A 72,089-nucleotide genomic window follows, 5' to 3' on the forward strand; every position below is an offset into this window, starting at 1 on the left:
TTGAAAAATTGTCCTTAGTAAAGTTGATTTTGAAATTTCAAAATCGTCTATAGCAGAGTTTATTCTGAATGAGTTTAAGGTAGTGTTAACTTTTATTTGGTCTCGGATGACTATGTGTAGATGGAATTTAGACTTAGGCCAATATGAATCTAGCCAATATTTTTACATAAGAAGAGGTTCACTTATTATATCATCATTTTGATGACCTTTAAATGAAAAAATAAGAATTCTATGTACTTAAGTTACAAAGAACATATTTCACATATAAAAAACAGACATAAATATTTAAATAAAACAATTTAATGTTAGACTAAACCCAACGAAAGAAAAGAAAAGAAAAAAGAAGTGAGCAGAACACATTTTAAAATTTTTAATATCTTTTATTATAAAGAAGCTTAACCTAATTTTTCTACTTAAAATATTTATTTTAGAATATTTATAAATTAAAATTAGAATTTATTTTGTATTGTCCAAAAACATAGAAAACTGATTTATTCCTTACACGATGATTAGCATAAAGATTTTATATTTCATTTATACTAACTAAAAGACTGTGCAATTAGTTGCACGTTAAAAAAAATATGTTTGTCCAAAATTGATTCAACTAAATTCATCATCTTTATATATTTTGAAGATATTGAACTCAACTATTGTATTAATGTAATAACTTTTTTTAAACTCTGTGCCAAGTCAAATGGGTTCGCATAAAGTGGAGAGAGTATTATTTATTTATTATCTATCTATTATTACTATTATACATATGAAAAGCCTGATCAATGTAAAATGTTTGAATCATCAAATGTCCATTACAAGTTGAATGACGTTTTATCTTTTAAAAATAAATATCTTCTATATAAAATATGTCTTGAAAATTTTAGCTTATATATATAATCTTCTGCTAATTAAAGGTATTTACAATCTTTTGGTATCAAAAAACTTTGAGGTATCAGATCAAAACAATATTCTCGTCCTGCTTAATACGAGCTAATTACATTTTTTCTTAAATTTAATAAAATTTTCTCTTCAAATATTCTTCCTTTATAGAGTTAGTTAAATACGAACTCATGACTAATCATTTTTTACAAAAACTCACACTTTTTTTTTTTACTTTTTAAAACTTTATAAGCCAAAATTTCTAATAATATTTATATGATTATTTAAATATTTTTAATCAACAATTCATATGGGGAACACGCGCAACGCACTGTGTGCTGATACTACACTCTGCACTGTGTGCAGACCCCGGAGTAGCTTTCGGACAGTAGTTGGAGGGCTTCCTTCAGTCCACTCGGAGACCCAAGGTACATCTGTAGGCGTTCGCAGGCCCTGACGTCTCCCTCTATCTCTATTTCCTATTTCATTTTCTTTGTTCAGAAACAGTGTGTTGCATTCCTTCAGACCCTGTATGTAGAAACTCTTAGACAATCTGTGACATCCTGACACCAGGTTTTGGGGTACTTGAGGTTTTAAAAATTGTAATAGACGTAGCCTTCAGATATTTCATGGTTATCTTCCGCTTAATTATTTAAGTTCTGCTGTTTTATGTTATTGCACGTAATTGTTAAAAGGAAGTAATTTGGTAAGGAATTAGATAGTTAGGGGTTGGCTTGCCTAGCTCTCATCAGTAGACGCCATCACGACTCCCGAGGGTGGGAAATTCGGGTCGTGACAAGTTGGTATCAGAGCTCTAGGTTACATGAGTCTCACAGTTCACAGACAAGCTTAATAGAGTCTGAGGGATCGATACGGAGACTTCTGTATTTATCCCCCAGAGGCTACAGAGTTAGGAAAACTTCACATTTGTTCTTTCTTTTCGTGCGGTTCTGTTTCCCAATACTGATTGAATTTTTACTTCGCTCTTTCGCAGATGGCGAGAACATGCGCTTCCTCATCTACCGCTCAGCAGCTCGAGCCCCCAACAGCAGCTTCCACTAGGGGCAGAGAGCGAGTCCGAGGTCGTGCTAGAGGCCAAGGTAGGGGCAGAGTTCAGCCCCGAGAAGCAGCACCAGTGGCGGAGCCTCAGGTTGATTTTGAGGAGGAGGTTCCGGCGCCAGAAGTTCTGGTGGGCCCAGCTCAGGTCCCAGAGGGGTTTATTGCTACCCCAGTTTTTCAGGACGCTCTGGTTCGATTAGTGGGCCTCATGGAGAGTGTCACCCGAGCAGGTTTGTTTCCTGTAGCACCAGCCACTTCTCAGGCTGGAGGAAGGGCTCAGACTCCTACTACACGCACTCCGGAGCAAGTAGCTCCCCAGATTCAAACTCCAGCGGTTCAGCCAGTTGGAGCAGTTCAGCCGGGTGCCATAGCTCAGACCGGCGATGGAGCGGCTATGTTCGTCGATGCTTTGTGGAGGCTGGATAGGTTCACCAAGCTCTTCACTACTACTTTCAGCGGTGCTTCTTCTGAGGATCCCCAGGATTTTCTATATAGTTGTCACGAGGTTCTCAAGAACATGGGCATTGTTGAGACCAATGGGGTCGATTTTGCTACATTTCGCTTGTCTAGATCTGCCAAGACTTGGTGGAGGGATTATTGCTTAGCTAGGCCAGCCGGGTCGCCATCTTTGAATTGGGAGTAGTTTACAGTATTGTTTCTGGAGAAGTTTCTCCCCGTTACTCAGAGAGAGGCTTATCGGAGGCTGTTCGAGCACCTCCAGCAGGGTTCCATGACGGTCACCCAGTATGAGACCAGGTTCATCGACTTAGCTAATCATGCTCTTGCCATACTTCCTACCGATAGAGAGAGGGTGATGAGGTTTATCGACGGTCTTATTCAGACGATTCGTCTTCAGATGGCCAAAGAGGCCGGGAGTGAGATCATTTTTCAGGAGGGGGCCAATGTGGCCCGCAGAGTTGAGATGATTCTGTCGCAGGTAGGTGGTCAGGGGTTCGGATAAGAGGCCCCGTCATTCAGGCAGATTCAGTGGTACCTCGTATGGAGGTAGAGATTCATATGGTAGAAGCCATCCTTCTAGGACCTTTCAATCAGCTCTTCAGGCTTTTCACGGTGCTTCAGGTGGTCGTGGTCCTCCGATGCAGTATTCTGATCAGCAGTCCTTCAGTGCACCACCAGCACCTATCAGTGCATCACCGCTTCAGAGTTTTTAGGGTCGTCAGCCCTAGCAGCCGAGGGCTTGTTTTACTTATGGCGACCCAAGGCACATTGCTAGGTATTGCCCTCGAGCTTCGAGCAGTTCTCCGCATTAGCGTTCTCGTGCTATGGTTCAGGCACCAGATGTTCCACAGACCGCCCAGCCAGCTAGAGGTGATGTAGAGGTGCTAGAGGTGGAGGTGTAAGCACGTGATTTTTGCCCTATATGAGAATTACTCCCAAAAAATTCAAAAATAAAATAATTTTTCTTGGTGTGCCATTTTTGTGATATTTTGTGACATTTTGAATAATTATTTGTATTTGTTTGTGCATGTTTATTTGCTAAATTAATAAAAAATACAAAAAATATGTCGCATTTTGCATATAGGATTTAATTCTACAATTGTTAGTAATTAAAATTGTTTTACAAAAATTAAAAATTACAAAAATAGGCATCGTTTGCATTTTTAGCATTTAATGTCCAAATATACAATTTTATGCTTAATTAATACTTAATTGTGCGTTAATTGTTATTGGGAGTTAATTTGCGCTTTTATAACTTAATTTAGTTCTTAATAATAGTTTAAGTATTTTTATAATTTAGTTTTAGAAAAAATAAAAGAAGAAAAGAGAGCGAAAATATAAAGAAAGTCGGAATTGGGCCTCTTCTTCAATTTCAAGCTATAGGCCCAAAAAATGGCCCAATCTTCCCTACGACCCAGTCCATTTCGAACTGGGTCGACCCAGTCCATAACCCAAAAGACCCAATACCCCTATCTTGCATTTCAAAGACACAAAACAAAAGAAAAAAGAAAAAAAACCCTAAAACTATCCTAAGCTATCCGCCCCCCCCCCCCTTTCTTCTCTTTCTCTCTTTTCATCTTCTTCTCCTCAAAACTCCAAAGCACAACCATGGCTACCCAGCAGCCACCCCCCTTCGTCGAACACCACCCAAGCACCGTCCAAACACCACCAAACGACACAACCTCTTTCGCGACCCCAACCCTATCCGCCATTGATGAAGCTCATCGAGCTCAAGCTCGTTGAAGCTCGACGTCTATGTCGTTGTTGCTTCTGTCTCAACCAAACAACCAAACGAACATAGCCTCGATGAGTCAGCTGTTGATCGAAGCTCCCATCGCCGCTGCTCGTCACGACCAAGCTCGCACGCTGCCATCGGGAGCAGTCCATTCCGCCATGGACGTCGTCGACAGTTGCTGTTGCTCGCTGCTTCGGACTGCTGCTGCTTCTTGGCGTCGTGTTGCTGCTCGCCGCTTCGTACTGTTGTTGACGACACAAGACAGTCCGGTTAAAGTCCGGCAAAGGTCGAGGGTTTTCGTCAAGTGAAGATACTATACGTCATAAGTTCATCGTCAAGTTCGTTGTTTGTTTGGTCGTTGTTCGTCTTTCGATCCGGTTAGTAGTTTTTGAGTTTTATTTTGTCCATATTTTGTTTTGATATTTTCGAATCTAAAATCAACAAATGTTTGTTTTGTTTATCGTTTGAATTAATTTTTAGTTCATGTTCATGTGTTATTTGTTAAATCAATTTTCAGATTTTAAAATGGAAGTTTAATTAGTTGTTTTCATGTTTATTTCATGTTTGTTGTATTGTTTAAGTAAGAATTTGTTAGTTTGATGTTTGTTAGATTCAAATTGAAATTTAATTAATTGTTTCTTCAATTTGTTTCATGTGTTTATGTATTGTTAGAAATTGTTAATATTGTTAAGTTCAAGTTTAAGTTCATAATTGTTTCTTCGTCGATCTTGTTATTTGTTTAAAGAATTTAGTTGTATTAAAGGAATATATTGTTTTAATGGTTTAATCCGTCATGTTTGTTGTCTTAAAATAGATTCATTCATGTTCATACTTTGTTTGGATGATCTTGAATCCGAATTTTGTATAGTTTGATTTCTTGTTTACCATTTATGATTATTGCTTGAATTGTTCTCATAATCTTGTTTTAAGTTTAATATAAGAATTGTTTGTTGTAATGTTGTTAGAGTTGATTTTAAGTTCAATATGATTGAATTTAGAAATCTTCATACTTTGATTGTTGTTGTTGTTGAATCCGAAAATAGGATTGTTTGTTGCTAAAATATTGTTCAATCAAATTTTAGTTGTTCTTTGTTGTTCAATTCGTGTTCATGTGATTTGTTGTTGAAATGTTGTTAAAATCGTGTTCATGTGATATTGTTGTTATGATGTTCATCCATGTTCATATTGTTGTTTGAACATTGTTAGAAATTGATCATATTGTCTATATTTTGGTTAAGTTTGATTAATTGATGTGTTATAGCTGATGGGTAGTTTGGTAAATTTGTAGTACGTTTAGGGGTAGTTTGGTAATTTCAGTAAGGTCGGAAGGGGTAGTTTAGGAATTGTACATTTTGAAATTGTTTATTTGAAGCATGGGGGACAAAATGAAATGGGGTGGGTTGTGATATGATTATTTAATATAAAGGGGGGACAAGATTTAAATTAAAGGGGAATCTTGCATTATTTTAAATAAAGCATGGGGGACAAAATATAATGGGGTGGTGTGATATATTTATTTAATGTAATGGGGATGAGTGGGAAGATAATGGGTTTGGTAGAGAAAGGGATTGATTTTAATTGATTTATGGGATGGGATATATATATGTGAAGTCTTGAACACAAGAGGGGGGAGAAGAAATACAGACAGAAAAAAAAAGATTGAAAAAAAAAAGCTGAACATTTATTCCGAAAAAAAAAATTGAAACTCTCAAGAAAAGAAAAACATACAAAGAAAAAAAAATTGAAAATTAGAAGAGAAAGTAGTACACACCTGATAAATATTCTGGTATACAGGTGTAGAAATTAAGGGTTGAAGATTAACTAGCCTGTCAAAAATCTGAAAATTTCCCTTGGTTTCTGTCTGTTATTTTCGGCATTCCTGGATTTTATTTTGAATTTTTCAAAGCTGTCACTGGGATTTTCGTTGACTGGTTATTGCTGGTTATTGTTGCTGTTGCTGTGTTACGTATTACGTTGCTGACTTTCTTCTTCTTATATTGACAATATCAGGTACACAACTGTAATTTTGGCATTTTGTAAGCTGAAATGAAGAATGGAGTGTTAAATTTTTAATTTAGTTTAAATTAATTTTTTTGTATTGTATTTAGGTTATTCATGTATTATTATTCCGTAAATCACTGTCATCGGCATAACTAGGCATATTATAGCGACATATTAAATAACGTCTTTACCAGATTATTAGGAAATATATTTAAACCTGATTATTAATTAAAATTGTTTAAATAAAAAAATAGAAGAAATAACGTAAAAATGGCGTTATTGAATCAGTTTGGCAAAAATTAACTAAGTTCCTTATTCATAAGGTTTTTCGTCAACGATAAGTTAATCCGAATCATGTAGTCAATTTCAGTTATAACATGAATTAGTTTGCAAACAAGTATTAGGACATGATGAATTAAAACAAAGTTAGTTAATGTTAAATTGTTTAAATTTTTAGAAATATGATTTAGTACTCAAGTTTTTATTTTTATTTCTTTCAATTTTCAGTATTTGTAAATAATTAGTTTCAATAAGCTTAAGTCTTACTAATAATTTGAATTTTAATCCAACTATGGGATAATTAGTTTTTTTTATTTTTATTTTTTACTTTTCGATAATTCCATGTTGTATCTATGATTATAATTTTATTACTTTCTGCTAATATTTGTTTTTCTCTTCTATTTAATATGTCATTTTCAAGAATGTAGATATTGATTTTATATTTATAAAAAACTTAGTAATAATAAAAAGGTAGTCATTAAAGGATATTATTAAAGGATTTCGCTAAAAATAAATAGATGTAAATAATACAAATGTATAGGATTCTCCAATCTCATTTATTTATTTAATTTTTTTTAAAAAAATTACTTAGAATTTGGGATGGATTGTTTAGTGAATTTCACTTCCTTCCCCAAAGATAATGACGCGTTAGACTCTTTAGGCGCGATTTAATTAATTTTACCTTCTTAAACTCGGATGCGCATTTCATGCGACCCAAATCTAAATCCTAAAACATCAAATAAAATATGTTTCGTATTGTGGGTGCATTTCATGTGACACAATCCAAAGATATGTTTTAAGCGATGTTCACATTCCTAAAAAATAATAATTATAATGATAAAGCGGTAAAAGATAAAATTTGCACATGGTTCATAATTGTATTAAAAATCAGATAAATAAGCCGAATATAACAGTTGAGCGACCGTGCTAGAACCACGGAACTCGGGAATGCCTAACACCTTCTCCCGGGTTAACAGAATTCCTTATCCGGATTTCTGGTACGCAGACTGTAATATAGAGTCATTCTTTTCCTCGATTCGGGATTAAAATTGGTGACTTGGGACACCCTAAATCTCCCAAGTGGCGACTCTGAAATAATTAAACCAATCCCGTTTCGACTGTCCTTTAATTGGAAAAAACTCCCTACGCACCTCGCGGTGCCGGAAAAAGGAGGTGTGACAGCTCTGGCGACTCTGCTGGGGATATCTTAACCCAGAACCAGTGGTTCAGGGTTGGAAATTCGAGCTCATATAAATTGTTATATTTGGTTTTATCTGATTTTTACATGTTTGAGCCTAATGTGCTAAATGCTGCTTTTACCGCTTTGATATTACATGAACTGTGTATAAACTGTGCCGAAACCCATCTCCTCTCTGAATCTTCTAAATCATGAAGAAGGGTGTACTTCGTACGACTTCTTTTCTGTATAGTGTAAAATCCCAATTTAGAACGAGGTTCGGACAAGTTGCTAAGCCGGTGAAGCTTCTGTATTCCCGGTACGCTACCCCCCTCGGCTCGAGCTGTCCGCTCGGGTAAGCCAGGTCTAGAACAAACACCCAGGTTCTGAACCTAGTATAACAAAACCACATGTTGGATCCCTAGTAGGAACGTTTGTTTGCATCACGTGCATCTGACTTTGGAGGCTCAACACAGGGGTTGGGTCTGTCTAGGACAGGTGCACCAAAAATGAAAATGACCATCCTGATGCATCTTATTTGTTTTATGTGCATTTATTTGCTCGGTCTTGCATGTTGACCAGCTTCTGAGTCTCGGGAGTGTAAAAAATAAAATAAAATAAAAATAGCAAGTGGAAAGTTATTTGATTAATTTAGAAAAAATCAGTGTCCAAGTACTGTCGAAGTGCTGCCGAATTTTTTTTTAAAAAAAATATATATTTTTACTTTTAGAATTGTTGGTTTGCCTAGAAAGCAGAAAGTGTGTAGGAATACGTCTTTTATTTTAATTTGCTTTATTTAAAAAAAATGAAAAAGGAAAATAGTTTTTTTTTGATATAAAAGGAAAAGGAAAAATTTGTTTGTTTTCAAAAAAAATTAGTTAGTTTATAGCCTGAACTACGCGGGTATGATTCTCACCGGATGTGAGATCAGAGGCAAACCTCTTTGGTTTCGGCTCACCATATTCAAAAAAAAATCCAAAAATATTTAACATTACTCACTTCTTTAGAAAGTTTTTCTTTTAGACCTCAATTTTTTTTATTAAAAAAAAATATATTTCCTTTTAATCTCAAAATCCCAATTATTTGTTTAAAAGATATTCAAAATAAAATTCAAAAATATTTTTTCTGTAGTATTTCTTTCATAAATTCAGAATATTGGTTCAAAAATATTTCCTTTCTCCTTAAAAGTTTTTTTCAAGAAAAAAAATTTATTAAAATCCAAAAAATATTTCTTTAGAATATAGATAGTTTTTAAGTCAAATAAAAGTTTTTCCTTCTTTAATCACTATAATAAATGTGCAGGATGAGCACAAGTCAAAATGAACCATTCTCAGTGTGTAGCGAGGTCCCTTCGCAACTCCACATGTGGTGGAATGATATGGGAAAGGATAGTATAAAGATAGTGGAAAGAGTTTTGGGAGGTTTTGTCGATCTGTTGAATATCAAGCCAAGGACAGATATCATCGAGGCTCTAATACCGTTCTGGGACCCAACACGCAACGTGTTTCGTTTTGCTGACTTTGAACTTTCACCTACACTAGAGGAAGTCGCCGGATATGCGGGGTTGAATGGGAAACTTAGAGGGCAGTATTTACTTTCACCAAGACCAGTATCTCCGCACGCGTTCTTGGATTTGCTAAGCATTAGTCGGAAGGTACAAAATGATGATTTGTCGAAGGGATGTTGTACTCTCCAATTCTTGTATCAACGGTACGGAATTCCTCAGGGTTTGGAAGAACCAAACCTCGGATTAATTCACACTGGGAACAGAATCAAGTGGGAAGCAAGACGTACTTTGGCATTTATCACAGCATTTCTGGGAGTTGTGGTCTGTCCCCGCAAAGATAAAAAAATAGAGATAGGCCTTGTAGGGATGGCCGATGTTGCAATCAAAAGAACCGACAGTACTGTGGTTCCTTTGATTTTGTCTGAAATCTACCGAGCTTTAACTATATGCCGAGAAGGAGGCAAGTTCTTTCAGGGATGCAATCTGTTACTCCAGCTGTGGATGCAAGAACACCTCCATCACCGAGTGGGATACATGAACCACGGGTTGACTGAGAAAAACTGCATTAGCGGTTTTGAGAAACGAATGACAGGCGTCATATTTCCCGAAGGCGTCGAAGCATGTCTTGCACAATTGAGGTCAACAACAGCCGACCAAGTTGAATGGGCATTTGGGTGGTTGAATGATACTGAGGTAATATACATGGCGGCCGAGGAATGTCATGTTCTTTTGATGGGACTTCGTAGCATCCAACCATATGCTCCTCATCGGGTACTGCGCCAACTAGGAAGATTTCAGGTAATTCCCACTGATGAGGATCTAAGCAAGCACGCCATTGAGTTGAGTCCAGGAGTCGTGTTCCCCGAAGGAAAAATTAGAAAGCTGTGGCACGAATGTAGATTCCTTGAACCCAAGACTATGGTTCGAGAGTTGGCTAAGGGTGAGGTAGACCCAAAATACGATGTTTGGTTCGGGAAAAGGTTCCAGATTCGTCAGAGGCCTGCCAAAAGAGCTCACGTCCAACAATTTACGGATGATTCGCAGGAACAGTGGGGCTGGTTAGTGAGAGAGGAAGGCTACCGGGTTGAAATCGGGAAGCTGAAGCGACAAATTGAAAGGCTTATGTTTGAAAACAACGTTCAAGTAGCCTCAGAGCAGGGTGAGAAGAACAAATTAGCCAAAGAAAACCAGGCACTGAAAGCCCGAATTCGCCGAGTCAGTAAGAGTGATAGCGACCGACAGAAACGTCTATCTGATGAAAGGTTGATAGCGGAATTGAGAAATCAAGTCAGCCAAAGCCGAGAAGACTTGGAGAGATCCCAGGCTTGTATAACAAGAATGCGGGTCAGGTGGGCTACAGTTACAACATCACGGAGAGAGCACCTATGGCAAGTAAAAAGGGACTACGAAATGAGTGTTGCGACATTGAGAGAGATAAACTCCATTCTCAATAATCGGGTCCTCAAACAAGCCCAGGATGCTAGAACATATAGAGAACACTGCCATGAGTCGATAGCCCGGATGGAAGAACAAATGGAGAGGTTCCAAGAGCAGCTCATTGACAATACTCGAATATTGGGACTAAAGAATCAACGGATAGAACAACTGTGCATAGAGAGGGATAGAATCAGGGGTAGGATCAATGATATAGGGCGCTATATCACCACAAAGTGCCTAACATGTGAAGAGATGCCTCGTGATGTCCTATTTGCCTCAATCATGGGTTATGTCCATCAGATCATGGAGGAACTAAAAAGCTTGCAAAGAAGCCTGGCCCCCAAGCCCGCGGAAAGGCCGAATGATGCCTCGCGGGCACCAAAATTCAAAGCTTTAATGTATCCCTAGTTCAATCTTGCACTTGTTTGTTTTTCGAGTCTGTTGTCTACCCATATGTTTTTTTTCTTCTTCAAACATTCTCAAAAAAAAATATATATATATATATATATATATATATAAAGTCTGTATTTTTTGTTTTGTGTGATGGCTTGTAATAGCATTATTTTGAGTAATGAAAAAAAATATTTGGTCTTATGGCACGAACTACGCTTGGTCTGATTCGTGCGGGGTCACGATAAAAAAAAAAAAAAAGAATATATATTTGTCAGAGCAAAAAATAAGCCGGGATGATGCATGCGGTCAGAGCAAAAGCATGTTAGAAATGATTAACTGCCTAGGAGCATTGCATCCCCCTAACGTGCAATTACAATATCTGTTAAGACTCTAACACTGACAAGTTTGTTGTTTTTCCAATCAATATCAGTTAATTGTTAGAGCGTACTGGCACCGTACCATTATCAGACAAGATCAAAAGGTCCTATACCAGAAAGCATGACTGGGTCAGACAACAGCGTTGAGTCAGAAAAAACGGCCAATCAGATGCTGAAGGAAGCCCTGGAGAAAATGGAAAAAATGAGGCTAGAAATGAATGAAATGCAGATAGCCTTAGCTAGAGCCCAGAAGGGGCAAGAACTACCCGTTACTCCTACCCTCCAACCAACACACACGCCGGAATACCCTTCTCCCGGTCCTTCAACAAGTTTCCCAAGCCATCACTATTATCAGGGAAGAGAGGCTTATGATTCCCAAGCTCCACCACCCACTCAAAACCCTCCTCCACCAAATGTTCCCGTCTTTGTGGCACCTCCCCCAGCCCCATTGCACAGATCATCTAGTGAGCCACTGTTTCAGGCTCACGATACACAATACTACCCCCTGAACTCACATTCAAAGCACCCGAGCCACATACCTATAATCCCCACTTTGAGGTCCCGGCGGAGATTAAAAAGCCGGCTAAGAGCCCAGAGCAGGACGAGGTGATGCGGAAATTTAAAAGCCTGGAGCAATCCTTCAGGAACATACACGGGTTAGGTAACCAAGTCAGCGTGGCTTACAAGGATCTATGCCCTTTCCCTGACGTTCAATTACCAACAGGGTTCAAAATGCCCAAGTTCGATTTATACGAAGGGCATGGTGATCCTATGGCACATCTACGAGGTTTTTGTAGCAAAATGAGGGGAGCAGGGGGCAAAGATGAGCTATTAATAGCTTACTTTGGCCAGAGTTTGAGCGGGTCGGCGTTAGAGTGGTATACAAGACAAGATCCGTGCAGGTGGTACACCTGGGATGACTTGGCACAGGCTTTCGCAGGACATTTCCAATACAACCTTGAGATAGTCCCAGACCGTCTCACATTGCTAAAGCTCGAGAAGAAACCCGGAGAGAGCTTCCGGGAATTTGGGTTCCGATGGAGAGAACAGGCAGCCAGAGTTGATCCCCCAATGAGAGAAGGAGAAATGGTGGATTACTTCTTACAAACTCTCGAGCCAACTTACTTTGGTCACTTGGTGACGTCAGTTGGCAAATCATTTAATGAAGTTGTGAAAATGGGAGGTATGATAGAAGAGGGACTTAAGTCCAATAAGATCCTGAGTTATTCGGCAATTAAGGCAACAACTCAGGCCATTCAGAGCGGCACGGGAGGTGCGCTAGGGAAGAAAAGGAGAGAGGAGGTCACGACATTAGAGGCCGACAATTGGTCCAGATCTAGAGGTCCTTCCCCTCATTACCAACCCAGACCCCATCGTCTAAACTACCCACACATTCTAAATTACCCTCCACAACCCTACTACCAACCACAAGAACAACATTTCACCGTCCATCAAGCCCAGACATACACCCAACCTCCGGTTCGCCCACAATGGCACGCGCCGGTTCCCCACAATACATACCCACCTCCACATAACACATACCCACCACCACAAAACACCTATCCACCACCAAGAGCCTACAGGAACCCTCCAGGGATGGGTTTCAGGGGAAATCCGGCCGCCAGAAATGAAAGATTGCAGAGGCAAAGAACTTTTACTGAGTTGGGGGAAACTTATATTGCCTTGTTCCACAAATTGAGGCAGTTGGGTTTATTAAATCCTGTTGAGCCTAGATTACCAAATCCCTTACCCCAAAATATGGATCACTCGGTAAGATGTGAATATTGTTCGGGAGCTCCCGGACATGATACCGAGAAATGTTGGAGGCTGAAACATGCAATACAAGATCTTATTGATACCAACAAGATCGAGGTACAGGCACCGGAGGCACCTAACATTAACCAGAACCCATTGCCAAAGCACCCTGAAGCCCACATGATCGAGCTTGTGCACGAAGGAGGGGAGCCAAAGAAACCCCCACAGACAGTGATGATGATCCGTGCCACTCCAAAAGAAAAATCGATCAATGAGGAAGCAGGGGTACAGTTGAAGGGGGAAGATGTCAAGCCAGTGGTGATATTGGGGAAGAATCCATCTGCCGCTACAAGGAAACCAGAACCAGCCAAGTTGGTAATAACGGGAGCATCATCTGCACCCGTGGTTGTTGTGAAAGGGGTCTGCAGGGAACCGGTCATCATAAAACCAGTAGTCCAAACACCAATGATTGATAGCAAGGCTGTGCCTTGGAAGTATGAGAAGGCAGTGGTGATGTACAAGGGACAACAAGTGGAGGAGAATAGTTGTGAGGCGCAGGGACTGACTCGATCAGGACGGTGTTTTGCTCCGGCGGAGTTGAGAAGACCCAATCCAGCTGCAATAAAGAAACCTGTGTCAGAAGAAGAAGCTGAGGATTTCTTAAAGAAGATGAAAGTGCAGGATTACTCCGTGGTCGAACAATTGAAGAAAACACCGGCCCAGATCTCACTGCTATCATTATTAATCCATTCGGATGAACATCGTCGGGCCCTGATGAAGATACTGAATGAAGCTCATGTGCCCAATGAGATTTCTGTAAATCACCTGGAAACGATTGCCAACAAAATTTTCGAGGTGAACAGGGTAACATTTTCAGATGATGATCTGCCAGTGGAGGGCACAGAGCATAATAAAGCTCTCTACCTAACTGTCAAATGTGAAGATTCGGCAGTTACTCGGGCATTAGTGGATAACGGCTCAAGTGCCAATATTTGTCCATTATCCACCCTGAACCAATTGAAGATCGACCACGGAAGAATCCAAAAGAATAGCATTTGCGTCCGAGGATTTGACGGAAATGGAACAGCCACCGTGGGGGATATTATACTTGAGTTGACCATCGGTCCAGTCCAGTTTACCATGGAATTCCAGGTATTAGATGCTACGGTATCTTATAACTTTCTGTTGGGACGACCGTGGATCCATGCAGCCAAAGCAGTGCCATCCACCTTGCATCAGATGGTCAAGTTCGAGTGGGATAGACAAGAGGTCGTGTTGCACGGCGAGGACACTGCGTGCACCGTAGGAGGCGCCATTGTACCCTTCATAGAGACCAATGATGACAAAGGTCCCTGGGTCTACCAGATTTTTGATGCAGTGTCGGCAAACAAGTTCCCCGAGGGTGAAATCATTCAGCATCCTAGGATAGCTTCCGCAACGGTTATGATGGTTTCAGAAATGCTGGGTAATGGGTTTATGCCAGGAAAAGGCTTGGGAGCTGAACTTCAGGGAATTGTTCAACCTGTTTCCTTGCCCAAGAATTTGGAGACCTTTGGGTTGGGGTTCAAACCGACTGCGGCAGATGTAAAACGAGCTCGGAAAATGAAGAAGAAAGTTTGGTTTCTTCCCAAACCTGTGCCACGTCTATCAAGATCTTTTGTTAGAGCAAGCGCCAAGGGGTCACCAGTCCCGAAAGTTCTCAGGCCATTGATTGGGATTGACGGGGATCTGAATCAGAGCTTCGAAAGATTGTTCACTAATGTCAATATGGTAGAAGTCGGAGAGGGTTCCAGCGGAACAGACATACAGTTTATGGGGCCTGAGGCCAAAACCAACAATTGGACGGTTACTCCTCTTCCTACTCGGGGAGAGTCCTGGTAGTAGGCTTTGATTTTTGCTTTCTTATTTTTCGGATTATTCAGGGTGTAATCCAAATCTTATTTTATCTTGTAAAAGTGTGAACCCTGTTATCCCGCATTTTAATAAAATTCTTTTCTTGTCTCATTTTAATTTTGTTTTATTCTTTTCTCTTTCTGAACAGTTCTCTTTTTACTGGTTCTAATGACATGGCATGCACGACGGATCTTCGACCTAGTCTAATAAATCAATCTGACTCTAATTTAATGATACAAGAGATCGATTATGACGATGAGTCTGAATATGATGAGGATAAAGCCTTCGAAGAAATAAACCGAGAACTATGCCAATTTGAAGAGAAACCCAAGCCTAATATGAATGACACCGAGGCTGTAAATCTAGGGGATGCGGATAATGTCCGAGAAACCAAAATCAGCATCCACATTGAGCCTAGCATCAGGGAAGGATTAATCAAAGCACTCATTGAGTTTAAAGATGTTTTTGCATGGTCGTATGACGACATGCCGGGTTTAAGCACCAAGCTAGTGGTTCACAAATTACCCATTGACCCGACATGCCTCCCCGTCAAGCAGAAACTGAGGAAGTTCAAGACAGATATGAGTGTGAAGATTAAAGAAGAAGTAACCAAGCAACTGCAAGCAAAGGTTATTCGGGTCTCTCGATATCCTGATTGGTTGGCTAATGTAGTGCCAGTACCAAAGAAAGATGGGAAGATCAGGGTATGCGTCGACTACCGTAATCTAAACAGGGCAAGCCCAAAGGATAACTTTCCATTGCCCAATATCCATATCTTGATCGACAATTGCGCCGGGCGAGAAATCGGCTCCTTTGTGGATTGCTACGCTGGGTATCATCAGATTTTGATGGATGAAGAAGATGCAGAGAAAACAGCTTTCATTACGCCATGGGGGACTTATTGTTATCGGGTAATGCCATTCGGTTTGAAGAACGCTGGGGCAACATACATGAGAGCAATGACTACTGTGTTCCATGATATGATACACAAAGAGATCGAAGTGTACGTAGATGATGTGATCATCAAATCCAAGCGTCAGGAAGACCACGTAGCAGACCTTAGGAAGTTTTTCCAAAGACTTCGAAGGTACGACATTAAGCTCAACCCAGCCAAATGTGCATTTGGTGTTCCATCTGGAAAGCTGTTAGGATTTATCGTCAGTCGGCGAGGCATTGAGTTGGATCCGTCAAAGATCAAATCCATCCAGGAATTGCCGCCACCAAGGAACAAAACAGAAGTAATGAGTCTGTTGGGAAGATTGAACTATATCAGCAGATTCATCGCTCAGCTCACAACAACTTGTGAACCCATCTTTCGATTGCTGAGGAAAGATGCCGCGATAGAATGGACGGCAGAATGTCAGGAGGCATTTGACCAGATCAAAGGTTATTTATCCAATCCACCTGTATTGGTTCCACCTGAGTCGGGGAGGCCATTAATACTTTATCTAACGGTCCTGGATCATTCGTTTGGTTGCGTGTTGGGTCAACACGACATCACAGGAAGAAAAGAGCAAGCCATCTATTATCTCAGCAAGAAGTTTACAGTCTATGAGAATAAGTACACTCAACTTGAGAAGACATGTTGTGCTCTAACTTGGGTAGCACAGAAGTTTAAGCATTATCTGTCGTCACATACTACTTACCTTATTTCACGTCTGGATCCATTAAAGTATATTTTCCAGAAGCCTATGCCCACAGGAAGATTGGCAAAATGGCAGATATTACTCACAGAGTTCGACATTGTCTATGTGACGAGGACGGCCATGAAAGCTCAAGCATTGGCCGATCACTTGGCTGAGAATCCTATTGATGAAGAATATGAGCTTTTGAGGACGTATTTTCCTGATGAAGAAGTGATACATATAGAGGATTTAGAACTGAATGAGGAGCCAGGGTGGAAGCTTTTCTTTGACGGGGCTGCTAATGCAAAAGGAGTTGGAGTAGGAGCAATACTTATTTCAGAAACAGGACATCACTATCCTGTTACAGCTCAGCTACGTTTCTATTGTACTAACAACATGGCTGAATATGTGGCATGTATTTTGGGCCTACGATTGGCTGCAGACATGGATGTTCAGGACGTCTTGGTCTTGGGAGACTCGGACCTCCTAGTACATCAGATCCAGGGTGAATGGGAAACACGGGATTTGAAGCTTATACCATATCGACAATGTTTGCACGATCTGAGCAAGCGATTTCGATCAGTGAGTTCAGACACATCCCGAGAGTTCACAATGAGGTTGCCGATGCTTTGGCCACTTTAGCATCGATGTTGCACCATCCAGACAAAATCCATGTTGACCCATTGTATATTCAGGTTCGTGATCAGCATGCCTACTGCAACATAATAGAAGAAGAAATGGATGGCGAGCCATGGTTTTATGATATCAAGGAATACCTCAGGATGGGGATATACCCGGAGCAGGCAACCGGAGATCAAAAGAGAGCCATTCGACGACTGGCAAATGGATTTTTCCTCAGTGGAGGAATGTTGTACAAAAGAACCCCAGATCTGGGATTGCTGAGATGTATTGATGCAGGTCAAGCCACGATAGTGATGACAGAGGTACATGCTGGAGTCTGTGGGCCCCATATGAGCGGATATGTGTTGGCAAAGAAGATTCTGCGAGCGGGATATTATTGGCTCACTATGGAGCATGATTGTATCAGTTTCGTACGAAAATGCCATCAGTGTCAGATACACGGAGATCTGATTCATTCTCCACCAATGGAATTGCACACAATGTCCGCACCATGGCCATTTGTAGCATGGGGCATGGATGTCATTGGGCCTATCGAGCCGGCAGCTTCGAACGGTCACAGGTTCATTCTGGTAGCCATCGATTATTTCACTAAGTGGGTTGAAGCCAAAACTTTTAAGTCTGTAACCAAGAAGGCAGTGGTGGATTTCGTCCATTCCCATATCATTTGTAGATTTGGGATCCCAAATATAATAATCACGGACAATGGTGCTAATCTTAACAGCAACTTGATGAGAGAAGTATGTGAACAGTTTAAGATTACACACCGTAATTCCACCCCGTATCGGCCCAAGGCGAATGGAGCAGTTGAGGCAGCCAACAAAAATATAAAGAAGATATTGAGGAAAATGATTGGAGGATCCAGACAATGGCATGAAAAGCTACCATTTGCGTTGTTAGGATACCGCACTACTGTTCGTACTTCAATAGGTTCATACTTTGTTTGTTGTTGTTGTTGAATCCGAAAATAGGATTGTTTGTTGCTAAAATATTGTTCAATCAAATTTTAGTTGTTCTTTGTTGTTCAATTCGTGTTCATGTGATTTGTTGTTGAAATGTTGTTAAAATCGTGTTCATGTGATATTGTTGTTATGATGTTCATCCATGTTCATATTGTTGTTTGAACATTGTTAGAAATTGATCATATTGTCTATATTTTGGTTAAGTTTGATTAATTGATGTGTTATAGCTGATGGGTAGTTTGGTAAATTTGTAGTACGTTTAGGGGTAGTTTGGTAATTTCAGTAAGGTCGGAAGGGGTAGTTTAGGAATTGTACATTTTGAAATTGTTTATTTGAAGCATGGGGGACAAAATGAAATGGGGTGGGTTGTGATATGATTATTTAATATAAAGGGGGGACAAGATTTAAATTAAAGGGGAATCTTGTATTATTTTAAATAAAGCATGGGGGACAAAATATAATGGGGTGGTGTGATATATTTATTTAATGTAATGGGGATGAGTGGGAAGATAATGAGTTTGGTAGAGAAAGGGATTGATTTTAATTGATTTATGGGATGGGATATATATATGTGAAGTCTTGAACACAAGAGGGGGAAGAAGAAATACAGACAGAAAAAAAAGAGATTGAAAAAAAAAAGAGCTGAACATTTATTTCGAAAAAAAAAATTGAAACTCTCAAGAAAAGAAAAACATACAAAAAAAAATTGAAAATTAGAAGAAAAAGTAGTACACACCTGATAAATATTCTGGTATACAGGTGTAGAAATTAAGGGTTGAAGATTAACTAGCCTGTCAAAAATCTGAAAATTTCCCTTGGTTTCTGTCCGTTATTTTCGGCATTCCTGGATTTTATTTTGAATTTTTCAAAGCTGTCACTGGGATTTTCGTTGACTGGTTATTGCTGGTTATTGTTGCTGTTGCTGTGTTACGTATTACGTTGCTGACTTTCTTCTTCTTATATTGACAATATCAGGTACACAACTGTAATTTTGGCATTTTGTAAGCTGAAATGAAGAATGGAGTGTTAAATTTTTAATTTAGTTTAAATTAATTTTTTTGTATTGTATTTAGGTTATTCATGTATTATTATTCCGTAAATCACTGTCATCGGCATAACTAGGCATATTATAGCGACATATTAAATAACGTCTTTACCAGATTATTAGGAAATATATTTAAACCTGATTATTAATTAAAATTGTTTAAATAAAAAAAAATAGAAGAAATAACGTAAAAATGGCGTTATTGAATCAGTTTGGCAAAAATTAACTAAGTTCCTTATTCATAAGGTTTTTCGTCAACGATAAGTTAATCCGAATCATGTAGTCAATTTCAGTTATAACATGAATTAGTTTGCAAACAAGTATTAGGACATGATGAATTAAAACAAAGTTAGTTAATGTTAAATTGTTTAAATTTTTAGAAATATGATTTAGTACTCAAGTTTTTATTTTTATTTCTTTCAATTTTCAGTATTTGTAAATAATTAGTTTCAATAAGCTTAAGTCTTACTAATAATTTGAATTTTAATCCAACTATGGGATAATTAGTTTTTTTATTTTTATTTTTTACTTTTCGATAATTCCATGTTGTATCTATGATTATAATTTTATTACTTTCTGCTAATATTTGTTTTTCTCTTCTATTTAATATGTCATTTTCAAGAATGTAGATATTGATTTTATATTTATAAAAAACTTAGTAATAATAAAAAGGTAGTCATTAAAGGATATTATTAAAGGATTTCGCTAAAAATAAATAGATGTAAATAATACAAATGTATAGGATTCTCCAATCTCATTTATTTATTTAATTTTTTTTAAAAAAATTACTTAGAATTTGGGATGGATTGTTTAGTGAATTTCACTTCCTTCCCCAAAGATAATGACGCGTTAGACTCTTTAGGCGCGATTTAATTAATTTTACCTTCTTAAACTCGGATGCGCATTTCATGCGACCCAAATCTAAATCCTAAAACATCAAATAAAATATGTTTCGTATTGTGGGTGCATTTCATGTGACACAATCCAAAGATATGTTTTAAGCGATGTTCACATTCCTAAAAAATAATAATTATAATGATAAAGCGGTAAAAGATAAAATTTGCACATGGTTCATAATTGTATTAAAAATCAGATAAATAAGCCGAATATAACAGTTGAGCGACCGTGCTAGAACCACGGAACTCGGGAATGCCTAACACCTTCTCCCGGGTTAACAGAATTCCTTATCCGGATTTCTGGTACGCAGACTGTAATATAGAGTCATTCTTTTCCTCGATTCGGGATTAAAACTGGTGACTTGGGACACCCTAAATCTCCCAAGTGGCGACTCTGAAATAATTAAACCAATCCCGTTTCGACTGTCCTTTAATTGGAAAAAACTCCCTACGCACCTCGCGGTGCCGGAAAAAGGAGGTGTGACAGGAGGTAGAGGTCCTAGAGGTGGAGCTCAGACCGCCAGAGGTAGAGGCCAGCTAGCTGCAGGCCATCCCAGAGAGATAGTTCAGGGTGGTGGGGCCCAGCCCTGATGTTATGCTCTCCCAGCAAGGCACGAGGTTGAGGCTTCAAATGCAGTTATTACATGTACAGTTCTGGTTTGTGATAGAGATGCTTCAGTATTATTTGATCCAGGGTCTACATACTCGTATGTGTCATCTTATTTTGCACCGTATCTGGTCATGCCTAGTCATTTGTTGAGTATTCCTGTTTATGTGTCTACACCGGTGGGTGATTCTATTGTGGTAGATCGAGTCCATCGCTCTTGTGTAGTTGTGATTGAGGGTCTTGAGACTCGTGTGGATTTATTGCTTCTAGATATGGTCGACTTCGATGTTATATTAGGGATGGATTGTTTATCACCTTATCATGTTGTCTTGGACTATCATGCCAAGACTGTGACGTTAGATTTACTGGGTATGCCTCATTTAGAGTAGAGAGGAACTCCTGGTCATTCTACCCGTAGCGTTATTTCTTATGTGAAGGCTCGGCGTATGGTCGAGAAGGGGTGCTTAGCCTATTTAGCTTATGTTCGTGATTCTAGTGCGGAGGTTCCCTCTATTGACTCTATGCCCATTGTTCGTGAGTTTCCTGAGGTATTCCCTTCAGACCTGCCGGGTATGCCACCCGACAGGGATATTGACTTTTGCATTGATTTGGATCCGGGCACTCAGCCCATTTCTATTCCGCCGTATCACATGGCCCCGCCAGAGTTGAAAGAGTTGAAGGAGCAGTTGCAGGACTTGCTTGAGAAGGGTTTCATTAGACCCAACGTTTCGCCTAGGGGTGCGCCGGTTCTGTTTGTTAAGAAAAAGGATGGTTCGATGAGAATGTGCGTTGATTACCAGCAGTTGAACAAGTTACAATCAGGAATAAGTATCCATTGCCAAGGATTGATGATTTGTTTGAGCAGCTTCAGGGTGACAAGGTGTTTTCAAAGATTGACTTGAGACCTAGCTACCATCAGTTGAGGATTAGGGCATCCGATGTCCCTAAGATAGCTTTCCGCACTCGATACGAGTATTATGAGTTCTTGGTTATGTCATTCGGGTTGACAAATGCCCCAATAGCTTTTATGGATTTGATGAACCGAGTGTTCAGGCGACTTGGACTCGTTCGTGATAGTCTTCATTGATGATATCTTGATAAATTCCCGCAGCTAGGAGGAGCACGAGCAGCATCTCAGAGTGGTTCTTCAAACTCTGAAGGATAGTCAGTTATATGCTAAGTTCTCTAAGTGTGAGTTCTGGTTGAGTTCAGTTGCATTCCTGGGTCATGTCGTATCAACATAGGGTATTTAGGTTGATCCGAAGAAGATTGAGGCAGTCAAGAACTGGCCTAAACCAGCATCAGCTTCAGAGATTTGGAGTTTCTTAGGATTGGTAGGCTACTACCGTTGGTTCGTAGAGGGATTCTCATCTATTGCAGCCTCTATGACCAGAATAACCCAGAAGGGTGCCCAGTTCAGATGGTCAGACGAGTGTGAGGCAAGCTTTCAGAAGCTCAAGACAGCTCTAACTATGGCACCAGTGTTGGTTTTGCCCACAGGTTCAGGGCCTTATACCGTTTATTGTGATGCATCTCGTATTGGGCTTGGTGCAGTGTTGATGCAGGATGGAAATGTCATTGCCTATGCTTCGCGACAGTTTAAGATTCATGAGAAGAACTATCCAGTTCATGATTTGGAGTTGGCAGCCATTGTTCACGCATTGAAGATTTGGAGGTATTATCTGTATGGTGTGGCATGTGAGGTGTTCACGGATCACAAGAGTCTTCAGTATTTGTTCAAGCAAAAGGAGTTGAATTTGAGTCAGAGGAGGTAGTTGGAGTTGTTGAAGGATTATGATATCACTATCTTATATCATTCGGGGAAGACCAATGTGGTGGCCGACACTTTGAGTAAGAAGTCAGCTAGTATGGGCAGTCTAGCTTATATTCCGGTCGGTGAGAGACCGCTTGCCTTGGATGTTCAGGCTTTGGCCAATCGTTTTGTGAAATTAGATATTTCTGAGCCTAGTCGTGTATTAGCTTGCACGGTCACTCGTTCCTCATTATTGGAGCGTATCCGTGATCGATAGTTTGATGATCCCCATTCGTGCGACCTTAGAGACACGGTGCAACACGGAGGTGCCAAGCAGGTTACCCTAGATGATTATGGAGTTTTGAGATTGCAGGGTCGAGTGTGTGTGCCAAATGTGGATGGGCTACGAGAGTTAATTTTAGAGGATGCCCATAGCTCCCGGTACTCTATTCATTCGGGCACCGCGAAGATGTATCTGGATATACGGTAGCATTATTGGTGGCATAGAATGAAGAAGGACATCATTGCATATGTGGCTCGATATTTGAATTGTCAGCAGGTTAAGTACGACCATCAAAGGCCTGGTGGACTGTTTCAGAGGATTGAGCTTCCCGAGTGTAAGTGGAAGCGGATTACTATGGACTTCGTTGTTGGACTCCCGTAGACTCGAAAGAAGTTTGACGCAGTTTGACGCAGTTTTGGGTCGTTGTTGATAGGCTGACCAAGTCAACGCATTTCATTCCTGTGGCAGTCTCCTATTCATCCGAGAGGTTAGCTGAGATTTATATCCGGGAGATTGTTCGTCTTCATGGTGTGCCGTATCTATCATTTCGGACTGAGGTACGCAGTTTACCTCGTGCTTCTTAAAAGCAGTTCAGTGAGAGTTGGGCACCCAGGTTGAGTTGAGTACAGTATTTCATCCTCAGACAGGCAGGCAGTCCGAGCGGACTATTCAGATATTGGAGGATATGCTCTGAGATTGTGTTATTGACTTTAGAGGCTCGTGGGATCAGTTTTTGCCTTTAGCAGTTTGCCTACAACAACAACTACCAGTCGAGTATGCAGATGGCTCCTTATAAGGCTTTGTATGGTAGAAGATGTCGATCTCCGGTTGGATGATTTGAGCCGGGGGAGGCTCGGTTGTTGGGTACGGATTTGGTTCAGGAGGCCTTGGACAAGGTTAGGATCATTCAGGAGAGGCTTCGTACTGCTTAGTCCAGGCAAAAGAGTTATGCAGACCGCAAAGTTCGAGATGTGGCTTTTACAGTTGGTGAGCGGGTGTTGCTCCGAGTGTCGCCTATGAAGGGCGTGATGAGATTCGGAAGAAGGGCAATCTTAGCCCTAGGTTCATTGGTCCATTTGAGATTCTTGATCGAGTGGGAGAGGTGGCTTATAGACTTGTATTGCCGCCTAGCTTATCAGCCGTGCATCCAGTATTTCATGTGTTCATGCTTCGGAAGTATCACGACGATCCATCCCACGTGTTAGATTTCAGCACTGTCCAGTTGGACAAGGACTTGCCTTATAAGGAGGAGCCGGTGGCTATTCTAGACCGGCAGGTCCGTCAGTTAAGATCGAAGAGTTTTTCTTCGATTCATATTCAGTGGAGAGGTCAGCCTCCTGAGGCATCGACCTGGGAGTCTGAGTCCAATATGCGTAGCCGTTATCCTCATCTTTTCCCCAACTCAGGTGCTTCCTTCTTCTGTCCGTTCAAGGAAAACAGTTGTTTTAGAGGTGGAGAATGTGACGACCCAAAGGGTCATCACATGCTTTTAGTTGATTTCTATGTCTCTGAGGCCTTGAAAACCTCATTAGAGTTACCTCGATTTGCGTGCGCAGTCCGGGCGCGTAGCTGGGAAGCTTAAATATGAAACTCTGTGAAAAATGCTAAGTTTTGATGTTGAAATGAATAAATTTGACTTCGGTCAATATTTTGGGTAAACAGACCCGGATCCGTGATTCGACGGTCCCTGAGGGTCCGTAGGAAAATATGGGAGTTGGGCGTATGCTCGAAATCGAATTCTGAGGTCCCAAGTTCGAGAAATGAATTTTTAAGTGAAATTATTTTCAGAAATTGTTTAAGGAAATTTGAAATGAAAACTAATTAGAAAGCAATGGTATCGGGCCCGTATTTTGGTTCTGGCGCCCGGTACAGGTCTTATATATGACTTGAGTCATTCCTGTGAAATTTGGTTAAAAACGGACATCGTTTGACGTGATCCGAACCTTAATCGAAAAATTTGATGTTTAAAAGAGTTTTGAGAAATTTTATTGATCTCGAGGTTTAATTCGATGCTCGTGATGCTATTTTGGTAATTTGATTTCACGAATATGTCCGTAGGATGTTTTTGAGGTTGTGTGTATACTTGGGTTGGAGTTTCGAGGGCTCGGGTGAGTTTCAAGTGGGTTTCGGGATGCCTTAGGCTTAGAAAGTCAGAGGTTGCAGGTTCATGAAGTTGCAGTCTCTGAACCCTTTAGTGCGGTCCGTGAGAAATCGCGTGCAACCGCGAAGGGGCCAACGCGGCCGCGATCGCCTTTGTGCGGTCCGCGGTGGAGGTTGTGCGGCCGCAGTCGCCTTTGTGCGGTCCACACAGGGTGCTGAACTGCAGGTCTTCAGGGAGGGGCCAGCGCGGTCGCCTTTGTGCAATCCACGGTGGAGGCTGTGTGGCCGCGGTCCATTTGATGCAGTCCGTACTGGGGGCCTGAGAGGGGTATAAATAAACGGTAATTTTAGTTATTTTTCACTTTTCAAAACCCCAAAAACATAAGAGACGATTTTTCAAACAACCTTTCTTCTCCAAAATGTTGGTAAGTGATTTCTAACTCATTTTCTTCACTCCTTAACATCTTTTAACATGATTTCAACTTCAAATCAAAGATTTTCATGGAGGAAATTGGGTGTTTTTGGTAGAACCTAGGTTTTTCTAAAATTGGGGATTTGGACCTCAATTTGAGGTTCGATTTCAAAATAAATTATATATTTGGATTCGTGAGGGAATGGGTAATCAGGTTTTGGTCCGAACCTCGGGTTTCGACCACGTGGGCCCGAGGGGTGATTTTTGACTTTTGGGTAAAACTTTAGAAAACTCATTTTCATGCATTGGGGTTGATTTATTTAGCACTTGTTGATGTAATTAAGTAACTTGTGACTAGATTCGAGCGGATTGGTGGTGGAATCGAGGGGTAAAGCTATAATTGAGACTTGAGTGGTGTTCAAGGCATCGAGGTAAGTGTTTGGTCTAAATCTAGCTTGAGGGATTAAGAGTTGAGTCATACTTGCTACTTGCTTCTTGTTGAGTACGACGTATAGGCATGATGACGAGTATCTATACGTTGGTGTCAAACATGACCGTGTGTCTTACATTGGAAGTTGTTGTGTGTCCTTGAATGACACTTTGTATGCTTTAATTAATGATCTTCTATGATTGAGCATTTCCATTAATTGAATTGAGTACCAACTAAGTGAGATTGGTTATAGCTAATTCTCCCTTGTCGGGATGACTATTTCGATATCGTTGTTCCCTTGCCGTGAAATTATTATATCACTTATGTTCCCTTGCCGGAATTTCTTGTGATTGTGTGATGAACTGTAAAAGGGAGCGGGTGGTATGCCTACCACAAGATAATGAAATGGGAGCGGGTGGTACGCCTACCACAAGACATTATGAAATGGGAGCGGGTGGTACGCCTACCACAAGACATTATGAAATGGGAGCGGGTGGTACGCCTACCACAAGATATGATGAAATGGGTGCGGGTGGTACGCCTAGCACAAGATATGAGAAATGGGATCGGGTTGCACGCCTGCAACAAGATGGAAACTGAAAGTGAAAGCTTGTCTTTACTTCTCTTTATCTGTGTTAGAAGTTATATTGTTAGCTTCCTTGCTATTTCTTGTTATTTTGCTTTGTCAGCTACCCCCGAAGCATGTTCCCCTTCCCCAGCTTTAATTGATTATTACTTGTTACTTTCCGCCATATGTTATATAACTGCACAAGTTTATCTGGTGTCTGGTCCTAGCCTCGTCACTACTTCGCCGGGGTTAGGCCAGACACTTACCATCACATGGGGTCGGTTGTGCTGATACTTCACTCTGCATTATGTGCAGATCCCGGAGCAGCTTTCGGACAGTAGTTAGAGGGCTTCCTTCAGTCCACTCGGAGACCCAAGGTAGATCTGTAGGCGTCCGCAGGCCCTGGCGTCTCCCTCTATCTTTATTTCCTGTTTCATTTCCTTTGTTCAGATACAGTGTATTGCATTCCTTCAGACCCTGTATGTAGAAACTCTTAGACAGTCTGTGACACCAGGTTTTGGGGTATTTGAGGTTTTAAAAGTTGTAATAGACGTAGCCTTCAGATATTTCATGGTTATCTTCCGCTTAATTATTTAAGTTCTGTTGTTTTATGTTATTGCACATAATTGTTAAAAGGAAGTAATTTGTTAAGGAATTAGATAGTTAAAGATTGACTTGCCTAACTCTCATCAGTAGGCGCCATCACGACTCCCGAGGGTGGGAAATCCGGGTCGTGACAAAAGTATCTTTTCTTTAAGCCTCCTTGATCCAACTGAGTCATAATGATTGAGAAAGACTATAACGCCGACTTGGACACGTTAGGCAAACCATTCAAATAGCTTACAAACTGATGAATATGCTTACTAATTTTATTTTTCCAAGAGGCGAGTATTTCATTTCCTTTTAGTTTCTTAGTTCTCTTTTATGTGTATTATTGGTCATTCTCCTATTTTTTTCATCACTAGCTGAATGACAGTTTGGTCTGTTAGAATTCAAAGCAAATTTGTGTTCTGTATTTTGCTTTTAATCTTGCGTGACTACACGTGTTAATAATTTCTATAATTTCTTATATGTTCGTATCTTTTATTTTAGATTAAATTACTATTATTTCTATGGGCATTTGTAGTGGTTGGCTAATCATTTAAAGTTCCTTTCAAATCCAATATATATCGGTAATTCGTTCTATGAGATTACTATTCTAATTGTTGTTTAGCCAATTCATGAAAATTTTTAAGTCACCATCAAGAATTTGATTTAACTTTATTTTTTTCTTTATTACTCTGATTTCATTCTAGAGTTAATTTCTTGTAATAGTCAAATGCTACAACATTTGTTTTCAATTTGTGAAGTTTACAACTAAACAAAACCTTATAATTATGAACTGAATTTGTCTAAATGCTACTCTAGTATTTCTATGTAGTTTGAACATTATAATAATGTTTTATTGTTAGAGATAACAAATTCGTTAGCATAAGGACGTTCTTGTGCTTTTTTCTCTAGAAGACATTTCTTCGCTAGGTTGGATACAATTTCTATGGGTCGCACCTTTTGATATCCATTTTTTTTACTGTATGCGGGAGAATTTCATACTTTTCACATCTCTACTATATTTATCATATTATGCAAAGAAGATCCTTAGGCGAGTCTGTCTTAAGATTTCATATAACTGTTTGACTCAAAAGATTTTTAACTCTTTTTAAGCAAATCAATCAAAGATAAAGGGGTAAATCGTAGTCGAAGATAATAAACTCTAGGATAATTGTAGTAGAGAGATGACAATAATGGAGAGAGGGAGAGATTGATAGAAAGATAATAAAAGTGGAGAGAAAGATGATATTAATCTTGTATATTCCGAACTCCCTCTATTACAAGGCTGAAACCCTTTTATATACTGAGAGGTTTCCCTTCATTACGAGGACGACAAATTAAGATATATATGCCCTCCGGACCTAATGCTAATGCGGCGACGTCTTTCCTTTCGCCTCTGGGTCCTACCCTTGTGTCGACTCGTGGATTTTCGGCTACTTATTATACTCGCTATAGGCCGTGGTCAATCAAATTTGGACCCATACAGTAACCACTTGTATCCTTTGTATATTTAGTCTACTGATTTATAAGAGAGACAACGTTCCTATCGATGAAGAGCTCTCTCCCCGTCAAATGGCTAAAATACTGCGCTTGTCCAACAACTTTGCCAAAGTGCACTCATAGAGTATGCATTCTTTAAAGAGCAAATAAAGAGAATTTTAATTTATGCGTCTTCCTGTTTGGCCCAATCAAGATTGAAACTGATTGACATCATGTATCATGAGTACTATTTGTTAGAATAGTCATAGCTTTATGTTGCAACACATATGCAACGAATTATACAATCATAAGAATAAACTTTCTATTTGAAAAAAAAATTTTTTATGGCAGTACTGGTGCATCATATATATATATATATATATATATATATATATATATATATATATATATATATATATCAATGAAAATTGCGTAGGAGCAGCCTTTCAACTACAAAAATTGTCTTGCCAGGTAGAGCTAGGATTTGAAACTTATGCGTTCGATAGTTTAATTCATCTAAGTTATTGGGTTCTGAATTAATAACTTTTTCATATTCAATAAATTTATAAAAATAAATACAGAGTTTAAGCCAAAACTATTGCGTGCTAGCTCCGCTCATGCTTGCCAAGATTGTTGATGTTGATGCACCCACTTTTGAGGAAGAAGAAAATTTGCAAAGATACGAAGGAAAGATAACAAAAAAGAAAAAAATAGTTATCTTTCTTGATAGTAAAATAAATTATAAACTAAATTGATATCTAAAGTTGTATTTGTCTGAAAAATATTATTGTTGGTGTGTCAATCTACAAGAGTTCTGTTCATGATAGAGTAACTGAAACGGATGAAAGAACGTAAATCCATCATCCGTAAGAAAGTATTAGCTGAAATACAGTAAATCAGATATTAAAAGTTTTACACCTATCTAACTAAAATCTTGACCTCGACAAGAAAGTCACCATACTATAATCACGTTGATCATTCACAAAAACTTGTACTTTATTCTTTTTAAAAATTAAAAGAGCTTCCATTGATCATTGATGTGGTCTCGTAGAAAAATTACAATCCGAGTTTAGCATACCAAATTTTGTAAATGATCATTGAGGGGAAAATACAAAAGATGTCCTATCCAAAACAATTTTGCAATGATTTGTTTTATTATTGATATTATTTTACAACACCATATAATAAAGGACTTGCCATACACGTGCAACGCACGTGACGAGAGACTAGTTATATTAAAAAGGTAAAGTTGTAATATTCACTTATTTAACTTTATTATATATTTGATCTATTATACATGTAGGGTTTTGACAGAATCAAGCACTAGTATTATCACTCGCGCGAATGCGCGAGCACTAACCATGTAATATATTTGAGTTATTTGGATTATATGAAATATCTTAAAACTTAAATTTTCTCTATTAAATATAGATAATCATTGGATATTAATTAAGAAACACTACATGAAAAAGATTAACCATTTCTCAAATTCTAGATATATTCTATTTTTCTTTTTTGATACCATTCTCGCCGGTGTCATTGGATCCTAAAATTAGCCGGGAAGCAAAATAATAACTCATATCTATGACAAAACAATCAAATGTTGAGACTATGAAGGACTCTTTGGATATGACTTGACTCTTTTATTACTACTTGAACTTTTATTTTGTGTGTTGATATCTTTCAACAATTATTTCTATTTTAAAATTTCAGTTTCTAAAATATTACTTTTAAATAATAATTTATTTTATAATAATGTAAGTGAAAATATTATCCTTAATTCAAAACTCATTTTAGTCGGCATTAGTCAGTAATTTTTTTCCCCAGTATGACTCCATTTTGATATTTGACATTAACCATATTAAATATCCGTGTTATTTGAATGATATGTAAATAACCTTAAATTTTAAACCTTCTAGATAATCGTTAGATATCAATTACGAAATATTACATGAAAAAAGACTAACATTTTCTCAAATCTCGTAGTGATAATTTTATTTTTGCATCATTCTTATTGGTATCATTGGAACCTAAAAATAGCCAAAAAGTGAAATAATAACTCGTATTTATGTCAAAGCACAAAGGTTGACACAACATAAACGATTCTTTGGTTACGACATGACTCTTTTATTACGACTTGAACTCTTATTTGGTATGTTGTTATCTTTTAAAAAATATATATATATATATATATATATATATATATATATATATATATATATATATATATATATATATATATATATATATATATATATATATATATATATATATATATATATATATATATATATATATATATATATATATATATATATATAATGCAAGTGAAGACATTATCCTTAATTTAAAATTCACTTTAGTCAGTTATCTAAGAATTTAAATGATTCTTTAGCCGGTGAAATTTTATTTCAATATAACGTCGTTTTGAGTTTATCGATATCTCTAGCCACAGATTTTGAATTGGGATACCCTATACACAGAGGTGGATCTAGGATGTATACTTTATGGATTCAGCTTTTAAGGTTTTAGCATTAAACTCATTATATTTTTAGAGTTATGTGTTCATATCTACTATTAATTTTAAGAATTCTTTACATATAAATGTTTGTTCAGTGTGAAAAGTTATGGGTTCACATATAAATTTTTGCTCAGTGTGAAAAGTTATGGGTTCAATTGAACCTGTTGTCAACACTCTACATCTGCCTCTGCCTATATATATATACAAATTTTTTGTTCTTTGAATCATTAAATGTTAAATTAGTTGACTGTTATTATATAACATTGCATATATTGCCTTGAAATTGCCAAGTAGTTTTTTCTCGACACCATACTTAGCTTAACCTCAATGCAAACTACTCAAATTGCATTTATATTCAAATTCAGATATCATATCAATTTGTTAGTAATAGTGATTTTTTAAAAACGACACACAATGTAAATTAAAAAAAAACATTCTAAGATATCCTTGTCTTATAATCTATGAATTTGAGTTGAAAAAAAATATTTAAAATCGATGATATCAACTTCCAAATTTTTATACTTAACATAGATGAAACAGAAGAAGAAATTTGTTGTCATCTCTTATTTCTGGTTTTTAGATTTCACATACATTTTTTCGATATTTATTTTCTTTTATCTTATTTTTTATGTCTTTCTTTTTTCTTTTTTATTTACAAAAAAATAATTTATTTTTCTATAAAAGGACGAGTTTAAATAGAAATTGTCTACATAAGAACTTTATTTATATTTTTAGTCTTTAGTTGAAATTCTTCATATTTTTCTTTTGGCTTTATCTAGTCAACAAAAATAAGTGCTCGCCTTACCACTTAAATGAAAAAATTGAACAATATGTAATTTATATATAATTCATATATAATATGTGTATAATCGTGTGTTGTCAGTATATCATCTATGGATATTAGCTATAAAAAGTAAAAAATAAATCTGGCTAGATATTTATGTAAATATTCCATAAGATTTTGGTTTCTTAATTTTTTCCATGATACGACTTCTATTATAATAATTTAAAAGCTCTATTAAAATTCAAAAATATCTTATCCTTTTATTTTTAAAATTACATATATTTAAAAGATAATCCCATTTTGAAATAATATTTTTACATTTAAAAAAAATATTTCATGTCATACCATTTTTTTTAAAATATACTTTTGTTACACATGAAAATTGCTATAGAAACTATCAATTAGAAACCGATGTCCCTCTTGTTGAATTCGAGAAAAATAAATTTTTACATAATCTAGATTCAAAACTGATATTCTTCAACAAAAAAATATTAAACCCTTGCAATATTGGCTTGGCTGCAGCTAAATGAAGAGGTTTCAGCTTATCCCCTTCAATTTCTTGTAGGTGCTAAATTAAAATTAATGATAGCAAATGTATAGCCAAAATTTTATTATTTGTTTGATGTCCATTTATACAAATTGACTCTTCAGACAAATATTTTTCAAAAAGGAAAAAAATAATTTTTTTGAATATTGACTGATTTTGAGTGATGTTTCTTTCTCCAGCATGTAAGTTTACTTCATTATATATGTAAGTAAACTTTTATTCGATTTTTAAACTCTTTTTTGTTATCTGGATAACCATAGACGTGTACCCTATATGTTACATTTATTTGAAAAGAAATTCAATTTATTCAAATCTAGCTATATTGTTTTAAAAAACTATAATTATAGGATTTTAACTATGAAAGAGTTTTATAGTTATATGGAATATTTTTTTTCTTTTTTGATAGTAGTATTTAATAATCAGAAAACATAACAAAAACTCCTAGCATGATTGCATATGATCATTAACCGAATTAAGTACGATGACTTGACAAAAAAAAAGATAAATATGATCATTAACCGAATCAAGTATAATAACTTGACCAAAAAAAAGATAAATTTATTTTTATATTTAATTCAAATTAAAAACTTTATCTATAAATTCAAAATTATTCAGTTATATATATATATGACTAACATAGTCAAATATAAAATAAAGTTACCATATACTATTTGCATTTATTAGCTTGCCACTTGGCTTAACCACAATGCAATTATATATGGTAACGTTCTTGCTTTAATATATATATAGATTTGAAAACTTTATCTATGAATTCAAAATAGAATAAAGTTACCATATACTATTTGCATTTATTAGCTTGCCACTTGGCTTAACCACAATGCAATTATATATGGTAACTTTCTTGCTTTAATATATATATAGATAAGTTTTAATGCTTTTATTTATCTGAAGTCAATTATTTTCTTATATAGTGATTTTTGTTTTTATATTAACATCACCTTTGCTAAGATGATTGAATTTTGAGGCCACATTAAGTTTGTACGAAATAATTATTTTCTCTGCATAAATTTTTGTGTTAAAATTATAATTACAATTAAATATTTTAAATTTGGGATGACTAATATTAAGAATATGAATCAACAAAACAAAATTCTTTAACATTGAGAACAAATATTAAGTATTAGGATTAACTAATTAGCAAAAAATTCAATTAAATTATTTTCTAAGTTCATCTATAAGTAAAACCATTTTAAAACACAATACTTAGGATATATAGTTTAATCATAATATGATATAAGATTCAAAATAGTAAAAAATGCAAACGCTAAGGAATACAATAATGGGGTACACGCTTTGAGCTAGTATATATTAATAGAAGCAATTTAGAATGGAGTATTGAAATAGTGGAAGTTCAGTATCTCGTTCCTCATCTTAAAGCTTTAACATTTATCTCTCTGTTTCGGATTGAAATTTTCTTTAGAATTCAAATAAAGATTAAAAAGTGAATATTGAAATGTTAAAGTGATTGATCATATATGAATATATAGCGAACAAGAATAATGCACTCGAAAGAGTTGCAAATTGGAGAGGACAAGCATAGAACAGGACTAATAAAGTGTTTTTTCCATCTCGATGGTAAAAATATGAAAAGATAATGTGACAATTAAAGTAAACGAAAAAGTAAAAAAAGAAAATTATACTACCAAACGATGGTTTTGTGGTTAATAACTAACTTACACATGGACTTAAAATCATTGTCCGTTGAATAATTATACATAAAAAAATAAAGCGATAGACCAATGAATTAAATGAAACTGTGGTAAGTAACTAACCAACCATTCATGTGATTGGCTTTCCTAATTCCTAGTGTAGTGTCCCTACCACTATACAATTGTGCGCCATTCCCTACTTTATTTGTAAGTAAACTCGTCTCAATATTTTCAGTGGACTTAGTGTTCATGTTACAAAATACCATTGTCATTAAGATTTTGGGTTACGATGTTGTTTCTCTTTTTTGGTACTTGTTCTTTTCGTCAATCGCCTTTTTCTTTTTCTTTTTTAATACCCAGTGGAATTCGAGCAATATATCGATCAGGTAGTAGCTAGGAGGCGGGAGGGGTTCAGCCGAACCCCCTCATGAAATTTACCATGTGTATATATAATCAATTTTTTTCCATATATAATAGATGCTGAATGTTTTTAGCATCTTCCCGTGTTTACTTTTTTTTTTTTTTTTCTGAATCTCCTTGATAAAAGTTTTGCCATCAGACCAATAACCCCCAAAATTCAAATCAAACTCATATATTACCTATATTTTATCTTACATAATAGGTTGAATGAATAAAACTTCCTAAATTTGGCACTGTTACAAATGACATACACAAAATATTGTGGGCTTCTATCACATCGTGATATTAAAATGTTTTCTATTTATTATTCTCCTAGATAAAACTGAGTTGATGCACATTTCATAGGCCTATACTTTCATGCCACTAGATTTTGATGTAATTGGTACTAGCAGCTTACATTTCAATCATCTCTTGTAATTTCGTACCCAAATTTATCAATGCAATCCTTCGTTTCAGCAAAAAAAAAAAAAAAACTTAAGCCCAGTGGAATGACATGCAGTAATTTCTTTAGAATAAAAGTCTCCTAAACTTGACACTATTTACAACATACTCACCTAAACTATTGAATTATTTGGCTGGATATGACAGTTTAGGTAATAGTTTACCTTGTTACATTGAAGTTGGAGAAATGATTAACGTAATAATAGTTAAACTAACTTGGTTACACATCATATCGTTTTTTAAAATCTGAGTAGTTTAATAAATGTGAATTTTCAAATTCAGCCAAATATTGTCCAAACTCCTACTTAATTAACATAACTATTCTATTCTGCCCAAGCTGCCACTCATCTCTTTACCTTTTTTTCTTTTCCACTTTTGCATCTTTTTCCTATCTTATGTAATTAGTGGGTTTCTATCTTTTTTATCAAAAGAGAGAATGAACTTTTTAGAAACTTTTGTGCTCTATAAACTACATGGGTACACACAGTCACAAACAGATGTGCCCACCAAAAAGATACGTAACGATCTGAATTATGCAAAAGATTGGGTAAAGTATGGGAAATCATATGCCTAAAGTTTGGAAAACATTATAAAGAATCTGGTGCCCACTAAGTACTAGCCAAACCCCTCCTACATCCCCACCCCCTTCAACTATGAAAAATAGTATTAAGTGAAGGACGACCAACAAACAGTTTAAGGATGGCCAAAGAATTTAATTAAACAAATAAACAATATTATGTGACTTTTAGCCTGTACGACATTTCTGTAACATTCTTATAAAACAATTAATATATTTAAAAAAATCAGCTTACGACGATTTTTAATCAAAAGTCTAGATCTTTTTTCAAACGATTGAAGTACACTGTCAAACTTTGATGAGAAAAGCATGTTACGACAACAATTGTAACCACTTAGAATAGAGCAAATTGTTTTTGTTAATAATTACTACGCGTTTTTTTTTTCTAAAATAAAACGTGCCAGAGAAAATTGCATACTCCTAATAAACATGGTTTTTGTTTCTACAATAAGTTGTTGTAGTATTTACATTTGAAAAATGAAAGGGAAAAAAAGGATAGTTAGAAGTCAAAAGTCAAATAGTCAATGTAATATAGATTCTTTCTATTAAATTGACAAAACGAGCCTTAAAACCGCATATTTAAGATGGAGGAAACGTAACTATTTATTGTATTGTCCAAAATTAAATTCTTGAAGAGAAAAGACAACACAATAAAATTAATGAAGCATCCTCAATTGCATGAAATTTCGATAACAACGTCTTAGGAACTTTCTGAAGAAGTGAAGTGTTTTGTTTTTGAGCAAGGTGGTTGTTGTGTGGATACAATTGAATATATAGTTGTCACAGAATATAACCATACTATTTTTATATTTTAGTAGGAGAGATAGCACGCAATATAAAAAAAAAGAAAAAAAAAGCGGCATCAGAATCTCAAAAGGAGAGGCTAAATAGGGAACTAAAGGTAATAACTCTTAAAACGAACAAGAAACCAAAAAGAATCAATTCAAAAGTATTTTCCCGTTTCAAAACGAATCATGGAATGTCAACTTGTTTAAATTTTAGTGCGATTCAAACATTTACTTATATTTATTTATTTTTGAAATAATGAGTATGTTTTTTTACTAATACATTTGAAATAGTACTAAGATGCAATTAGTATATATTCTATAATAACGAAATACTTAACACATTATGAAAATCGCTGGTAAACGATTCTTCTGCTTGCTTGAATAGTTATGTCATAAACATGGAAAATATGGAGTATTGAACTTGCCGTTCCAAGGAGAGAAACAAAACCGTTGGATTCGGTTGGGCGGGAGGGAAGGAATTGATCAATTACTCTCTCAAGTGCGTCTTATAAAGCAAATAAACAATCATTTTGCTCTCTTTTTTTTTTTTTTCAAATGCAATATTTAAAATCTATTATTATATATAAGGAGTAGGGGTAGAGGATTAAATTGGGGAATCGAATAACCAACTAACTATTAAGATTCCCAATCGCTTTGCTCTTACCCTCCAGCTTTAAAAGATTTTTTTTTGGTTACCTATTTAAAAGAGTGTTTTTTTTTTTTGGGGTATAAGCTTTAGAACAGTTTGCGAATAGTTTTGGGCCCCCCTTTTTTATGACATATTACATAAAAGTGTAAAAATTACACGGGCACACCTTATTTGGTCGCCCCTATTTAATCTATACCCACTTTTAAAAAAGTTTTAACTTGTACCCACTGTTTAAACAACTTCAGGCATCTTTCTCCTCCACCTTCATTTTCCGAATGCTGAAGATTGAGATATTATTATGTGTTCTAGCCTGATGATTCATATATATCTGCTTGTCCCATTATGTGTGTGTGTGAGAGAGAGAGAACAATTTATATTTGCTATTTTAGCTCTTTACAGCTAGGAATTAGCTTCTGGACCGTCCAATTCGGAAATTCTAATTTTAATTGCTACTGAAACATGAAAGTACGACTTGATTCCCTGTGCATTAGGTGAAGATGTTACTTTTACTAATGGTCTTGTTTTATAGGAGTATTGCTTTTCAAATTTCCTGATAATTCCAATATTCTAAGGCTAAAATATACAATAAATAGTAGTTAGCAACTAGATCTTAATGACAACTTGTCATTGTTGTTTTAGAACTTCAGCTCTAAGAATGCTGAAGTTCAGCAAATACAAAACAAACTTCAGCCCTGAAGTTCATCACAAACATAACAAAGCTTCAGCTAAAACATGTTGAAGTTCAGCAAATATAGAACAAAACTTCAGCTAAAACATGCTGAAGTTCAGCAAATACAGAACAAAATTTCAGCTACTAGAATGCTTAAGTTCAGCAATTACAAACAAAAACTTCAGCCAACACATGATGTTGTTTCATTGAACTGAAGTTTGTCATTTGCACTATGAACTGAAGTTTGCGTGATTGCCTTTGCAAGTCAGGCCAAACTTCATGAAAAAATATCTGAAGTTTTGCTACACTTTAGGCAAAAAATTTTGCTACTTCAGGCCCATATGTATGAAGTTACGCGAAAAGTGGGTACGTTTGCAATTTTTTTTACAAAGCGGGTATAAGTTAAAACGTAACCCAAAAACGGGTATAATTGCAAATATTCCCATAAAAGTATGTAGCAGTCTTAAAAATTATATATAAATACAGAACGTAATACAAACTGTATTTGGCCCCATTTCTCGATCCTCATAAAGTCATAAACTAGCTGCAAGAAATTCAGTACAAAAAAAGGGAAAAACTATACTTATTAGTCAACCCAAGTGATCAATGGATTAGTTAACCAAGGATGTCTAATTAACCAAACTCCACTAGGAACATTCTTCCTTCAGAAAACAAAAAAGTACTACCACTTGCTATTCATCATTTTTAGCGCTAATTTGTTTAGTGAATGACAAAAAAAAAAAAAAAAAAAAAAGAGAGAGAGAAGAAGACAGATCCTTGCTCCCAATGCTGCTTTTTATTTTGTTGTTTAACCATCTAATACCTGGTAGCTATTTTTCTAACTAAATAGGACTCGCACCATGTAAAATTTATTAAAGTGAAACCGTTGTTAATAGAAATTTCTCTATTTCTATAATTTGAACATATGACCTTTAATTAAGAATTGAAGAATTCTATTCAAGATAACGGTTGTTAAAGAACTCTTTTTCCCGATAAGAATAATGTGTCAAACATAAAACTTGGTCTTTAGTGGTTTGGTTGGTCTAAATTCTTCTCACTATGACTTTGCTCCATTCACTAATCACAGCATACTCATACTGTAAGTCGAAGCCAGCTAATTATCCCTTAAAGACATCGACTTCACACCAACCTCTACTTTTCTTCTTAATTACCATACTTACTGTAGCTACACCCCCTCCTACTCATCCACCGCCCAATATATATTCACAAATTTCTCACACTCTTCTACTCAATAACATTATTTTTTCCCATTTTCATTCACTATCTCTCAATTCACAAAACATCAATTATCTCCCGTCCAAATCTCAAGCAACTGCATTATCTTTCTTGAAAACTAAATAAACAAATATGGGCTATGGCCGGCTAGGAAAACCCGACCCTGGAGAAATCTCCGGCAGAGACATAATTCCTAATGATATTCCAATTCCCAAATCCCGCAGTTCTAAGCTTAAATTCCTCATCATTGTTGCCACTGTTCTTTTGATTGCCTCTGTAATTTCAGTAGCTGTATTGGTCGGTGTTCGGAAAAATTCCGGAAACAGAATCGATAAACCAAGTCAAGCAATGGCGCGTACCTGTAGTCGCACTCTCTACCCATCTCTCTGTCTCAATTCGTTAATTAATTACCCTGGAGCTAAATCTGCTTCAGACAGTGACCTCGTTCACATTTCTGTCAATTTAACACTCCAACGCTTTGGTAAAGCACTTTATATATCTTCCGACATTAATAACCTTGAAATGAACACTCACATAAGATCAGCATACGATGATTGTCTCGAATTGTTGGAGGAATCAGTAGACCTTTTATCTCATTCTTTGAACTCTGTTTTCCCCGGCGATGGCGGCGGCAATTCTCCGGCGGGGTCCACACAGGACGTGATGACGTGGCTGAGCGCAGCTCTCACGAACCAGGACACGTGTACGGACAGTTTCGCTGACGTCACCGGGAACGTGAAGGATCAGATGAGTGAGAACCTTAAGGACTTGTCGGAATTGGTGAGTAATGCTCTCGCCATTTACGCCGCCGCAAATGGCGACGATGATTTCTCTGGGATTCCGATACAGAATCGTCGGCGCAGATTAATGGAATTGGAACATAATGATGTACCGACAACAAATGAACATGATGATTTCCCGAAATGGTTGTCGAGGAGAGACAGAAAATTGTTAAACAAATCAGTGTCGGCAATTCAAGCCGACATAATTGTGGCAAAAGACGGTAGCGGGACGGTGAAGACGATAGCCGAGGCAATAAAGAAGGTGCCGGAAAAGAGTAATCGTCGGACCATAATTTACGTCAAGGCGGGAAGGTAAAATTCAGTCTATTTTTCGTACAATTAGTTGGAAAAGTTGGAAAAAAAAACACTTTTTGATTCACTTTTTAGTAACGTATCTGATTCCTTTTCAATCTCTTTGTTTTCACCTACGTGGCAAACTCACAGTAACTTATAGGAGTACCGGTTTCTTCATTTCCTTGTCGTAGTGATTAAGCAATTTGACTTCATATTTTAATCATTTTGGCATTTCTTATTTGTATTTCATCTGTTTCAAATAAAATATGGTCTTTTAATAAAGAAGGAAAGGGTTTTGAAATATGTAATCTTAAATAAGCTATAAAATTTGTAATAGCATTTGTAGCTATAAATACTTCATATTAGGAAAATAGTGCCAATTGGTAAAACTTTTGACACTCACGTGAACTTTTATTCATATTTTGATTTTGATATTCAGCAGAGTCGTCTTTTATCTAACTATTACTGCCTAAATTCTAGAAAAGAATAACGGAATTCCAACTATAAGGTTGAACTGTATAGTTTTCAATGTTAAATCAGATATTAATTCCTTAATGTTTGATTAAATAAAGTTTATGTATTCAAAAATTGCTTTAATTTATATTTGATAGGTATGAAGAGAATATCTTGAAGGTAGGGAGGAAGAAAATGAACGTGATGTTTATAGGGGACGGGAAGGGGAAGACAGTGATTACAGGAGGCAAAAGTGTATCCCAGAACATTACAACATTCCATACAGCTTCTTTTGGTAAAATTCTCCACCCCCTAAAATCTTATTTATTATTATTTGCTCCACTTTTTTTATTTTTGGGTGTCACGGAAATTAAGTTAGGAAATGGTGGGTGTGGGGCGATACTTGGCTATGCAGAGCATGTGGTAGAAAACAACCCGTGGGATGTCATTGAATTCTTTTAACTAATTTCTAATTAAAAATCTCCTAGCTTAGCCTAGCCCCTTGCTTGGACTTTTTCGGTCTTTATTTATCACTTAATTATGGTAAATAAGTAGTTCTCTCTTTGTCGCGCCTTTTATTTTTGTACGATTACTCTATTTCACGAATAAGAAGAAGAAGCTACTAACATATATTTACTGATAATTTAATTTTGTAAAGTCAGAGTAGTGATTTATGGCAAGAAGAATTTTCTTATCCTTTTATTCATTGCAAGATTGATTGGCTTTCTTCTGCCAGTATTAGGGATAGCGATATGACCTAAATAATTTGGTGGCCACAATTTAAAAGGAGGGGGGTTGTAGGTGGAGTCATGACTCATTGCCTATGTCATTTGATTCTCTAAGATCACCTTTGTGTTTAACTTGGTTATTTTGTCACTTTTTAAAATTAGAATAGTATGCTTTTACCCCTTAGACAATGTTATATCGTCATTATATATGTTGCTTAAATCTCCTTTTTTTTTTTTGAGGATTCGACATAGGTACGGTAGTTTTTTTTAGAAGATCCAAGCAATATAGGTCTTATTATACAACAATTTATTTCAAAGAAGTTAATTGAATTTATTGATGAACAGCGGCAACTGGAGCTGGTTTTGTCGCAAGGGATATGACATTTGAGAACTACGCTGGACCAAGCAAGCATCAAGCAGTAGCCCTTCGTATCGGAGGAGATCATGCCGTGGTCTTTCGCTGCAATATTATTGGATACCAAGACACCCTCTATGTGCACTCACAGCGCCAATTCTATCGCGAGTGTGATATCTATGGGACGGTGGATTTCATCTTTGGCAATGCAGCAGTGGTCCTCCAAAACTGCAACATCTATGCCCGAAAGCCCATGGCCAATCAAAAGAACACCATCACTGCCCAAAACAGGAAAGACCCTAATCAAAACACTGGCATTTCAATCCATGCTTGCAAAATCCTAGCAACACCTGACCTCGAGGCATCCAAAGGAAGCTTCCCTACATATCTAGGTCGACCATGGAAGATGTACTCGCGAACAGTCTACATGTTATCTAACATGGGCGATCATATACACCCGAGTGGCTGGCTTGAGTGGAATGGTGATTTTGCGCTGGACACATTGTATTATGGCGAGTACATGAACTTTGGGCCAGGAGCAGCCGTTGGGAAACGGGTTACTTGGCCGGGATATCGGGTCATCAAGTCCGTGGAAGAGGCCAGTAAGTTCACCGTAGCTAAGTTCATTTATGGATCATCTTGGTTGCCTTCAACAGGAGTGGCTTACTTGGCAGGGCTGAATACTTAAGGAAGGTATATCAAACCTACTCCAGAATGGATATTTATGGTTTTTGCAGTGGTATATAAATAAGTATACATATCCGAATAGTATTTAATTTCAAAGTATAATAATTAAGCCGTTAAATTGCAATTTGCTCCATTGCTAAATTGACTAAAGAGCAAACATCCTAGAGTTTACGTCTTTCATTGAATGATAAGTGTTGTAATTTATTTTTGTTGTAATTAGAACATACTATCAAAAAGCTATTGGTTCAATTGAAAAAGTGCCCGTTTTACATTCGGACACGACTAAGATTCAATTATTTGAGTTTCAAATTGATGGTGACTTTTGTGGATGTGCCTCAACATTCTTTTCCCCTTAAATAAATGTATGGCTTTCATTAGATTCTCGGTCTGTGGCTTTAAACTGTTAAAATGCATAAATGCAATAGGACTTGTGCAGGAGTCTGTAAAGATGCTTAGTAAAAAATGTCTTCTTGTAAGATGATTATAGAATTTTGATCAATTCGACGTTTCAACACCCCCCCCCCCCCCCCCGAAATTATACATGGATACAAACGGTAACGCTGACGGCAAACGAACCAATTCTGGTGTTAGTGCTCTAGCTTTTTTGAAAGGAAAAGAAAGAATGTCAAAGGACCAAACTTTTTTGGGTCCGGCGACAATGGTCCAATCCAAAAGACCAAAGGCATAGAATAAAGGCGAGTTGGGGAGGTTGATGGGTTTGGAAACTTGGGAACGAAGAAAATTGGCAAAAAAGACTGAGTGTGAATATCTAAATAAGGTCTCTCTACTAAATGCTCAAACACTAGTGGAAGCCGGGAGATTGGTAGGAGGGCTGGTCTTAGTCGAATGTCCCCAAAATTGATTATATTTAAAGAATGGCTCCCAGACTCGCACATAGCTTTTAATGGATTTTTCTACCTGATTAAATTGTTTTTGCTCTTTTTATGATTTCTCCACCAAATTGATAGAGTTGAAGCTATTATTACTCTACCTATATATTAAATTGTTCATTGAAATCTACCCGATTATCATACTTTCTCTTTAAGAATTTTTCTAGAGGGTTGTTAAAGTTAGTGTTATATTTACTCTACCTATCCACTAACTTGTTCATTGAAGTCGGTGACATACTTTTTTTGGTATGTTTTAACAAAATATTCTTCGAATTTACAATTTCAATTTCGATCAAACCACCCTAAATCTGCTCCAAATGATCTCAAATTTAAAACAAAGCTGCCAAATACCAGCACAAACAATCTCCCAGTCACCAATTTAGTCAAATAACACCAAATCAAAAAGACCCACTTTATCTTCTTCAACACTTTTTAAGGTTCAATAATGGGGTTTTGGGATTTTTACCGTAAATCATCAAATTTGTGTTTGAACTAAAAATTTAAGCATAAATTATCAACATTCAAATGATTTTACAATAATCCATCAATAAATTCTACTTTTCATCACCAAACAAGGATTTCAAGCTTTAAAAATTGAAAAATTATGGTGTGCATATAAAAAACGAAGATATTATGCGAAGGCCGTGGACTTTCCGTCAAGAGCAGTCCCTTTTGGGCCGTGCAAATTTTTGGTGGAAGCCCCTGTTTACTATTCAGTTAAGTTTCTTTTAAATAGCTGAAAAACCTGACTCGATTTGCTTAATGAAGTGGACCGAGCGTCTGGCTCGGCCCAATTAGGAGAAAAATGGGCCACTACACATCTCTCAGATCCATCATCCTCATCCATATTGTTTGCATGTAACTATGAACTACCAGAATACAATCGACTTAGGAACTGTTTTCTTTGAGAGTTGCTGTAGAAATGTATTTTTCATGCATATGTTATCAGCCAAGGCTATCTGTTTCAGTAATGCATGACACTTGCTTCCTTGGCTGGTTGCAACCCCAATAGAGGCAAGAGAAAGGGAAAAAGAGAAAATACATTACGATATCTCCAACATCTGCACTCGAAAAGAGCTCATCATATCATGAGTGGTAAGGGAACTGCAAGTTCCATTCAGAATCTGCAAGTCATTAGTCCATCACAGCTACAGTAGGATATATTTATCAAGTCATAGTACCACAATAAGCAAAACCTAGAACATGCCAAGTTATAGGCCCTTATCTGTAGGCCGAGTAATTATGCATAAAGACACATTGAGAACTCGGGAAATAACATATGCACAAAAATCTACATCTTCAAACATTTTTCTTAATCAGGTTATTCACAAAAAATCTACATCTTCATGCGTTTTACTTAATCAAGTCATCAAGGTGTCGATCCATGACCATCGAAACAGATTGCAAGAATGCTGCCTCACTTGTTTCTGGGAGCACACCCTCTTGTGCTTCTTCAACTATCTGCTCAATGACAGATTCCTTCTTTAGTGTCTCCCTACACATAATTCTTCCAATAGCAAAAGGTGTTAGCCCTCTTTTTGCACCTTTCTTCAGAAGCATAGTTGAGATACGAAGTACGCGTGCACATGCAGGGGATAGGGTCCAGCCATGAAACTTCAGAAGTTCAATGTCTTTCTCGGTATCAAGAGAGTTTATGTAAGCAATTGTTTCGGCAGAGTAAGGTTGTTGTGCTTGAGGCCAGTACAGCCAGTCAAAAGTACAGTCTTCAAACTGCAGCGGGAAAGGCAAAAAGGAGAGGATGGGAAAATGAGAACAAAATCACTACCAGAAAAGATGAAATGCAGAGCATATGGACATTTTCTGGATTAATGCAATCACATTCCATAAGCCGATAGGTAACACAAGAAGCATACTAGTAATAGATCAGTACCCACAATCACAACTCAATTCTTCCCCCATCACATTTGGTCTGCTTCCAAAGAACATCAGACATATTTAAACAGAATTCCTGCATAGATGCTTGCCACTAGACCAAGAAACCTAAGCAGCCCTCGAGCAAACTTATAATTTGGTTATGACTGAATCAACACCTAGCATACCATGATCTAGAGTGAACAAGCAAGGTGGCGCATACCAGGGATTTCCTGTGACACACTCTGAACCTATATCATAGTCCTCATAGAACAAACTCTATGTTAAAACCTATCAAGAAAATATATACATCACCACAGAAGTCATAAAGAAGCCTGAAATAGATCCAGTAAAGGAATCAGCAGATAAGTTAATTAATACCCACATCATCATTGGGTAGATCTTGAGAAGCCAGGATATTTACAACAACAAAAACATATTCCAACTTGCCAAATTTTGGGAAATAAAGAAAAGCTTTACGCATATGCCATCCAGGATTATTATGTGCTTCTATTGATAAATCCAAGGATGCTGAGTCAAGACACTTACATTTTCAGGCAAGCAGTAGCCATGATCAATTGGAATAAGCACAAGCTGACCATCCTTATCATCTTTCTGAACCAAAATGTTTCCCGCGTGCCTATCTGCATTCGCCAACCTTATGTCCAGCACTGAGATCCTGTGTACATCATCAACAGGAAAAGCACGAGGACCAAGATCCTCACAACTTCCACAGTTTTTCATGAACATCTGCAGCGACCCAATCTTAAGACGCTTGGATGAATATTCACAACCTTCTACATAATTGAAACCGGTATGGAGACACTTGACCATAATTGTGGGAGGAACTCCAGCAAAACCCTTCTCATCGCTACAAGTTGAGCGAGGTCCCGACTTGGGATGATCCAAAATGTATGCTGCAACCTCCCTTAATGCTCCTTCTCCTACACGTGTGCCCTTCTTCAATCCCTCGCCATCTACGGACAATGGCAGCCCCCGGGGATTATTCACAGCCATAGGCTCCTCATCTATTGGTTTAAAAACAGAGACATAATTCTGACCACATGAATCTAGCATGAAATAAGCACCCCCTGATCCCTCAGAAGACCTAATTGGTTGGTGACCCATCTCTATGCCGTCGAAAGTGCTACCAATCAGCTGCTTAACCACAGGTGATAGTGTGATCTTAGGGTTAACAATCAATGGTTCCAAAATAAAACTTCTCGGCACGGTATTGAGTGGGACAACCTGAATACTCTCTTGTAGCTTCTCTACTGCATCAGCCCCACTCTCATCTGATGATGCTACAATCGAAACTTCAAAATCTTTTTGCACTGCTCTAGCCTGTACTTTAGCTGATTTACGCACCAGCAAGTGAAGAACTGCATCGTAGCTTTTACAAATATCATCTATCAGCCTCTTATCTTCTAATTCTTCACCATCAAATATTAGTTCCTGCTCCTTTAGATTGCAAAACCCCTTCCCCTTCTTTGCAATCTGCTGTTTCACATAACCAACATTTCTCTTTCTCTCCACATGGAACTCAAACTCCTGACCACACACTGTCCTAACAGTAATTGCTTGTAAATCAGACAGACGAAGAACCAAATGCAAAATGTTGCCATCAGCGACTCCATAGTCCCTCACACAGGAATTGTTCCGAGCCAACTCCTTGCCTTCAAAGACAAGCTTCTGCTTCTTCACAAAGAAACCTTTGTATGTCTGGATTCTTAATTTCACAGAAGCAATAGAGTCGGATTCCTTAACACGCAAGGGAATTACAGAACCACCCACGGTCAGAAAGATCAAGATTGAATCATTCGACCAGGAACCATGTTGGGCTGACAAACAGCCAGCTAAGTTCAAATTATCCTCGAACACAGGACTCAGAGCAACACTAGCAATAGACATTGTTCCTTACAAGGTAAGGACTTCTTTCCCCTACAAATCAAATTTTACTCATCAGAGTTAGGATATGATCAATAATTGCAAGCCATCATAATTGATTAACTAGTTGAAAATCAAAAGTCACTAATATATTTAAAAATGCTAAAACCTTAGAAACTCACAAGTTGCCGCTAAAATTAACAGCAGCAATTACAGATTTAAACAAATATGCTCTCAATAGCCAAAATTGGAGATAGAAAGAGCAGAGACATGGAATTGAAGATACTGCAGCAAAACCCTTAATGTTAACAGTAAACCAACACTAGAACTAAGGTCCAATTTCGAACCACCAAAGCAGACATCAGCTCACCAACTCTTGGCCATTTATCTCACACCACCATGATAACATCAACTATTTATTCATTTAAATCCATGAGAAGGATTTCCTTTTCTTCTTCTTTTTAATTTATTAATGAGGGTTTAAGATTTTCATTTTCGTTCTAGACTTGGACATTGAAACAGTGAAACAAGCACTAGTTAGTATGGCAGTATCATGAAGTTTGTATCAGTTTGTTTATCAAATTGCTGCTATTTCAACTTTTATACTCGAGAAGCACCGTTCTCTAACAAATCAACTGTTGATATAGAGTTTATTTTGCAGTCAACAAAAGCAGATCTAAAAGCTAACCATTTCAATTCTGATGGATGTTGAGATACTGATTTTATTGGCCTATGGTTCTTTTTATGAACCCCTGGCTACTATTTCATTACTCTTTGTTACTGGATATTGGCTCCATTTCTTTGATACTCTGGAGAACTAGTTAATATATTACCACAATCAAATTTCACTCATCAACCACAAGATTAATTATCCAAAACAATAAAGATCATAATCAGTCAGCAAATCACCCAAAACTTTTACTATTCAAAAATTGCTAATAAAATTAATAGCAGCAACAATAGATTTCAAACAATTATGGCCTCTAATAACCAAGAATCCAGAACAATAAAAGCAGATACCATGGAACTGAAAGTAATGCAACAAAATCCTAAGTGTGAGCAGTAAACCAGCAGAAAAACTAAGGTTTAATTAAGTCCCAAATCAAACATCATCAGCTCAAAAAGCCACAAACACATAGCAATTTCTCAAATCCCACCAAAAAGAAAAAGGGATTCTGGTGTTTAAGCAGAAACAAATACACACTAACCTATGGAAAATATGAAAGAGAAAAATGTGAATTACTTACAGAAATCAAAGCAAAACTTGGAACTTTTTGCATACGAAATAGAGGGACGATCTCTGAGGTTTAATTATCCAAATTCCATTATGAATTTCCACCGCATCAGCTTTGTAAAGACTAATGATCTTTTCTCCTCTGTAGTTTGTTCTTCCTCCTTTTTTTTTTTTTTTTTTCTTTTTTCCCTGTAGACGATTTTTGGCATTGGAGGTGACAGACAAAGGAGTAAGTAATGATATTATTTCAGGGTCCCCCATGCATATATAGAAATGGAAGTGGGACCCCCATGCTTTGACACTCTTTCACCGTAAGAAACGGGTTTTATTTGACGCCGTCACTATTCTAGAACTTTACCACTATTGGTTTCACTTTCACCATTTTTAATTTTTCTTTTTTAAATCTTTTATCGAATTGCTTATAAGCTCATTATATGGAATTAGATATAAGATATTATAGGCTGTAAGCAAAAATAAGGTAATTGAATCGTTCCACAGTCCAAAAGTTTAATTAGAAGAGCCATAAAGGAAACAAAAGTTAAGAAAATAAATAAATAAATTCTTGCATCATGTGTTACACCAAATCAATAATATTTAATAATATTTTAACATTTAATTATGGTTAATTTTTTTATTGGATGACCCCAAAGGAACTATAATTAAGTGAGATGTAGTGTATTATTTAGGTTAATCTGTGACTCTGATGTATATTTTGTCCATATTTTTTCCAAAATTATTACTCCATTTGATTTACGTAAAAGATAAAAATTGCTAACTAAAATACATATGAACAAGGGACAGCAAGGAATTTATATCGGTAAAAGGTGGTAGTTGGGAATAGTGTGAAATTAAATTTTTAACTTGGCCAGCAAGGACGACTGTCAAAAACAAAAAGAGGTAAAAACAAAAGAGCTTGGCCAACAAGTATGTTGTATGTCCACGGTTGACATGGCAAATACGAATGATGGCCAATTGTATTTTGCCAAGTCAGCAGAATATAAATGTCTCCTTTCTATAGGTAATATTTAATATTATAGTCAATGATCAAATTACTGCCATATCATTTGCAAAACCTCGGAAGTTTGGGGAGAAAAGAAAAATAAGAAAATCGGCATTAATTACTTTTTTAATTTCTTCCTTTGGAATAAATTGGAGCTGGAGCATTAATGTATGGGTCCAAATTCGACCGACCACGACCTATGACGAGTACGACAAGCGATCGGGTATCCTCGAGTCGACGTCCCGAGGGAGACGATCTTAGGGCAAAAGAAGAGACTGTACGACCCTTGTAGTAGTGTAAGCCCATTAGGGACATTAAGAATATTCCGTCGAATATTCCTTGTATTTGGTTTTCTTACAATTCAGAAGAGTTTCTCTCTAGTATATAAGGGACAAAAACCTTGTAATAGAGGGTAGAGACTCTGAGAAATTCACTATTGGAAAACGAAAAGAAACTTATTAACGATCATCTCTTTATCTCTTACTTCTTCTAGAGTTTATTATATTCAGCTAAGATTTACCCCTTCATCTTTGATTGATTTGTTCAAGAAGATTTTAACATCTTTTGAGTCAAACAGTTTGGCGCCATCTGTGGAGATTTCTATAGCTGAAATCATAGTTCTCATCTAGATTCCTGAAAGTGATAATCACTTTTCTTCGAACTTCATAAAAACCAACAATGGCGGGAAAGGAAGCGAGGCTAAAGGCGGTAGCATATGTCTCGAATAATCTCCTGAACTCCCTCAACGAAGCTGGTAGAGAAGACGATGAGAATACAATACCAAGCGCTACACCAGAGGGGGAGATCTCACCTCTTCCACACGGGGATCTAGCGATCTTGCGCGAAAGGGGAGCCTCGACATCCGCGGCGGGAGAAGCACCACTAGTAGTCAAAAGGCTACTAGAAGAATGGTTAACGAGTGCTTTGAGTAACATGCTGGAGAAACCCACTCAAGGAGATGTCGAAGATGTGCCACCTATAAAAATCGCAGCTATCGCCAATGAGCCAAGCGCTACACGAACAGGTAACACCCGCACTGTTACTAATGCAGGTGATGATGCACTTATGGCCATCTTAAAGAAAATGAAAGAGATGAAAAATGAGAACAAAACACTACGCGATCAAATGAAGGAACATCGAGAGAGGGTTGACAAAATACCAGGCGCTCCGAAGCTATTACCAAAATGCAACATGGGTCGGTTCGTCGAACAACCATACAGCGAAGGGGCAGCTCCCTATCCTATTCCAAAGACCTTCAAAATGCCGCCATACTTGAAAATATACGACGGGACCATGGACCTAGAGGATCACTTAATCCATTATGTTACTGCAGTAAAGGGCAATGATCTATCAAAACAACAGGTACCGTCTGTGCTGCTAAAAAAGTTCAGTGAAACTTTGACAGGGGGAGCATTGACATGGTACTCCCAACTACGTGCACAATCGATATCGACGATCGAAGAGATGCGGATAAATTCGCCATTGCTCATGCGGGGGAAAAGAAGGCCGAGGCTAGGTTCAATGATATCTTCGCCATCAGGCAAACGACGGGCAAGGGACTTCAGGATTTCCTATCCTGATTCAACAGAGTAAGGATGAGTCTACCGAACGTGTTAGAAGGGATGACAGTAGCAACCTTTCAAAATGGGTTAAACAGGAACGGATCTAAGGCAACCAAAAAATTGCTCTGTAGACTCATGAAGTACCCCCTACCACATGGGAAGATATCCACAATGCCTATTGCGCCGAAGTAAGGGCAGACGAGGAAGACCTGAATGGCCCGCTTCAGCAATTAACATCAGTCCAGACCGAGACGAGGAGAGAACGAGGCAATGACGGGCGAAGGGATCAACCACCACGTTTCAATCAAGAAAGGCATCAGCCCTATATCCGAACATCCAACCCGCCCCCTCCGCGACATGCAGATGTCATGCCACGACACACTGCACCCCTCCAAAACGAAAGAGGTATGCCTCCACTACTATCTACTCATAATTTTTATGTTTCCCCTTCAGAGATAGTGTACGCACTAGAAAAACCGCACACGAAGGTGCAGTGGCCGCAAAAGATGAAATCGGATCCAAGCACCAAGAGGTCGAACGTCCTATGTGAATTCTACCAAGAAAGAGGACACAAGGCAGAAGATTGCATAGGTCTACGACAAGAAGTAGTTAGGATGTTAAACCAGGGGTACCTGAAAGATCTGCTAAGCGATAAAGGAAGGGCTAACTTCGCTCAAGGGCGCGACCCACCTCAAGGACCTCCAAAGCCACCATCACCAGCTCATACTGTACAAATGATCATTGGCGGCGACGGCAACATGGTAATAAACCATGTGAAGTTCACCACCACGCACAAACTCAAATGGATAGTTTCCCACGAACGGTATGACAACCTCGAAGATAGTATCATCTTCATAAGTCAAACACCGACAGTTTGTCTTTCCCTCACTATGATGCTTTGGTTATAACTTTACCCATCGCTGGTGCCGATGTTACAAGAATCATGGTGGATGACGGAAGCGGCGCGTGTATTGTTCACCCGCGAGTTCTCATGCAAATGAGGCTCGAGGATAAAATAATATCGCATTGCATAACACTAACGGGGTTTTAATAATGTAGTAGAGCAGACATCTGGAGAAATAGTACTACCTGTCCTGGCAGGACGAGTTACTCTGGAAATGACATTCCACGTCATGAACCAGGAAACGACCTACAACGCCATCATAGAACGACCATGGATACACGTCATGCGAGCCGTCCCTTCAAGCTTCTATCAAGTGATCAAATTTCCCACCTCGTGGGGGATATTCAGCATCCGAGGCAAGCCACGTACCACCCAAGAATGCTACCAGATCGCCCAAGATTGCACACATACCAAACAACTAAAAGGGGCAAGTGCGGAAGCATAGGAATCAGCCATGTCGGGGATCAAACCCGACGTATAAGTAGAGGCCATCAAAGACCCGGACATTGCAGAAGCTTGCAAGGAAACCATAGAAGATCTCGACTCGTCCAATTAGATAACACCGACTGCAGCAAAAAGGCTTATATTGGGCACAACCTCTCGGAGCCAAGTGAGTATCGTGAGTTTTTAACTAACAATGCCGATTTGTTTGCTTTTTGCCACTCAGATATACCAGGAATCCTAAGGGTTATCGCTACACACAAGCTGAATGTCAATCCACTTTATCCGCTGGAATGACAGATGAGGAGAAAGTTTAATGCCGTAATAAATGAGGTGGTCAGCGAGGAGGTTGATAAATTACTCGCCAACAGTTCCATCAGAGAATCGAAATACCCCCAATGGGTCGCCAATGTGGTCATGATCAAAAAGAAGAAGGGGAAGTGGCGAATGTGTGTTGACTTCACCGATCTAAACAAGGCATGCCCGAAGGACTCTTTCCCGTTACCCCACATCGACCAACTTATCAATACAACAGCAGGGTATGAGCTGCTGAGCTTCTTGGACGCCTACTCCGGTTATAACCAAATTCTAATGGATGAAAAAGATCAAGAAAAGACCACTTTCATCACTCATTGAGGAATATACTGCTATAAGGTGATGCCGTTTGGGCTTAAGAATGCAGGGGCCACGTATCAAAGGTTAGTTACCAAAATGTTCAAAGAACAACTTGGTAAAACAATGGAGGTTTACATCGATGACATGCTAGTGAAGTCAGGAAAAAAAATCACATTGGTCATCTGAAGGAAGCCTTCGAAATACTAAGGCAGTACGGGATGAAACTGAATCCCGAAAAGTGCACCTTGGGCGTAACTTCTGGAAAGTTCCTCGGTTTCCTAGTGTCACAAAGGGGAATCGAGGTCAACCCGGATCAAATCAGGGCCATCGATGCAATACCAGAGATACTGACCAGCAAAAAAGCAGATGCAGAAATTAACAGGACGAATAGCCGCCCTATCAAGGTTCATTTCCCGATCCTCGGATAGATGCCATAAATTCTTCAATGTGCTAAGGAAAGACCACACTCTGCAAAAGAACGATGAATATGTTGACACCCTGAGAAAGCTGAAAACATATATATCCTCACCACCACTACTCGTCAAGGCGAACCCAGGTGAATGCCTACTTGTTTATCTAGGAGTTTGCGAAGTTGCGGTAAGCATAGTCTTGGTCCGTGAAAATAAAAGTACGCAATCCTCGATTTACTATATCAGCAAAATTTCAATCGATGCCGAGATGAGGTACCCTCACCTCGAAAAACTAGCTCTATTGGTCGTAGCTTCATGAAAGCTTAGACCGTACTTTCAATGTCACCCCATAAAAGTGGTGACAACCTTCCCCCTAAGGGTATCCTACACAAGCTCGAACTATCGGGTAGACTAGCGAAATGGGCCATAGAACTAAGCGAGCACGACATAACGTACCAACCACGAACTGCCATTAAGTCGCAGGTGCTTGCTGACTTCGTCGCTGATTTCAGCACAGAAATATTGCCCGAGGTAGAACAGGAAGCACTCCGCAATTCTACGCATACCGACCTCTGGGTCCTCTATACCGACGGTGCCTCTAATGCCTCGGGATCGGGACTGGGACTCATCCTCGAGGTCCCGATAGGCGAAGTAATTCGCCAGTCTATACGATGCCCTGAGATGACTAACAACGAGACCGAGTATGAAGCTGTGATTGTAGGTTTGAAGTTAGCCCTCAAATATGGCGCTTGACGACTCTCCACTGTGACTCTCAAATCATAGTAAATCAAGTTACCGGGACTTTCTAAATCAAAGAGCAGAGACTACAAAGGTACCAGTCGGAAATCCACAAACTACTGCCAAAATTCGACGAATGCCGCCTCGACCAAATACCTAGGGCACAAAATATCGAAGCATATGGCCTCGCTAAACTAGCTGCGGCCACCAAGAATATCAACAAGGAAAACGTGGTTACCCTCCTTCATTCCGCAATAGACCACGTCGAGGTACATTCCATAAACTTAACTTGGGACTGGCGTAATCGCTTTGCGGCCTTTTTGCAGGATGGTACACTCCCGCAAGATAAAAAAGAAGCCAAAAAGCTCCGGGTAGAGGTAGCCCGATACAACCTAGTAAATAGTGAGCTCTACAAAAGAACATTTGGAGGCCCCCTAGCCAAATGCCTTGGGCCACATCAAACAAGGAGAGTACTGGAAGAAGTACACGAAGGGCACTGCGACACCCATATAGGAAACTGCGCCCTCGTCCGATGCCCCATCATGAAAAAGGAAGCCGCGGATTACGTCGGAGATGTGAACAATGCCAAAAATCTGCCCCTATGATACATTATGCAGGGGAACTCCTTCATTCCATCACTTCACCATGGCCATTCATTAAATGGGGAATGGACATAGTCGGCCCCCTCTCAGCAGGATGAGGTAATGTATGCTTCCTTTTGGTTTTAACTGACTACTTCTCTAAATGGGTGGAAGCAGGTGAATACACTCAGATACGTGAGCAAGAGGTCATCGCCTTCATATGGAAAAACATTATCTGCCGTTTTGGCATCCCCAAAGAAATCAGCTACGACAACGGACCTCAATTTGTAGAAAAAAGAACGACTGAGTTTTTCGAAAAATGGCACATCAAACGAATACTCTCCACGCCATATCACCCTTCCGCCAATGGTCAAGCCGAATCCTCCAATAAAGTAATACTGAATATATTGAAAAAGAAGCTGGAGGGAGCTAAAGGGCTATGGTCTGAACTACTACTGGAAGTATTATGGGCATACCGCACTACGCCAAAAACCAGCACAGGAGAAATGCCATATTCACTGGTCTACGGGACCGACGTAGTTATCCCATCGAGATTGGGGAACCCAGTTTGAGATACTCCAACGAGAGCGGACCAGACAATGACAAAAGTAGGCTACAAGATCTGGATGAAGTCGAAGAATGAAGAGACATGGCCTACATAAGAATGGTAGCCCAAAAACAACAAGTTGAAAGATACTACAACAAGAGAGCCAAAGTGCGACCACTCAAAGTCAGAGACTACGTCCTCAAGGCCAAAACACAAGCATCAAAAGACCCTAATGAGGGAAAATTGGGAACGAACTGGGACGGACCATACAAAATCGTAGCTGCAGCAAACAAAGGAGCATTCTAGTTAGAAACAATGGAGAGAAAATTACTCCAAAACAACTGGAATGTTGCCCATCTCAAGTACTTCCACTTCTAAAAGAAGGCGTTACCTAAGTCGCACTATTTTCCCCTCACTCGGTTTTTGTCCCAATCGAGTTTTCCCGGGGAGGTTTTTAACGAGGCGGCAAGGGAGACGCCTCAAGGATCGAAGTGCTCTTCATTACCTCGACCCATCGACATGGTCTCCGGAAAGAAGTAATGAAGAGACTGGATATAGATAGTCGAATCTCCATTGAATGTGCAGAATCGACATGTGGTTCTAATAAGAATTTAATCGAATCTCCATTGTATGTATAGAGCCGACATATGACACTCACAAGAATTTAATCAAATCTCCAGTGTATGTGCAGAGTCCACATGTGATCCTTACAAGTATATAATAAAACCTCCATTGCATAAACAAAGTCATGTCTTCCTACGGGAATATGGTCAAACCTCCAGCATGCCAATGGCCAAGGCCATCGACAAAAATATAAGTTCGACCTCGTTCTAGCTACGACGAGATTCTACTTCGATGATAGTTCGAAGAAACATCCCAATGGCCAAGGCCATCGACAAAAATATAAGTTCGACCTCGTTCGAACTACGACGGGATTCTACTTCGACGACAGTTCGAAGCAACAACCAAAAATATATGTTCGACCCCGTTCGAACTACGACAGGATTCTACTTCGATGACAGTTCAAAGCAACATCCCAATGGCCAAGGCCATCAACAAAAATATAAGTTCGACCTCGTTCGAACTACGATGGGATTTTACTTCGATGACAGTTTGAAGCAACATCCCAATGGCCAAGGCCATCGACCAAAAATATAAGTTCGACCTCGTTCGAACTACGACGGGATTTTACTTCGACGACAGTTCGAAGAAACATCTCAATGGCTAAGGCCATTGACAAAAAATATAAGTTCGACCTCATCCGAACTACTACGAGATTCTACTTCGACGACAGTTCGAAGCAACATCCCAATGGTTAAGGCCATCGATAAAAATATAAGTTCGACCTCGTTCGAACTGCGACAGGATTCTACCTCGATGATAGTTCAAAACAACATCCCAATGGACAAGGCCATCAACCAAAAATATAAGTTCAACCTTGTCCGAACTACGACAGGATTCTACTTCGACGATAGTTCGAAGCAACATCCCAATGGCCAAGGCCATCGACAAAAATATAAGTTCGGCCTCGTTCGAACTACAATGGGATTCTACTTCGATGACAGTTCGAAGCAACATCCCAATGGCCAAGGCCATCGACCAAATATATAAGTTCAACCTCATCCGAACTACGACGGGATTCTACTTCGACGACAGTTTGAAGCAACATCCCAATGGCCAAGGCCATCGACAAAAATATAAGTTTGACCTCATTCGAACTACGACGAGATTCTACTTCGATGACAGTTCGAAGTAACATCCCAATGGCCAAGGCCATCGACCAAAAATATAAGTTCGACCTCGTTCGAACTACGACGGTATTCTACTTCGACGATAATTCGAAGTAACATCCCGATAGCTAAGGGCATCAACGATATCATGGGTTCGATAAATGCAAGAAAGAACAAGTCGACAAAGTAAAAATTACATTACAACAAAATATTATTTACACTTGCCCTTACAAACGGGCTCGAGTACGCCCCGTGCAAAAACCCTGAACAAAAGCAAGTACAAAGACTACACATCATCCCCAGTGGGGTAAGCATTTTCGTACCACAAATCTGAAGCACGGTTCGCATTATCAAAGTTGATATCATCCCTGTTAGGCGTGAGGGGGTCGTACCCGCATGCCTCACGAGCTGCACGAGATTTGGTGTGCACAACCTGAACCTCCATTTCAGTAGCCTTTCCCTTGGCGTGAAAAGCCTTATACACATCAAGTCAAGCCTCTGCAAGAACCCACAACTTGTATAAATGATGGGGCACGATCGGATCGGCCGAGGTACGAGACATAGAAGGCTGAGAACATCGACTCACATCCTTCGCCCTCAGCGAGGCCATTTGTCCATTTAGTGCAGCTAGATCCGTCTCAATATATTTGACATGCCCTTCGAGCCCTGTGACCTGGCGACCAGAGGCTTCCCTCTCCCTAGTCAACTCCGACCTAGAAATGCGGAGGGCATCTTCCAAAAATACTGATTCAGAAATAGCTGCCGCCAGCTTATCAGCACTAACGCCCAACTCACCCTTAAGCTCCTCAATCTTCGCTGCATTAGTTCACTCAGCGGTCAAGTCGGCCACCTTCGCTTGTAAGTCGGCACTCTCAGCCATCACACCCTTGCTCAACTCAAGCTTATCTTCCTTCGTCTTAAAGGAGGCCTCCAGCTCACTATTACGGGCAACAACCTTCAGAGCTCCTCGTCCCTCTCCCTCAACTCCTCGACCTTGCGCTCTAACTGGTCCTCCTGCTACTTGAGCCCCTTTCGAAAAACCTGAAACTCAAGGTCCTGATGATAAATGTCAGCCATCGCCCGGTGCTTAGCACGATACTAATGATATTTGGATGACATCTTCTCATAAAGGCCCGTCCGTCTCCTATCCCAATGCTCCTGCTCAAACTCTATGACGAGGGTCTCATAAAAGACAAGGGGAGAAGTTAGAAACAAAATACAGAACGATGATCACCGTACAAACCCAACGACAAAATGGGAAGAAAAGGCATCTACCTGCAGGGCCATACTGACGACCTTTTTTGAGACAACTTTATATGCTCATCGCCCTAAGAATCTCGCTTTCAGGATTGGCACATAGGGGAGCTAGGGCAAATGCCACCTGCTCGCTATTCAGCAGCAAGTTGTAGTCTCTTGGAATGACTACATGATGGTCAGATTCATCCATCCTAACCTCCACACAGGTGTGTCGACCCACAAACTCATTAACATCCTCTGGGTTGACATCTGAGCTAGCGCCGTTACCCTCAACAGGACGTCCTCCAATATTGGATGACGCACCACCCTTAATAGAGCGCACTGAGCCAGCTCCTGGACAAACTCCTTCAACTTGGGGAGATCTCCTCGACAAAGTGGCATCGGCCAAGAATACGGGCACAGGGGCTGTCCGGGACGCCTTGCTTCTATCAGCGTCCGTGGCCACGCACTTCCCAAGCTCCAGCCTCCTTCTTTTTCTCGACAACGTCTCGTCCCCGTTAAAAAACTCATCCAAAGGATGTGAGGCCGGCACCGATGAAGCCTCCTCCCTCGCGGCTACGACTCGAGATAGATCTCCCAATTGAATAGGTTGAGGACGACCCTCTTGAATGGGCTCACTCAAAACAAACTGCGTATCTGCAGTAGTAGCGGCTTGCCGAAAGACGGGGACTGGCGCCTTTCTCCTGGAAACTCCTCGACCTGTCATCACAAAGGGTCGTACCATTAAACAAGGTCGCACAACCAACGAAGTAGTAAGTATGATATTTACCAGAGGGAACTTTGGGGCCGTAACACTGTACGAAGGCGGGCCAAGTTCGAGTTTCTGCTGCATAAGGCAACAGATGGCTACCCAACCCCTGATATCCGCAATAGGGCGAGGCGGACGGCCCATATGTCACGAACCAAAATCCACTAAGAGTCGTAATGGCGCCAAACACCGCTATCAGGCAAGCCAACCAAAATACTTAATTAGATTCTCGTTTAAATATTTTCCGAAAACACTTCTTTTATACGTTTAAAACAATACATAGTAAATTCCTCTGAATAAATAATGAAATGTTTAACAACTCTTAAAATTTCCTGAATAAACCCAAAGACATCTCAGAACCCGGTATCACAAGTGCATGAGCGATTTCTAAGAAATAATGTAATACAACAACCGTCTTGAATACAATATTGGACAGGAAATAAATACAATAATCTGAAAGAGACTCTACTGGCTGCGGGTCACCTCGAGAAGTGTAGCTCACCTAAGTCTCCGTATCAACCATGCTGTCATGCCTAGTAGGCCACTAGAGACGCATGTGCCTGTGCACAATGCACAGAAGTGTAGTATGAGTACGAAAACAACGTGTACCTAATGAGTATCCCGTCTAATCTCGAAGAAGTAGAGACGAGATGGTTGACTTCGACAGTTACTAGTGGTCCAAATAATAATATATTATTAATGCGAATAATCATGGATTTATTAAGAATGACATAAATTTCAAGTAAGTCACGAACAAGTAAAAGTTCCTTTTTATATTAAAAGTCTCCGGATTCAAAATCCACTAGTTTTAAAATATCTCAAGTCGGGGAGAGCAAATACCAATATCAATAAGTCTCAAGGCAAGCACTACAAGCATGTGCAAATCCTGCCGAGGTCGTACGGTCCGATCCAACAGAAATGTAAAATGTGCACTGCCAAGGGTCGAACGACGCGAACCAAAGATGCATCTATTGCCCCGCTCGCGTATCATACCTATGATGCGGTCAACATAAATAAACAAATACCCTGCTCGCAAATCCTACATGCGACGCAGGTACACATAGAAATACATGCTCAAACAACCAATTACAAATTTATCGGGGAACATTTATCCAAATAAAAGCCAATTCTCTTTTAAAAATTTAAGAAAATGAAGTTTAATCCTTTTAGAAATTCATTTACTAATTCGATGTGATTTAAGAAAATCAAGCTGTCAATAAGTTTACAGTTAATCCACGTATAGCATGCTTTTGGGTCCTAGACTACCCGGACAATAGCATAATAGTAGCTACGCACGAACTCTCATCACGTCGTGCGTACATAGCCCCAAAAAATAGGAGCACATAATCAGTTAACTCACCTATGGGGACAATTCCCTCTTACAAGGTTAGAAAGGAGACTCACCTCGCTCCGAAGATCCATAACCGGAATTCTACACTCTTTCGAAGACTCGAATCGATGTACAATGCTCCAAAACTAGCCAATAATTATGCAAATCCATTAATATATGTTCAATTACTCATTACAATCCAATTTATAACAATTTCTTACTCCGATCAAAAAGTTGACGAATACGCCCTCGGGCCCACGTGCCCGGATTCCAAAATTTTCCGAAGATAAACTTTACCCATATCCCCACGAACTCAAATATATAATTTACTCTCAATTTCATACCCAAAATCGTGGTCAAATTCCAAGAATATCAATTTTCTAGGTTTTCCCTCAAACACCCAAATTTCTACCAATTTACATGCTAAAATCCATATCCAATTAATATATTTAACTCAAGATAGGTGGGGTTAGCTTACCTTAACGTTGATGAAGAAAATCCTCTCTTGAAGCTCTCTAGAAATCGCCCCAACAAGACTAAAATGGAGGAAAATGGCCAAAACCCCCGATTTTAAGACACTCACTGCCTCAGCACTTTCCGCACCTGCAGTCTCTTAACCGCTTCTGCGGTTCCGCAGGTGCGAGACCAATTACCTCTTCTGCGGTCCGGGGCTCCCCAGCCATTCCGCTTCTGTGCCCTCTCTACCGCAGTTGCGGTCCCGCATCTGTGACCATAGGGCCGCTTCTGCGGCTCAGCACCTGTGGCCCTAGACTCGTAAGTGCGGTTACACCAGCAACTTCAACTCTTTCCAAAGCTCCATTTTCGATCCGTTAACCACCCAGAATCCACCCGAGGCTCCCGGGACTCCAACCAATCATACCTACCAGTCCCAAAACACATTACGGACTTGTTCGAGGCCTCAAATCATATCAAACAATGCTAAAACCACGAATCAACCTCCAATCCAAGCTTTATGAACTTTAGAATTTCAAACTTCTATATTCGATGCGGAAATCTATCAAATCATATCCGATTGACCTCAAATTTTGCACACAAGTCATATTTGATATTACGGACCTACTCCAACTTCCGGAATCGGAATCCGACCCCGATATCAAAATGTTCACTTCCGGTCAAACTTCTCAAAAACCTTCAAATTTCTATCTTTAGCCAAATGACTTTAAAATGACCTACGGACCTCCGAATTCACTTCCGTTCGCGCTCCCAACTTCAGAATCACCATACGGAGCTACTCCCAGACTCGGAATCCTAAACGGACATCGATAACACTGAAATGCACTTCAAGCCAAACTTATGAAATTTCTTCCAAAATGCTAACTTCCACAATAGGCGCGAAAACGTTCCTGGGTCATCCAAAACCCGATCCGGGCATATGCCCAAGTCCGAAATCATCATACGAACCTGCTGGTACCTTCAGATCCCGATTCCAAGGTCATTTACTCTGAAATCCAATCTTAGTTAATTCTTTTAACTTTAAGCTTTCGAAATGAGAATTCTCTTTCCAAATCAACCCTAAACTTCCCGAAGTTCAATTCCTACCACGCGCACAAGTCATAATACCTGAAAGGAAACTGCTCATGGCCTCAGACTGCTAAACGACGCACTAGAGCTCAAAACGACCAGTCGAGTCGTTACATTCTCTCCCACTTAAACATACGTTCGTCCTCGAACGTGCTAAGAACTGCGCTGGAGTGGTCTAAAATCACTGTTTAACATCTCGAGCAGCTACCCGTGTTACCACAACTCAGCTGGGCACCCTAGCTTGATCAATATAAAGATATCTTTTTTTACTTAAGCAAATAAGCCTTAGAGCCCAATTCCAACATCCGGAATTCTCTGCCAGGACTGTTCCAGCATACACTCGTCGTATCAATAACTACACGCAGCAGCAAAACATGACTGCATACCTTAGCTGAATTCACACCTTGCACCACTTTACTCACAGGATCATAATAACGTTCTTTGATCACATTATTCGAAATTCCACGAATCTGATGCTCCCATTGCACCTCATGACCTGCATAGGTCTTGCTCTAGCTCTTACAATACCGACACGACAAAAATGATATGTAGAAATTCATAACCAACTGCCAAATCAACAAATCATTGGGTCTATACTCCTGACAAAAACCACCACCTCATTCTGAACCAAATAATGATCTTAGCTCCTTAATATACTTCATATAATCAGATTGCACTGATCCTAAATCCAATGATCTCGTCTCACCCAGTACGAACTGCTCAGGCAATAAGCTACCCAGACATAACCAAAGGTCTCATATGATGCCACAACATGCCAATAGGCTACCAATTCAAACGCGATACAAAAGGAAAACTACTCTGAAAAGGAAATCCAATTACCCCGCTCACGAATCATACATGCGACGCGGTGAACATGCTAAATAGGCGCCCCGCTCGCGAATCATACATGCGACACGGTCAACATAATTAAACAAACACCCCGCTCGCGAATCATACATGCGACGCGGGCGCACGGCTAATATGATCTTTCCTCACCAAAAATAGGAAACCAAACACATAAAAACAGATACGGGGAACTGTACTCAGCATCATACTGTTGCGGCGCATAACCCGATCCAAACAACATAACCATGGCGGCGTGCCACCCGATCCACCCATAAAACTTACATAAGGAGATACACACCGAACTAGATTGTTCATTTCAATGAATTACCGAATATCGGTCACAAGCACACTAAGTGCATAATTCCATCCCTAAGGAGACATATAGCACCATAAGCTACAAAACTCGAGCACAACTGAGGTGTGATATACGATCTGAATCTCAAAGCCATCCTGCTCACATAACATTATCTCTACGCGGAACCTCAGCACATAGGAAATTCACCAAGCCGTATCACAACTCATACGGTGCAATACATCATTACATAAAATAGCTGACAACAAAATAACACTCCGACTACTCTTTCACAAGGATCGCTTTGTTGAAATGAACACATCTGGCCTGATATAGAGCCCATACTCACATTTAAATCCATCCACCGACCTCAAGTCGATCTTGATCGTACCAAACTAGGCCAATAACCTTTCAAAGGTCCATACTAACTTCCATTTTCTCATAACATACAAGAGCAACTATCACAACTAGAGTAATCCTCCACAGCTAACAACCCAATAAACTGAGTGCCCTCCAGGCATAAATTCTCAATTTAACAACATCGCTACAATCTTCATACTTGGCTTAACTTCTTTAATCAATGAAGTGACTACATGCCACACTTATACAACCTTCCTCTGAGGCACGCTCCCACAACTTTTCGTAACAGGTAACAGGTTTGTACATCCAAACCACCAGCCGCACTAATGCTGAAAAGCGATCAAGAGATCCTTAACCAGGATGTGCAGCCTTTTTCACAAAATACCGATCTCAGGTGATGCTGAAGACAATACCAACTTACTTTAAACATCGAAACCCCTTTCCTGCTCATCCGAGCTCGTGACATCCTCGTCAACACCAGAATGCAACCTTGATCCTCACTTCAAATTCCATACCACTCACTGCACCCAACATGCCAATATACGATAGAACACATTTTTCTTCATAACTCCGAAACCACTAATAGACTAACACTTCATCCTATAAAACTTTTCACTTAACTCACTTTAGGAGAACCATAGCAACACACAGGTGAGTTCTCCTAACCGTAGGATATACAAATCTCTAAGTAGCGATCTAAGCCACTACAGCCTTTTTGGGACCCGCCAACACATAATAGGCCATAATAGTAGAGTACTTCTGAATCACATCGATTACGGCAGCCGACAAGCCTCATACGTACCGCCACAAATCACTTGCATAACTTGATCACGCTGAAGGAACTGATCACTACCACCAATATGCCAATTCAACTATGGCTAACAAATCTATCTTCTTCCAATTTATCCTTGATTGCCATAGGAGTAATAACAACTCCATTCAACATTTACCACACTCTATCCGCACTCATCTCGAGTGACTTTGAATTATGAGACCGTGCTGTCTCAAATCCCACGAACCATTTCATACCTCCCAAATGCTACACTACAAGCCAACACATCATAGAATATTCTGGACCTCTTCTCATAAGCTGCTACAGTAGCTTGACTCTCAACCGTACCTATAGGCTCGAAATCATTAGGCACCACACTTTACCCATTTGAATCCACTAGGATCGTTGTTGAGAGCCACCCGCTCTGACTCGCCCTCGAATATAATCAACTCCATGAATCTTCCATCACATAAATACCCTCTCGACGAAGCACCCGGTAGAATCACTCCCCTTTAAACCTGTTTCTATACAAGGCATAAATACTGAATCCTTCCCCAAGTCTGAACATGAGCCAATAAGGCCAACCATAACACACCTTTAACAATTCTTTTGCTCAAATTACCACTTATGTTCTTTTCCCGTAGCTGAAATAACCCATCAATATGCTAATAACCAGAAACCTCACAAGTAGTTAACCATGCAACCCAATCATAGGCAGTGGGACTCTCCCACTTAGCTCGAAGCCACTATTACTCAACTCTGGAATTCACCAGAATTTTTTATCTCTTATTGACATAACCTTGAGCAATCAACCGCCAAAATTCTCGGAATCTTCCTGTAAAACCCCTTTTATACTCTGAATCATCAACCACATTCGCACGACCGATCTCTTTGCTGTACAACTAATAGAATTCTTCGCAGAAGCCTTGCCAATCACGCGACCACTAACCTGCTCACAGGGAATAACCCACACGTGGAAATCACTTCCCGACATCTTCCAAAGCTGCTGCACGGGGTACAATCACTATGACCTCAATAACCAATCTTGAGTCCGAGCTCACTCTCTAGCTGCACAAGTCCATTCACCCCTCGTGGACATCAATTAAATGTGCGGCAACATCCTTCCAATTCAAAGTTATGTTATATTCTTCTTCATTTCAAGCAACTCCTTCCTGTTATATCAAATCTCCTACCGCATAATAGCCCATACTTCAAATTAAATCTGTAGATCCCAATCACCAATCACTAAAATTCCCAAATCATTCAAAACTCTCCTTAAGGTGCATAGTCATCCTACAACAAAGACCACACGCAACTCCGCCACTCTCCTACTTTGGCGGAAATCACCCCTTTAATCGACTACTCGACCTTTGTTTCTTATAACTAGCCTTCTAGAAATTTTAACCACCGCATGACACTCCCCACATGTCCTTTCTCATCCTTCGCTGCTCAGTTTTTGCCTTAAATAAAATCTAACTTCGCAGCACTTGAACCCTCAAATCGCTACTAACCTTAAACATTTTCGAAGAAAATCTTTCTCGAGCCGTCAACATTGGAAACACCGATTTAATCCTGAACCACTGTACCCCGCGATCTCTGACAGTCGTTTATCCCATATTATTTGATAATATCTTATCCCAAGGCGAATTGGAGAAGACCATAACACCGACGAACTTAACACATACCATTGAGGACGACGACACTACATCACAGATGAGCATTCTACCACGCTCGAAAATACCAAGTCTCGTTACCCATCAACCCAAACTGGAACACTCTCAGCCCGATTGCCTTTCCCCTGCCCGGAACAAAATACCGAATCTCTAAATTATGCACTGAGTAAACCTCCTTTCAAGTCATTCACTGCTCTGACACGTAGGCAAACATCCTACCATCACATCAATACTACGGAACAATCGTTCATAAGCATCATGGCAACTTGTGCCTAGCCTCAGAGCTCTCAGAAGTACCGCTACTGGGCTAAAACAATAGAATACCCTTCCACAACGCGACGATAATAGTCCAATCAACTATATCGGGAGAAACATCTCGCACAACATCTGAAGTACCATTGCGATTCTTCAATTCTCGATTTATAACAAGCGCTTTGCGTTGCATAAGATGGAGTAGGAAAGAGATAAATGCATAAGCCTCAAAGAAATCAAACCGCACGATGAGGAATCAAGAAGGGAAGTACTCATAACAACCCTGTAGCCTCCAGAAGATAAGCACAGACGTCTCCATACTGATCTGCGAGACTCTACTAGACTCGCTCATGACTCGTGAGACCTAAGGGAACCTAGTGGTCTGATACCATATTGTCACGACCCAAAATCCACTAAGAGTCGTGATGGAGTTGGACACTGCTGTCAGGCAAGCCAACCAAAATACTTAATTAGATTCTCGTTTAAATATTTTCCGAAAACACTTCTTTTATACGTTTAAAACAATACATAGTAAATTCCTCTGAATAAATAATGAAACATTTAACAACTCTTAAAATTTCCTGAATAAACCCAAAGACATCCCAGAACCCGGTGTCACAAATGCATGACCAATTTCTAAGAAATAATGTAATACAACAACCGTCCGAAATATAATATTAGACAGGAAATAAATACAATAATCTGAAAGAGACTCTGCTGGATGTGGGTCGCCTCGAGAAGTGCAGCTCACCTAAGTCTCCATATCAACCATGCTGTCACACCCAGTAGGCCACTAGAGACGCATGTGCCTGTGCAACAAAAATGCACCGAAGTGTAGTATGAGTACGAAAACAACATGTACCCAATGAATATCCCGTCTAATCTCGAAGAAGTAGAGACGAGATGGTCGACTTCGACACTTACTAGTGGTCCAAATAATGATATATTATTAATGCAAATAATCATGGATTTATTAAGAATGACAAAAATTTCAAGTAAGTCACGAACAGGTGAAAGTTCCTTTTTATATTAAAAGTCTCCGGATTCAAAATCCGCTAGTTTTCAAATATCTCAAGTCGGGGAGAGCAAATATCAATGAGTCTCAAGGCAAGCACTACAAGCATGCACAAATCCTGTCGAGGTCGTACGACCCGATCCAACAGAAATGTAAAATGTGCACTGCCGAGGGTCGAACGGCGCGAACCATAGATACATCTATTACCCCGCTCGCACATCATACCTGCGACACAGTCAACATAAATAAAAAAATACCCTACTCGTGAATCCTACATGCGACACATGTACGCATATAAATACATGCTCAAACAACCAATTACGAATTTATCGGGGAACATTTATCTAAATAAAATCCAACTCTCTTTTAACAATTTAAGAAAATAAAGTTTAATCCTTTTAGAAATTCATTTACTAATTCGATGTGATTTAAGCAATTCAAGTTGTCAATAAGTTTACAGGTAATCCACGTATAGCATGCTTTTGGGTCCTAGACTACCCGGACAATAGCATAATAGTAGCTATGCACGGACTCTCGTCACCTCGTGCATACGTAGCCCCCACAAATAGGAGCACATAATCAATTAACTCACCTATGGGGACAATTCCCTCTTACAAGGTTAGAAAGGAGACTCACCTCGCTCCGAAGATCCATAACCAGCATTCTACGCTCTTTCGAAGACTCGAGTCGATGCACAATGCTCCAAAACTAGCCAATATTTATGCAAAATCATTAATATATGTTCAATTACTCATTACAATCCAATTTATAACAATTTCTTACTCCGATCGAAAAGTTGACGAATACGCCCTCGGGACCACGTGCCCGGATTTCACAAATTTCTGAAGATAAACTTTACCCATATGCCCACGAACTCAAATATATAATTTACTCTCAATTTCATACCGAAAATCGTGGTCAAATTCCAAGAATATCAATTTTCTAGGTTTTCCCTCAAACCCCCAAATTTCTACCAATTTACATGCTAAAATCCATACCCAATCAATATATTTAAATCAAGATAGGTGGGGTTAGCTTACCTTAACGTTGATAAAGAAAATCCCCTCTTGAAACTCTCCAAAAATTGCCCCAACAAGAGTAAAATGGAAGAAAATGGCCAAAACTCCCGATCTTAAGACACTCACTGCCTCATCACTTTCCGCACCTGCGGTCTCCTGACCGCTTCTGTGGTTCCGCAGGTGCGAGACCAATTACTGCTTCTGCGGTCTGGGGCTCTCCAGCCCATTCTACTTCTGTGCCGTCTCTACACCGCATCTGCGGTCCCAACTTTCTTTTGCCAATACCGCATTTGCGACCATAGGGCTGCTTTTGCGGCTCCGCACCTGCGGCCCTAGACTCGCAGGTGCGGTTACACTAGCAACTTCAGCTCTTTCCAAAATTCCATTTTCAATCCGTTAACCACCCAGAATCCACCCGAGGCTCCCGGGACCCCAACCAATCATACCTACTAGTCCCAAAAATACATTACGAATTTGTTCGAGGCCTCAAATCATATCACACAATGCTAAAACCACGAATCGACCTCCAATCCAAGCTTTATGAACTTTAGAATTTCAAACTTCTATATTCGATGCCGAAATCTATCAAATCATATCCGATTGACCTTAAATTTTTCACATAAGTCATATTTGATATTACAGACCTACTCCAACTTTTGGAATCGGAATCCGACCCCGATATCAAAAAGTCCACTTCCGGTAAAACTTCTCAAAAACCTTCAAATTTCTATCTTTAGCCAAATGACTTCAAAATGACGTACGGACCTCCGAATTCACTTTTGTTCGCGCTCCCAACTCCAGAATCACCATACAGAGCTACTCCTAGACTCGGAATCCCCAATGGACATCAATAACACTAAAATGCATTTCAATCCAAACTTATGAAATTTCTTCCAAAATGCTAACTTCTACAATAGGTGCCAAAACGCTCCCGGATTATCCAAAACTCAATCCGGACATACGCCCAAGTCCGAAATTATCATACGAACCTGTTGGAACCTTTAGATCCCGATTCCAAGGTCGTTTACTCTGAAATCCAATCTTAGTTAATTCTTTCAACTTTAAGCTTCCGAAATGAAAATTCTCTTTCCAAATCAACCCTGAACTTCCTGAAGTTTAATTCCGACCACACGCACAAGTCATAATACCTGAAAGGAAATTGCTTATGGCCTCAGACTGCTGAACAATGCCCTAGAGCTCAAAACGACCGGTTAGGTCGTTACACCATAGCTGCAAAACGGTAAACTTTACTATAAATACATAAGAGAGGGGAACAAAATGAGTGATGACACTTACGAGCCTTGTTCCACCGCTCTGGGAATCTAGCGGAGTCAGAAACGACGTGCTCGGTCTTGACAAAGAAGTACTTATGCCAAAACTTGCGGCTTGGCCGGTCATCCGTCCCGACCACCAGCCCTTTCATGCCACGAAGCTTCAAATGCACCATGGTACCCCTGAGGAAGCCAGGCGCAAACAAATGCAAAAGGTGGTGGATAGAAATGCTACACCCCGCCAACTCTGCATAGTTGGTCAATAGTAGAAGCACCTTGAGCGTATATGGCATAAGTTGCGCTGGGCAAACTTGGTAGAATCTACAGAATTCTTCCGCTAAGGGAAAGAGAGGAAGAGTATAGCTGATCATAAAAGGATACTCATAGAAAGCGTAGTACACAGGTTTGTGAATGTCCACGTAATCTTCTCCCCTCCGAAACCATTTCTATATGAGCTGGAATGCCATACTTTACACGAAGGGCATCGATATGGACCTGCTCCGTCTCAGAAAAAATGGGTTTCGGAGTAGGAGGGGGATCTTTGAGGAAGTCGCTACGGGATAAGGGGTGTCTTGGCAGTAACTCCTCCACCGTAGGAGGGCTGTCACCCTCTTCTACCACCACATCTCCGCCGTCATACGGAGGCACTATGGACGACAGGGTGGTTTCAGGAACCTCTTCATGAGAACGACGAGACCTTGGAATGATATCGTTCAAAGGAATATCAAAAAGAAAGAAGGCAGAAGAAGTTTCAGGTGATAAACACAAGAAGAAACGGAAGGATATGAGAGCAAATGAGGAAGAATGAAAGAAGTTATCAAGAAGAAAAATGGCTACAATTTTTCAGAAAAACAAATCTTTCACCTATTTATAGGGTTGGGTGGTTCCAGAATCGAGGTGACAAGTTTCAAAGCAGTGCAAAAATTGAAGCATCAAGTCATCAATCCCTGCCTCAAAAACCTACGTAATGATGACGCACGTGAAGCTGACGTTATTTTCCGGTAAAGCGTACCACTCAGTGTTCTGTTGAACATGATAATCATCTCCTATTGGCTACGTCGTAATGTTTCAACATGTCAAATTTCTCTAAAAGAATGCATGAAGTCCGCTCGTCGAGGACGCGTCCGGTCGCAACCACGACAAGTGGAGGGACTAACTGTATGGGTCCAAATTCGACCGACCACAACCTATGATGAGTAAGACAAACGACCAGGTATCCTCGAGTCGACGTCCCGAGGGAGACGACCTTAGGGCAAAAGAAGAGACTGTACGACCCTTGTAGTAATGTAAGCCCATTAGGTGACATTAAGAATATTCTGTCGAATATTCCTTGTATTTGGTTTTCTTACAATTCAGAAGAGTTTCTCTCTAGTATATATGGGACAAAAACCTTGTAATAGAGGGTAGAGACTTTGAGAAATTCATTATTGAAAAACGAAAAGAAACTTATTAACGATCATCTCTTTATCTTTTATTTCTTCTAGAGTTTATTATATTCAGCTAAGATTTACCCTTTCATCTTTGATTGATTTGTTCAAGAAGATTTTAATATCTTTTGAGTCAAACAATTAAAATATTTGAAAATAACACCCAATCCCACTAAACTTAAAAATGGTTGTGACATGTGACTTACATTAATACATTAGATTCAGGAAGAAAATTTTGAAAATTCAGTTAGAATGAATAAGAGCTCAAATAAAGATGAAGCTTGAGTAAGACACAAAGAAATAAAGGAGAGAATCAAGAGAAGAGGAGAGAAGAGAGAGGGAAGGAATATTTCAATCCCATTTGATAGAGTGATTATAAGCATGTATTTATAACACCTTTTCATGTAAATGATCAGTTGCGATTACTGATCTATTGTAATTAAGCTACTAATATACTATTTTGTTTATATTGTTAGCTCACCATTTACGTTACTTCTTCACAAAATTTCGAAGCACCTAAAATATTGTATCGTAGATACGAGTCATTTGAATTTTATATAGAGATGACGACGGCGACAACAACAACAATCCAGTAATAATTTCACAAGTGGGGTCTGGAAAGGGTAGTGTATACGCAGACCTTACCCCTACTCTAGGGTAGAGAGGTTATTTTCAATAGACCCTCGGCATCATTCCCTCCAAGAATTTTCCACCTTACTCTTGGGGTGACTTGAACTCACAACCTCTTGGTTGGAAGTGGAGGGTGCTTACCATCAGAGCAAATTCTCCATCCACCTATTTTGACATCAACCTAATCATAGCCTGTTTGGTAAAGCTTCTAAAATTAACTTATTTTGAACAATAGTTTTTTCAAAAGTATTTTTTAAAAGTATTTTTGGTGAAAATGTTGCTAATTAATTTGAAAAGCACTTTTAAGCAGCAATTAGTATTTGATCAAGCTTTTAAAAAGTGTTCTAAGTGTGTTTTTCTTAAAGATATTATTCAAAAAATGCTTTTGGGAAGAAGCTGTTGTTTTCTTCTTCTCAAAAGCGGCTTCTACTTCTGCTTTTACTCGAAAACACATTTTTTCCTTCTAAAAAACTTGGCCAAACACCTTAGTTTTGGGGGAAAAGCACTCTTGGCTTAAAAATAATACTTTCGGCCAAATAGGCTATAAGATAATTTTTCCTACTTCGTTTTGATATAGAGATAAAACGAATTACTCCATTACATTTTTGCACCAAACTCTATCTATACTAATATGAAATACAAGAAAATATGTCAAGATAAAGAAGAGGCCAAAACGGTGAAAAAGGAAGAAGATATTAGGACTCCTAATCCATGTACTTGACTTAAGAGTTTGATTTGTAATTACAACATTACCTACTTCCCTTATTATTTATATATATATATATATATATATATATATATATATATATATATATATATATATATATATATATATAAAGTAAATATGAAAAAATAAAATAGACAAAGGATGTAGAGAGGAAGAGTGAACTTTCTTATTTCTTCTATGTATTTCAAGTGTGTACAATGTGATACCAAACCCTCTATTTATGTAACGACCCAACTGATCGTTTTGCTTTTTAGAACTCCGTTCCTTTAAATAAAAAAAACTTCCCACGCTTGCTTTAACTAATTTACGACCTGCGGGGATGGTTGGTTCGGGATTTGGAAGAGTTTGGGTTGAAAAATGCTCATTTGACTCCTTAAGATTTTCTTAAAAGACTAAGTTTGACTTTGGTCAATATTTTTAGCAAACGGACCCGGATTTGTGTTTTGATTGTCCCGGAGGGTCCGTAGGAAAATATGAAACCTGGGCGTATGCCCGAAATCAAATTTAGAGGTCCCTAGCCCGAGCAATGAATTTTTATTCGAAATTATTAAACTGAAATTCTAAGGATTTAAAAAAATTAATT

The 72,089-nt window shown here is 38.9% G+C and overlaps 2 protein-coding genes across 3 annotated transcripts; one reads left to right on the forward strand and one right to left on the reverse strand.

Annotated features, from left to right (window-relative positions):
* Nucleotides 1–38,603: 38,603 nt before the first annotated feature.
* Nucleotides 38,604–42,191, forward strand: LOC107808989 (putative pectinesterase/pectinesterase inhibitor 61). The gene is made up of 3 exons (XM_016633565.2): nt 38,604–39,729; nt 40,323–40,459; nt 41,238–42,191. The coding sequence occupies exons 1-3, from the start codon at nt 38,768–38,770 to the stop codon at nt 41,933–41,935; spliced, it is 1,797 nt and encodes a 598-aa protein (XP_016489051.2). The 5' UTR covers nt 38,604–38,767; the 3' UTR covers nt 41,936–42,191.
* A 1,729-nt stretch (nt 42,192–43,920) lies between these two features.
* Nucleotides 43,921–48,056, reverse strand: LOC107808988 (phosphatidylinositol 4-kinase gamma 3). Of its 2 annotated transcripts, none has more exons than XM_016633563.2 (3): nt 47,831–48,056; nt 45,246–46,637; nt 43,921–44,555 (listed from the first exon to the last, which is right to left on the reverse strand). In XM_016633563.2, exons 2-3 carry the CDS (start codon nt 46,605–46,607, stop codon nt 44,178–44,180), a joined length of 1,740 nt encoding a protein of 579 aa, XP_016489049.2. In that variant the 5' UTR covers nt 46,608–46,637; nt 47,831–48,056; the 3' UTR covers nt 43,921–44,177. The 2 variants fall into 2 exon arrangements, with proteins under 2 accessions (XP_016489049.2, XP_016489050.2); XM_016633564.2 differs by lacking the exon at nt 43,921–44,555 and adding an exon at nt 44,562–44,987 and having other exon boundaries at nt 47,831–48,055.
* Nucleotides 48,057–72,089: the final 24,033 nt, after the last annotated feature.

This window comes from Nicotiana tabacum, chromosome 6 (assembly GCF_000715075.1).
Source record: "Nicotiana tabacum cultivar K326 chromosome 6, ASM71507v2, whole genome shotgun sequence".
Taxonomy (NCBI): Eukaryota; Viridiplantae; Streptophyta; class Magnoliopsida; order Solanales; family Solanaceae; genus Nicotiana; species Nicotiana tabacum.

Coding starts and splice junctions, on each gene's coding strand:
- LOC107808989 (XM_016633565.2), top strand. CDS start 38,768: ATGGGCTATGGCCGGCTAGGAAAACCCGACCCTGGAGAAATCTCCGGC. Junction 39,730..40,322: donor ATTTACGTCAAGGCGGGAAG/GTAAAATTCAGT, acceptor TATATTTGATAG/GTATGAAGAGAATATCTTGA. Junction 40,460..41,237: donor ATTCCATACAGCTTCTTTTG/GTAAAATTCTCC, acceptor ATTGATGAACAG/CGGCAACTGGAGCTGGTTTT.
- LOC107808988 (XM_016633563.2), bottom strand. CDS start 46,607: ATGTCTATTGCTAGTGTTGCTCTGAGTCCTGTGTTCGAGGATAATTTG. Junction 44,556..45,245: donor GCTACTGCTTGCCTGAAAAT/GTAAGTGTCTTG, acceptor TTCCCGCTGCAG/TTTGAAGACTGTACTTTTGA.